This window comes from Thalia democratica, chromosome 5 (genome assembly GCF_965202585.1).
Source record: "Thalia democratica chromosome 5, ktThaDemo2.hap1.1, whole genome shotgun sequence".
NCBI lineage: Eukaryota > Metazoa > Chordata > Thaliacea > Salpida > Salpidae > Thalia > Thalia democratica.
Window position 1 is genome coordinate 45,041,656 of NC_139169.1, and position 72,089 is coordinate 45,113,744.

The following is a 72,089-nucleotide window of genomic DNA, read 5'->3' on the forward strand; positions in this document are numbered from 1 at the left end:
TTTGTAATGTAAGTAAACATAAATATTTTAAAAGCAGTTTATAAGTTTTAGTTTTTTTATTTAAAAAAAAAGTTACTATATTTTTTTTTTACCTAACCGTTTATGTAAGAGTTATAAGTCAAAAATCACTAGTCAATAAGGTTTTTTAAATGCTTAAAGTGTAATGTTTTATATAGGCTAATCAGTAAGTAGCTAAAAGAAAAATTGTCAAACTTGTTTTTAGAATTTTTATTCTATTCTTGGTGTGTTTAAAAACTAATTAATAGTTATTTTGTAGTTATACGAGACTAGAACTGATTAAAAAGAAATAGTTTTATGACTTTTTCACAAAAAATTTTAACTAACCTTAAAAATTTTAAGAGCAACGTTTTATTAGTCTCTCAGTTTAGCTTAAATGTTTTGAAAAATCTTAATTAATTGAATAACATTTTAAAAGTATTAAAAACTATAAATTAATTTTTTATTAGTTCAAAAGAAAAGTTTAAAGTTTTAAAAGGTAGGAAAATAAAAACTAAAGAAAGTGAAAAAGTTACAGATATGATTTGTAAATTTTCATGTTTTTTTCAAGTATACAAAAAATTTACTTCTTAAAACAGTTTTAAACAGATAACAGTATAGACGTACAAAAATATTAGTTTTTGTCATTTTATACAAAAGTTTAATTTAATACACTATTTTATTTAACTACTAAACTAGTATAAGTAAACCTAAGTGTTAAAAATCTTCTATATAACCTAAAGAAATTTGTCGATATTTCCATCAATGCTTTTTATAAAAATGTATATTAAGATATAAAAATTATTAAGATGTCTGTAATATTTTTTTAATATTAAATTGCAGTAAAATATTGTTATTGAAAAATTTAAACTTCAAAGTTAAATGGTTCTTATCTTGGCATACGTTCATAAAAAAGAAAACATGAGAAAATACTTTTATCTTTATATGCTTGATAATAATTAATTATTTGTAGATTAATTGCTTTAATATTTTGTTCATTTTTTTAACAACTGTTACATACAAAACTTAGCTTTAATTTATAATAAGATTTTTTGTAAATAACAATACAGTTTTTCTAAATTGGTAATGTTAGTTTTTGTTGTATGAAAAGTTTGGTAGTATGTTACTATTCAGAAGAGCTAATAAAATACAGACTGTTTTGCACTATTAAAACATTAAACGTAGAATTTTTGTTATCATTATAGGTATTTAAGTAAAAATAATTTAATTAACTAAAAGTAAAAAGTTTTTTTTTATGTATATTTTATTTTAAAACCAACCGAAAAGTATAGCTGTTTTCATTGGTAAAAGATGCTTTGTTTAGTAAATATATCAACTCCTAAAAAAAAATAAGCTGACTAATTTGCTTGATTTACTTTACTCTTTTATTAGAAAAATTTTTGTAAATAAACTTTTAATTATAAATTAAAGGAGTTGTTCAAAAAGTTTTAGTATTATTGTTGTATAGCACAAATATTATTTATTTTTTATATTTAAGATATCATCACCCCAGTTATTATTTTAGCCTATTTTAAACTTTTCACATTTGAAAAATAAAATTGTTTATTTTAATTGTGAAAAGTATGTTTTTGTTTTATTTATTACTGTGTAACTGAATATTTGTTTATAGCTCATGTAAAAATTTACTTTTAAGCCCTTTGTGTATAAATACGAACATATTTTTGAAGTTGAGTTAAAATAAAAGCAAGTTAAATTTGTTTGTACGTGTGACTCTATTTCTATTGTGATTACTTGTGGAAGAAGCAGTAAGACTAATTGAGCGAACAATTAATATTTAATGTGTAAAACATTTGTTATTTTACTTTTTAATTGTATTTAAATACCTTGAGGAAATGTTTTTTATCCTAATTGAACTGTAAGGAATTTAATTTGTTAACAACTTAACCTGTGGGAAATTCATGATCAAAAACTAAAATCAAGCACTAAAACAATTTAAACTGTTCAAGATATTCTCTTTTTCTTTTTTAAATATTTTATAAAATCCTTAGAACTGCTAAAGCTTCAAATAAAAAGCTAGTAAGCATTTATTTTTATTTAGCATTAGAGATTTTTATTTTTTTAAACACTTATTTATAATATGTTAACTCTTAACTACACTATAAAGTTATTTTACTTAAAAAAGTACTAAATACATGAGTTTTAAAACTTTTTAGTTTTAAATATTAGTTTTTAAAAGCTTAGTTGTAACAGTCTTGAATTTATAATACTCAAAACATTAAGTTTGACTAGAAAACTAAATGTCCTGAATTAACCTTTTTAGATAGGTAATTTAACTTGCCCATTTTAATAATACAAAAGTAAACTAAAGTTTTACAAAACATATTGTATGAGAAGATAATTTTTTTTATCTCACTTTGTTTATATTACAAAAAAGTCTAAAAATAAAAATGAGCTTTAGTACGAAAATAGTTTTAAAAAGAGATTATAAAGGTTTACCAGCGTAAAATTGTTAAGTTCTACGTAAATAAACTTAGAGAATAGCAAAATTTTGCAAAAGAACATCTTATGTTAGGTAAGAAAGACGTGTTACATGCTACAAAATTTCTGTTTTTTTATCTATTTGTATAAATATTTTATGTCTGCTAATGTAATTATAATGGAATTTTCGAAAGTACTTAGAAAGCCAACCTATTGTATTATAGTTTTAATGTAGTTTAGAAAGAATAGTTTGTTTATTATGTGCTTAACAAATCTTATAATTTAGTATGCAACGAGTTGTCAAGAAACAAAAACTTATTTAAAAATGTGTAGCTAAAAATTAAATTTTAAAAACTGCTAGGTACGATACTCTCAAAAACTATTTAAACAAAACAAGATTTTATACGTCTTTAAATTTTTTAACCATAGCAACTTTTTTAAAATCAAAGTGTTTTTACTAATTTTAAGCTTTTATTTAAGGTTTGTATTACGAATACTAAGTCTATAAATCGTTCCTAAACTTTCTTTTTTTTCTTTTTAATAGTTTTGATCGTTGAGATCAGCAGTTAGCTAATTTGGCAACTTTTATATATTTTAAAATGTTTAATGCACTGTACTTTATGCTTAGTAAATATAATTTATAATAGATAAGTATAAACTAATATGCTATTCTCATATAGTTTTGTGGTAATACACCGTTTATGTTTTATAAAATTTGGAAAGAACATAAAATCAATTTTTAACGGTCAAAATTTGTCAGGTCTAATGCTAAAATAAAAAAACTGGTGTTTAAATCAAGTTTTGAATTAGTCTAGTGATAACTTGTAACATTTAGTGAACTATAAATTTTATTACTTTTATTTAGGGTTAACTTTATTTTTTTAATAATTTAACATATTTTACGTCCAATGCAGAGTTTAACATACTAAATTTCTAACAAAAGTTAATTTACATAAGTTTGTGTTTCAAATGCAACTAAATATTTAAAAGTATGGAAACTTTGCGAAAGAACTTATTCTAGTAAGGAGTTTTGTAAGTCGTATGTAAATGAAAAGTTTTTAAAATTTTAGTGTGAGTCTTTTGAAAATATAACAAAGTTTATTTTTTTGTAAAAATATCTATAATAACAGTGGTCAATTGTGTAAGAAGCTACTTCTAACTACAAAGTTCAATAAAAGTGATAGAAGGCGAGGAAGCTCAAGTGAAAAATTAGTTACATTTTATTAATAATTAAAAATGCTTTTATACGTTTATCTCTAAATTTTTCACAACTACTACTTACCGAAATTAGTTACCAATTACTTTATTTATGCTTATAAACTGTTCTAGTTTTTTCTTAACCTAGTTTTTACTTTTACCGAAACAGTTTTTAAAGTAAACAATATAAGTAAATGAGTGAGTGCATACTATACATTATATTTCACTAATTGTACTATTTTAATAGTTTTTTAAGCGCTTAAACTAGTAATAAGACCTTTAAACTAAAAAATTAATCATTTTTAATTTATAAAATAAAAATTAAATTTGAATAAAGTAGCAACAAACAAAAAAAGTGATTTTTCCGTTACAGCTAGTTAACTAAACTGGAATTGTTCAGTAGTTTAGAAAGTTGTTTTTAATAAATGTGAAATATTATCACATTTTAAAAACTAAGCTTTAACAAATATTAACTTTATGACTAAGTTACCAGTTAAAAGTCAAGTTTATAATAAAATTATTTTTATTTGAGAAACATAACTTTTACGTAGTTTAAAAACAGAAAAAGAAGGTATAAGTTTTAATAAAAAAATGTCAATATATATTAGTATTATAACTTTTTTTAATTTTGTAAACAAGTTTTCGTTAAATTCATTATAAATTTAATGTGTAATAAATTAGTTCGTGATATTTAACTTAGTTATTATTTGTAAGCTTTTCCACATACTCGAAAGAAGTACATTTTTAGAGTAGAACCCAAAACATTTATTTTAAAAGCTTATATAATTAGTTTTTCTATTTCTACTTATTATGTTATAGTGTTTATTTTATCACAACTTACTTAATTCAGTTTTAATAGTTTTTTGGAAATTTTAGAAGTATATGTAAAATGTACATTTTAGGGTATTTTAAGTATAAACAAAAGAACACATTAGATTTATTAGACTTTTTGTAAGTTTTGTGGTTACTACCAATTCATTAAAAAATGATTTTAAATCAATCAAATAATAATGATCTAATAAGTTACCTTTATATTAAATATAACGTAATGGTATTGATATATCGCTAAAAAATTTGTTAAACAAAAGAAATGAATTTTTCGCAAAAACATAAAACAGTTTTAATGTTTTAGAACAGTTTAATATAAAAGTTACAAAATTTCATAAGTTTAATATTTAAAATCAACTACAAAAACAATAAAAGGACCAAAGCTTCATTCGAATTTTTGATAATAGTTAATTTTTATAAACAATAATTAATTTTACTACAACTTTACTACTTTACGATTTTTTATAAACTGTAACTAATCTTTTGCGTTTGTCACAATAATTTAATTTAATATACATCGAATAGATCTTTAAAACCATACGCGTGTCTTCAAACAGTCATAGAGTGTACCAAAAACATATCTGTATATCTAGTTTTAGATCAAATTAAAATTAAAAAGGTATTATAATGCATAGTAAAACTTTTTTTCCAATTAAATAAAACTCCGTTATAATTACAGAACTGCAAAAAAATATAATGCTAGTCAGAATGATTAGCTTAAATTATAGTTAACTCTTTGTAATACAATTAACTAAGTTTCTTAATTATAAAAAAGTATAAAGTCTAGAATTGACAAGTATGCATGTAATTGATAAAAAATTTTGCTTGCAAATTTTATTGAAATATTTTCTTTTCAAAAGAAATAATTAAATTTCAAGTTTATAAAAAATATATTTAGACTGACAGCTAACAAACGCAGTTTTTAAATTAATTTTAAACTGTTTAAGACTGCAAAAATGAAATAATTTTGCTATAGTTTGAATTTATCAAAATAAAACACACTGTTGTGGCTATATTAACTTTTTCATAACTTAATGATTTTATAACTCAAAAGTCACAGTATTTTTTTATTTTATATATTTACATTTTTGAATACAACTTTCACAATGTGTTAAAATCAGGCAGTTCAATTTAGATGTAATATTTTTAAAGTATTCAGCTTAGTCTAGTGTAGTGTAGCTTAAATATACTTTATTTTCAACTAGATAAGTACAAACTTTTATTATTTGAAATATCAAAAGTTTTCAGTAAGGTTTAAAAATTCAATTCTCAATTCAATACTTGTACAGCTTCTTCAAAATATTAAGGTAAAAATAGATAAAAACCTCTAGCTAGCATGGACAGATTTGAAGCAAAAATCTTATATAAAAGCAATAATACTTTTTATGTGAACCATTACATCTGTTACTTCTATTTCACAAAAGTTTTTTAAAATACTTTAAACGTTTCTGGTTAATTACACATCTTCTCACACTTTATTCAGTCTGCCTTTAAAGTTTAAAGTTTTATAGGTTTCATCTCGATCCACTTTCTTCGTTTATAGTTCCGTCTTCATTCATTTTGCTGAACGCCAGTCTGGAAGCAAGCCAATTTCTCCTCTCAAAATGCTTGTTTTTGCGCTCCTGTTCGAACTTGTCTGTGGCAGCAACAGGCGAGTTTTCATTAGACTTGCTCTGATGTCTGACGTCGATCGGGGTCCTGTTGAAAGTCGTCGATGCGTGTGTTGGCAACAATGGACTTGTGTATGCCTTTCCAGTTCTGTTCCTGCTTTCTCTGAGGCTGTTAAGCTTACCACTCGGCATGCAGGCAGATGCAAAACATTTAGGAAATTTTAGATTTTTTCGCAGCCTTGACAAAATGTTCTTGTGAATATATTTGTTGATGTCCCTTTGTGTGGTGGCGTACACTATCGGGTTTAGAAGAACGCTGAAAAAACTGACGATTCTTACTGCCATGTTTATCATGTGGCAAGTTGACTCTTCCATTCCTTTCATTCCCTAAATATAAAAAATCATTTAAACTTTTTTTTTTTACAAAAAAAGTGTATTTCAGTGGAACTGAAACTTAATTTGCTACTTAAAAGCTAAAGTTTTACATACTATGATAAAATAAATATGTGAGTAAAATTTAGTTTAAAAGCTATTCTATTTAGCAATTATAGGCTTTTATATCACAAAAAAACCTTTTCGGAAAATACTAAGCTTAAAAGCTTTATAAAGCTACTTATACTATAAAAACAAGCAAAGCAACTTTTTATTCACTTTTGAAATAAAGTTTTTTTTCAAGTTCTATCTCTCGTATTGTTTGTAAAACAGATATACATATTTTTTGATCTGATAAAAATAAGTTTTTAAGATGTTAAACATTACGATTTTGTTTGAAAAAAAGTTCAAAGGCTTAAAAAACTTATTATTCCATTAGCAGTATTTAATTGAAAAAGCACCTGCAAGATAAATATGACAAGGTGAATTCGCTGTGGAAGCCAGCACAATGAAAAAACAATCACGTAAGCTGTCACAGTTCGCGCAATTTTCAAGTGCTTCTCAGCGTTCTTGTACGCTGACGTTTTACCACTTAGATATTTTGCTGTAAACGTTGTGATTTTAGTTTTTCTTTAACTTGCATACTTAAATCTTGATATTATTGCAGCATTAGTTATACAATATTAAAATATAGGTTTTTGTATTAGAAAAAACTTTGGCATGTTTTATGAACGACTTAATTAAAAAATATTTTAAAATACTATTTTTTGGAATTAGTTTATAACTTAAATTAGAGATTAAAAGTGCTTACAACTATTATTTAAACAATCAAATGAAACTATCTTAAACTACTGAAAAAAAAACAGTTCAGTAAGTTTTAAATGTAATAGTTTACTTTAATATTTTAAATGAAAAGCTTGTTCTTTTAAATAAAAATATAAATAAAACGAAGTTTTAAAAATGCTTTAACTAAATTAAACAGATGTTTTCTATAAAAATTGATAAAAATACAAAAACCAAGTACAAACAATCGGTATTGCCTTGGAAGTTTTTTGAAAAACTTCTGTTTATATTATCAAGTTTTGTTTCATTTGTTTTCGAATGATTGTTATTAAAACTGGTAATTTTTTCATTGTTTTGACCATTCATTGTTGTCAGTTCTACTGTGTCTTTTCTTTTTCCTAATAATTTTTGTTACGTTATATGTTTTGTAAGAAACATATTTTTGTGAATAAGTATTTCATTAGTGTTCTTTTCTAGCATACGATCAAAAACTCATTAGTAACTTAAAGCATATTGTTTAAAATATAAAAGAGAAATTTGTTTCAAAGTCCTATAGTTTATCTTAATCTAAGAACACAAAGACACATTATTTATTCGATGAAAATAAACCTATAAGTTTACTCAAGCAAATGAGCTTTGTAATATAACGAGAATAAAATTAAAGTTTTACATGATGTAAATTTGCAATAAGAGCACGAACTTTGTCGTCTCATGTCAACATTTGACGGTTTAAAAAGCAGATACTCGCTGGAAAGTTGTTTTGTGTAGGCTGGTTGTAAGTTTTGACTTTCTCCCTCCAATAAACTTGTTGTTGGTATGCTCGCAGTGCCACTGTCAGCAGAAATAGCTCTTTTCACTTGTTTTTGCTGTTATATTTAGTAGTTAAAGGAAACAGCTGTTTTCATTTTAATTTATTTTGTACATGATGAATAAATGTTTCATAATTTTAAACTAATAGTGATTATAAAAACTAAATCATATCTCAGAGTATCAATGAAACTAAAAAATATTACTTATATTCTTAAAATATATTTTTCTAACAAACATAACATAATTTACTCTTTCACTTGTGGAATAGTTGAAGAGTTGCTGAGAAAGCCTCATGTTCGGACTGACTTGAACACTAGTCTGATCAGTCAAAAAACTTTCGCCTGAGCTGGCTGATCCGTTGCTAATTGGTCTTTTCTTTACGCCTAGTTTCTTCATTGTTAGCAAGTTTGTTGAGTCTTTCGTGTCTTGCCCTTCTTTCACGGAGTTCGGAATAAACATAGACATTCTGTTGTCGCTACTTTTAGCATTGAGCACATGTTCCTTTTTCTTCTCGATAGTTGAAGTATGATTCTCATTGTGAGACCTCAAAGTAAGCGTTCTAAAAAATCCCGACATCCTAGTGGTGATGTCAGATTTTGTAGTGTAGTTTTCGGTTGTATTTTGAAAAATATGTTCGTCAGTTTGCAAGCGATTTCTCGCACGTTTACCGATCATGCGAGCAATGGCAAGATAGCTCACAACAATTGCAATGTACGGAACGAAAAACCCGATGACAACTTGCACTGCAATGTTGTAGATTGTCGCCTTTTGGTCGTAGCTAGGCTCGCAAATACTGTGCTTTGTACTTTCTTCTTCCTGCTGATAAATCAGCGGAAAAGCGATGCTTAATAAATTATAATAGATATCCAACGGGACCGTTTTAACTTTCGTATTTTGTGAGTATCGACTTTCCTTAAAAATATAAAATTCAGTAGGGTCTTCATCTTCATAGGAATAGTCTGATGTTTCGTTACTTTCAACCGATGAAGCTATGGAGGTTGAATCACCGTAAAGCTCGTCGTTATAAATATATGAAATTAAGACGGAATGTTGTAAAAAGTTTACACAATCGACAACGCTGACGCCTTGGCAGCTTTCAACGTAAACCGAAGAATTAATAATGTGATTAGTTTTGTTCCAACGCAGCGCTTCTGAGTAAAGTTTTGTGCAATCAATGAATTTGTTCCAGTTTTCATTTCCGCTTCTAAGAATGTCGTCGTTTCTATAGTAAAGGTATAGTATTTTTTACAGATAATTATTTATAAAATTTTTATTTTTAGCTAATATTAAAACATCATTCATTTTGAAAATACGAATTAGTTAAAATTTCTTGAACATAAAAATATTTACACGTAATGCGTAGTATTTAAAGTCTAAAACGCTGTATTTAAGAAAATACGTAAGAGGTTAAGATTTAAGAAATATATTTTTACAACTTTCTAACATTAGTAACTATGATAAAGTATTTAAAAATGATATCATTGTTTTACTGAAACAGTTTTTCTTATTTAGCACTTAAGTACATACTGATTTTAACTTAAAACTTATGAGTCTCAAACTTTAAACTTCATAATAGTGGACAAACTAACAGAAGCTCGTTTAAATCGTCCGAAGCTGTTTTAAATTTCGTTCTCTTTCCGAAAACCAGGTCTTTTTCAAAAAATGTTGGTAGCACACACACAAAGGCAAGTAGCCACATACAGCAACTGATTGCATATGTTACTTTTTTCTTTTAATATAAAGTTTCGTTATTTAGAGCCGAACTTTTATGATTGCTATATTAAATAAGTTAATTTTAACAAAAACGTTAGGGCTTTTAAATTTGTACTAAATAGTTAGTGCAAAAGTATAAGCCTAAACGTTTTAAGTTTTAAAAACAAGCATACAAAGTTTTTTAGTAAAGTACTGTTTTAGTTTTTAAGTCATTTAAAATAGGTTTTTTGATGAACATATCTTTTTATGATACTTTTTAGATTTTAAACTGCTTAAATATTTAAATATCCCCAAACGTATATAATCTAGTAGTTTAAGAAAAACAATAAAATAAAGATCATTTTTGAAAGCTTGCTTAAAATTGGTTCTTAATAGCAGCATGAAGTGTGCTAAATTTGATAAAAAACGTAAAGTTAAAAACGAAACAAAAAAGAAAAGAAAATAAACAAATTACTAGTAGTACTTATTTTTATATCTTGGATTTTCCACATAAATACTATGTTCTTAGGACAACATATTGCTTTTGTATTGCTATTATACATTGTTATTATCATTTATAATTTGGTCTCGTTTTTTTAAGAGATGTTATGTAAGGTATTTTTTTTTGTTTCAACTACCTTATGTTATACAACTAGATGAAAAGAAAATTTTACCGATAAAATAACTGGGATATTTTACCGGGAATTTTTGAAAAACATATGAAAAAAAAAATGTTTAAAAAAAAGCTTTTAGTATACATAAGCTAAAAGTATAAACAATTTTAAAGTTTTAACATACATTATATCATACTGTAAAAAGTTGTTGGTTAAATTTTGTCTTATAAAATATAAAACTGTTTAACTAGTTTTGTTTTAGTTAGTTATTTTATTTGAACTAAAACTTTTTGTTAAAAACAATTCTTAAATTTAGTTATTGATAATGCAACTTCTTCAATTCTTTTTATTTATTAGTTTTACAATAAACTTAAAAAATTGTCAACGTCAACTTAAAATAACTAACGTTGAATTTGTAACGTTGGCATCTCAGCGACTTCCAAACTGCAAAAAATCTTTCAACACTCATGGCAGCCAGTAGAAAAATGTTTATGTAAAAATGCAAGTTGTAAATAGTTGTTATGACAATTAAAGGCTCATCATCATAACTTGAGTCTATTTCAATGAGCTCTGAGAAAAGTTAAGTAGTTACTTAATAGAATGAAACATAAAATAATAGTATTTACCGTGTTAAAACGTTCAAAAGCTAAAAAGCAAGTTAGACCTAAGTAATAAAAAAAAAAAAAAGTTATAAGTTATATTTTAATTATCGAATCAAGGTAGTTTTGAATACTTTTGCATGTTTTATTAAACTAATACACGTTAATTAAATATTTTTAAAATACATCCGAGACTATTAAATCTTTAATCAAATTTATTGTTATAGAAAATTTAAAAACAAGTAATTTTTATCAATTGTTTTGCAATGTAAACTAATTTCAATTAACTGCTGCACATGTAAATGAAAAAGCATGCTTCCTGAACGACGTTTAATCAATTCTAAAACATTAGGCTTGAATCAAAACAACATTTGCATTAGCGTTTGTTATAAATAAACGTTGCACGAAAGTACAGATTAATAATTTTGTTTTATCTAAGATAAAATTATATCAAATTCATCTAATAAACAAAACCAACTACGCCTTGGAAAACTAATTGTCTAAACTTAAAAATAAGCTTGATTAATTTGATTTATATCATTTATCTTTTAAAGCAATGTTTATTTATTTATAATAAGATAAAGTTTTAAAAAGACTTATTTTAAACGTTTATTGTAAAAAATCAGTTTATTTTAATAAATATTTTAAAGTTTAACGTTTTTACGCATCGAATAAAATAAACTGCAAATCAAAAATTGATTAAATTAACTTCTAATGCGTTGGTGTAAAATTTTTAGGCACTACATTTAAATACATAGTTTTAATTAATAAACATTTTTTAACAAGCTGAATACTATACCGAGAAAACAAAAATAAATATTAAAAATAGATTTTGTTCATAAGCTTTGATTATTAAAACTTCAAAGCAGTAATTATAATTATCATTTTTGTTTTCTGTACATAAGTTGTAAATAATGAAAAAAAAGAGCGTAAAAAGGTTTAACTTTTCAAACATTTCAGATAAGTTACTATTATTTTACACTACTTACTTTTTTTAAATCCCTTGAAAGAACTTGTGTAATTTGATAGCCTTGTAATTTGATTTAACACCAATATAAAACTTTAGTGAGCAGTGTTTGTCAATTAAACTCAATGTAGAATTTAAGGCATGCTTAACTTTAAGGGTATATCTAGTGTTCACTTCTGTACTTTATTTAACAAATAGAAATTTTTTATTTATTCAACTTTAAAAGATGTTATTTTAAAGTGTTTAGTTTGCTACTAATTTTTTGTTTTATTTATCAAATTTAAAAGCAATCGTACTGTTTAAGAATTTTTTTATTATCAAATTTTACCAAGCACACTTTAAGAGACGATTAAACAGTACATTATCAATTTTTAAGTCTGAAAATTTCAAAAAATTAAAACTGTCACCAGGTAATCAATATTGATAGTTTTTTTTTGTTGTCTGTTCGTAGGCTTAAATAACACAGAAACTTCAAAAATTCAGCTAATGAACCAAACCCTTGCGTGTTTTATGATATGTGCTTTAATTTGCACGCAACATTAATGATTTCTAAGTAGCTTCTTTGTTTTAAAGTTTTTCGAAACTTTTTACGAACACAAAAGCATATTAAATAATACATAAGTTTATTAATTGAGCTTTAATTTTAAAAGCTTTCTAAGCTCATTATTTTACTTTTTTTTCTTCAATTAAATGGTGTTTAATATAGATTCAAAAAATGCTTATAACTTGTTTGCTACTTTGTTTCATCTTTGTTATGTTGAAAGACAACATCGTTAAGGCTCGTACATATCTTATTAGACGTTTAATTGAAAAATATTTCACGGCTGAATTATTTCTAAGTACGTAATTCCTTAACAAAGCATTCTACAGATTTAATGTACAAAAATAATCTTAAAAGGAAAAGTAAGTAATAGTTTAAAAAAAAATAAACACCTGACCAAAGTTGACGGTTTTTTTTAAACGACGTTAAACTAAGGTTTATTAGTACCTATTTTAAAATTTTAGTAACACAAACAGTGTTCTATATCATTTAGTGAGGTTTTTACGATATAGCATATAAATCAACTCAACTTCAAAATTTACATAATTTTAAATTAAATTCATATATGTATGTTATAAATATGAATAACTAAGCTATTTAGTTTTTTTTTAACAAATTAATTTAATCTGTATTTAGTGTTCACCTATAAAAATTTATTCCAATTATTTTGAAATGCAAATATTACTCAACAAGCTTTTTATAAAACTTAAATGTGTTAAACATATAAAGCAAAATTCGTAAATTGTTTTCCTTTGATTAGACAAAAACGAAAAAGTTATTTAGTTTTTAACAATACTTTTAAAAGGCTTTTTTTATTTATGTATTCGATTTATGTAAAATTACTATGTATTTTTAGCTTGCTGTGAAGTTAGATATTTTGACTATTTCATGTAAATTAAAAAAAAAACACTTTTAATAGTTTATAAGTCATTTGAATTTCATTTTGGATTTTTATAAATTTTTCTAACAAAAACTATTACAAAAAAAAAAGGAAAATAATTGTTCATTAAGATTGTTTTGATACTTAAAAATTAGTTATTAGTTTTTCATAACAGAATGCTACTTATTTTATCTCTATCACAGGAGTCGGCAAATTACGGCCTGCGGACCAAATACGGCCAGAAAAAAACGCTGCTGCCGTTTGAGCTAAAAATTTACTTTCTTTAATAAAAAAGAATAAACTAATTCAATTCACAACTATGCTTTCAATTTGATAGTAAATAGTTTTTATTATTTTTGTTTATGTTTTGAATAATTTTAGTTTTAATTAGTATTGTTTTGTTGATTACTACAAACATTTTTAAATAACTGTCAGCTGATATTTGTAAAACATTGCGGATTTGCGAGCAACTTCTTCTAAAAAACTAAACTTTAAAAAAATGTTGACGATACATGCTTGGTTAATAGTCAAGTTTATTTATTCAATTAAATGTATAATAAAATATACTTTTGAAAAAAATAAATAATAAAGCTATTAAAGAGAGAAGATTTTAAAACTGACACTGTTAGAACAATTTTAATTACTTTATTAGATTTTCTTGATCAATACATTTTTTATTTTGTAGTCTCTTTTAGTAACTTAAATTAACTTAATTTAAACTTTAGACTTTTTAAAACATGTTTTCTAAACATTAATACTTTTTTTTCTAAAAAAAACGTGTAGCACAATAATTAGTTCAAATGTTTTAAAAGACTGTTTTAAAGTCTAAGGAAAAAGGACATAATGTTAATTTTTTTAATTAACATACTTTTTTTTTCCTAAAATAAACCCATCTTCTTATATAACAAAGCATGGAGAGTATTAAAGTGAATTTTTATGTTGCTTAAAAGCTTAAACTAGTGTTTTCCAACGTGTGTATATAACAAGCAAGTACGTTTTGCTTACAACAGAAACTAAGATTAATTACTGATTTTTTTATAGTATTAACATTTTTAGAAACCCGTACAAGCTAGACAAATAAATTGTAGTATGTGTAGGTTTATTTTAGTGATCAAGTGTGCTTCTAGTAAATATAGAATAAACACATGTACTTTATCCTACACGGCACGAAATTGCATGGTTCTTTTCATGAGCTGAATGTTTGGGATTACTTTGTGAATAAACAAAAGATACTTTGCACGCTACGGGAAGCTTTGTAGAAGGTTGTGATGTCTCAGTGGTTAAGTAGTAAATAGTTAAAACAAAAATCTAAAAAAAATTTACTTGATAGCCGGCCAAATGTAATGTTAGTACTTTTGAGTTTACTGATTTTCCATGCTAAAGTTTCAAAAAAAAAAAACAATTGGAACCTTTTTTGAACAAATACACATACTGAAACATAGTGTTTGTTAGTACTTGATAATGTTTACTGTTTTATATAGTTTTAAAAAACCTTCAATTTTTTTGTGCTTTTCATTTATGGATTTCGTGTGATGAATATTTATTGAAGCGAAAATTAACCATGTAATGCATACAATAACGTCAGTTATTGCTATCTGAATCATATACGATGCATAAACTGACCCTCGTACCTAAAGTTATTTTTAATATTATTTTATTATAAAAACGTGATATTTTAATAATGTTTTATCGTTAAATATTGCATATATAACTTTTTTTAATCGCAAAAAATCTAGATTAGTAAAAATATCTTTTATAGAAAAAAAGTTATGCGAGACTTGAAGTGTTATTTTATATTTAAAACTGATCATTAGGTTCTCCACTTCCAGTTTGCAGTTTTCTTTAACAAAGCGTTGAAGTAAAAATAAACTTAGTTTTGAACTTATCTAAAACTACCAAAAAATATTTAAACTTAAAATATATATTTAGTTATTTGTTTTAATTTTGATGTATTTAAATTGAAATGAACATATGTTCTTAATGATTGCAGCTTTTTATTAGTTTATCAAAGCAGTTTAAAATTAAAGTAAAGATTTAATTTACTTATAACGTTAACTTTTTTATAATGACAAAATTTAAAACTTACTTGTTTCATTATGAAAAACAGAATCAATATTCCAATATTTAGTGCCATACCAATCATGCATTGTCCGATATTAATAGAATGTTGTATTATCGCATTTGAAATTAAGTTGCTTTCATTAGTCTTCATTTTTTACTTATTATGACAAAATATTGTCGATTTATATGAAATTGATACAAAAATATTTTTTGACATCAATGTAGAAGATTGTTTTTTATATTAGTCTTAAAATTTAAAAACTTATTATTTTAAAAAATTATACATATACAAGTTGAAGGAAAACTACTAAAAAGTAAACTTTTAACTATAGAAAAAAATTACTTCTATATATCTCTACATATTTTTACTACTTATTATTTTTTTTCCGTTTTGTTAAACACTAAATAATATTAAACTTATATATAACTAACTGTATTTTTTTTCAATATAAGTTTTAAAAACACTTTACTAAGTATATAATAAACTAACATACCTCTTAATAAGCCAAAAAATATTTAAACAAAAAATAAAATAGTTTATATAAATAAAGAAGTGTAGGTTGCATAAAAGTTTTATTGTATGACTTAACTTAGTTTGTTCTTTTTTTGTTTTTGGTCGACAACAAAAACAAGTAAGCTGTATTTAAGTTATATGAGCTATTTAAATTTTTTTCACAGAAAAATACTTAAAATGATGCAGATTTACCAGCTATAGTAGTAAGTGAAAAACATAAATGAAAATAAATACAACTAATTTTTACCTTACATCAGTTAGTACAAGTATTTCATTGTTCACAATAAAAAATTTACAAAGCAATTAAGTTAGTTTTTGTTTTGTAAGAGCAATCTTTACAAAACTTATAGCTAATTAAAGAAACTGTATACATACTTTTTTTTTTCTTAACATTGGTTTTTTTTGGTTTTAATGTTATGCAATATCATAATAAATCATTTGATTATTATTTCTCTAAAAACATTATTGGTGAGCTTTATTAAAAAAATTCTTAAAAATTAATTATATACCAAATAAAAAACAGTGAAACGCTATAAAAAAGTTAAAAAAGTTTTGTTTTTTTAAAATACATAAAAATAGTTGACTAGCCTTGTTTCACAATTTTTTTTTTAGTTTATCGCACTTAAAGAGCAATCATTGGCTTATACTAGTATTAAACATAGATTTGTCAAACAATCAACACTTGCTTGGGTTTTTACTGCAATTACTATATATATTTTCTTTTCAAAACGTATATAACTGTTTAGTATCTATAATAATTATACTTATGACGTAAACTTAATGAAAAGTGTTTATTTTGTGTTGTAAAAAACAAAATAAAATACTCTAAATTCTATACCTTGTTAGACATTTTCAAGTTTAAATATAGTAATAAAGCAAATTTGAAAACATTAAAATATACAAAGTTAGTTTGGATCATAAATTAATATTATATACAATGCAAATAGTACAAAATATATTTATTATTGTTAAACAAATGCTAACGAACAAGATAATAAATGATTTTTATATCAACTTGCGAAAGAGTTGTTTACATTTAATTTTTTTTGCTATGCAACTAAAAGTTTTAGGAGTCATAACACACTTAAATAGTTATATCTATTATATAGGAGATTAATTTAAATAACTAGAGATTATAGTAACTTGTACCCTTTTTTACTTAATGTAAAAAACAAAGTATGTACTACAGAATTGTTGTTTAAGTACCTATCTGTATTATGAAACAAAAGTTTTAAACAAAATGGTATAACTTTTATTAGTATAATTAGATTACTAAAAGTATGATTATATATTTTTAGAGAGAGTATTTATAAATTTAAAGTACAAACTTTTGTTGCTAGTGAATAACAGAGCTTCTAAAAAGATCGGCAAAATTTGTGTCAGTTTTTAAGTTTATTGGTTGAAAAAGTCTTCTTAAATTGTCAAAAAATCTTAAAGACAAAAACAAAAATGTGTTGTATACTATTTCAAAATAAATTAAACTAGGAAAACAACTATAGTTTAATACAGAGTTAGGTAAGTTCTTTTGTTGACAGGCCAGATGTAGAAATGGTAGTTCTTTGAAGACCGACTATTAGACATAGATTTTAGCAAGTCGCCCTTTTTTTCTTAATTGCATTAAAAACGAGTTTGAGTTTGAGTTTTAATAATTATAATTACTAGTTATAAAGTAAACACTATAGCTTACTTACTATTAGTTTATTATCATTTATGTAACCGTTTGAAATATATTTTTTAAGATCAAGTATATTATAATAATTTTATTAACAAAAATTACGAACTATGTTACTATCAATATTTGTTTTAAACATTGAACTAACTAAGATAAGTTGTTAATTTGGTTTTATACGAACTGTTTAAAAATCTTGAGAAGTTTATTATCGAACTACTTTATAGTAATTAACATTAAATAGTAAATACTCTAAATTTTAAGTCTTTAAAATATCAGAAGTTGTTTATAAAACCTAATGATTTTACACGTTTTAATTTACAAACAACGGTTAGTTTTGAAAATCACTGAACTTTTTAACATAGAATAAACTTATAATTAATACTACAGCCTAACGTTATTTACACTATAAATGTAGATCTTTTATCTCAAAAATAATTTCAAATTTTTTTAAACACTTTAGTAACTGCATCTAAAACCTCATAATTTGTTGTAATACAATACAACGAACTGCAAACAATAAAATTGCTTTCTGTAACACCTAGAGATAGTCTTTTTTTTTATATTCACTAGCTCTCATTTTAGAATTGCGTACGTTAAATCACAACTAAATCTGGTTCTGTTTTAAACTAAACATTTGTCGTGAAAAAAAATTTATTATCTATATAATTTTAGTATTTTTAATCGAGTACTTAAAATCAATTTCAAAATAAAACTTTTAGTTGTATAGACAACATTGACATTTTTATATGAAGTTAATGAGAAAATTAAAAGTATTTTTTCTAGCAATTTTTTTAGTTTAATAACATAGTCACACTACCGAATCTTAAAATTTAAATACTTTTTTAAAGATTTACATCCTTTCTACATAAAACAATATATTCAAATACTTGTATAAAATACTATTGTATTTAAACTAAGATAACTTTTTTTTAATGATTAGTTATTGAATTATAATCTTTTTTTTACTTTAAATAGAGCAATAAAATTGTACAATTAATTAACTTAAGCATTAGCATGAAACTTTAGTTACGTTATGACCAGTCACAAAATTATTTAAAAAAACTTAAAGCTTTATTCGCAGAGTTATAAAGACAAAGCTAATTTTAAGCACCTAAAAATATTTCTTTACATTGGTATATAAATAAAAACGGTAAAACTTTATTTCTAAAAGAATGTTAATCTTTCTATTTTTCATAAAAAACTAGCCTCCCATAAAAACTCTGAATATGTTTCCGAATTTGAAGAGTAATTTTGTACTTTACAAGTCTAACGTTAAAAAAAATCAATTGAAAAACTATTTATGTATAAAACTGTGTAAATATTTATGTAAAAACACAAAAACTAGAAGCATAAAAACCATATCAATTAACATAACATTAAACCTAATTGTATCCAAACATTATGTTATCAATAGTTTTATTTTTGAAAAAGTTAAATAAAACTACAAAATTAGATATCAACAAAAAAGTAAAAACATAATGTTTAATCAAGTAAAACTACTTAAATATTTAAAAGTAAATTGATATTTACATAGTTTTATTTATAAAAAGTAAAGGATTTGAGCCCTATAAAAATATAAACATATTAATATCTTTTTTAAGTAGATTGTACAACTTATGAGTTAAAAAAAAATTTTTAACAATTGTTATAGTTTTGATCTTATAAACAAAAACTATTTGCCTTGTTATTTATCATGAGAAAATTGTTTATAACTTCTATTAGTATAAAATTGTGGTTGTTTTGAACTTATGTCAAACATAAATGTTCACAATAGTATTTAAATTTAAAAAGTACTTTTTAAGGTTGTTTTTATTTTTTTATTTAGCTTTTATATTATTGTTATTAAACCTTAAATAGGTGTTAAAAACTGAACTTTGCGTCATTAGACTATTTCATTTCATTACATTCGACATACAATATACTTTATTTTATTTATATTATTATACCACTGTCTTTAAAATTTATTAATACTACAATTTTCTTTAGCCGGTATTTAAAAAATGCATACCCTAAGAGTTGTTTTGTTTCTGCTAAAATCTAACATTTTTTTTTTAGTCTTTAAAATAAAATAAAATAAAAAATAGCAAAGTGGCTTAATTTGACTTTAAGAAATACGAAGTAAATTTTGTGGAATCGTTGTTATTGTTTTCTTAATATTAAAGCGTTCCATAATTTAAAATTCTATGCAAATATGCTGTTTTTTGTATACTATATTATTCTTAAAGTCTTAGTTAAACTTTGATTAAAATTTTTTTAGTAGTTTCAAAAATAGTAGTCAGCCATAAAAATTTTGTTTTAATTAGTTCAATTTTTCTAAGTATTACTGAAGTCGTAATAAATTTGTTTATAACTTTTACCACGATAACTAAAGTTACAAATTAAGTTAATTTTGCGTAATCAAACCATTATGAAAAAGCTTTTAGACGTTGCGATAGTATTTAAAAAACTAATGTATACATAGTTTTTAAAAGCTAAGGATTTTCTCGTAATGAATTTCACAGTTCGTTTAGGTTTGTATATAAACATTATATACGTTATATGACAGTATTGATTTTTTATATGCCTGATTTTCTTTTAAACACTAGTCATGCGTTATAATAAAAAATCTTGATGATTGAAAGCTTTTTGAGTTTAAGTTTTCAAAACATATAAATTTAAAAACAACACAACTTCCTTAAGTCTAAATTCCGTGTTAAGTTGTTCAGTTAAAGTATTTGATATGTACAGCTAAACCTATTAATCAATACTTTGAATGTTTTTGAAAATAAAAATAAAAACAAAATAAAGATAATATGTTTTTCTTAAACTCTTTATGTAGTAAACTGTTTAAAATAGTTGTAAATGGTTTACTTCAAATAACAGTATATGTAATTAATTTCAACTTTGATCTTACAAAACTAATATTGTAATTAAACATATTCATTTAGATAAACGGTTTTAAAATAATACAAAGATAAATCATTAGTTTTAAACAAATCTCAACTCAATATCTTTTACGAACTACCAACAGGCGTAAATCAATATAAATAAGGCTAGTTTATTATACTTATGTTTTTAACAAATAAATAATTCTTTAATCATAAATTTGTTTAAAATTCATGTGCTAATAAATAAAAAACCGATTAACCTTTAAACAAAAGTTTAAGCATAAACACGTTTTTAGTACTTAAAAACATTCTAAATCTTATACTAATATTTTTTCAGTTGTTTTGTTGTGTTTAATAAAGATGAATAGAATTTTAGCAAAAATTTTCTCATATATTTAGAAATATTCTAGTAAAATGAATTATGTTATTGACAAAAAAAATGTTTTTATATTGTCTTTAGAGTAAAGCGCATTATACGTATAGTTATAATATTGATCTTTTTTTTGTACTAAAGTTTAAAAGTAGTTAAAGCTTACAAAACCACTGTTTTTAATCTTAACAATAAACTAAAGTTCAAGCAGAATATATTTTGAGTTTTTCTATGTAAGAAATAACTTTATTAGTTTTATACACCTTTTAAGAAAATTTATTGATTTTATGCTTAGAGAGTAAGCTTTAAAACTAAAACCAAAATTTAGAAAGTAAGCTTATTTGGATTACAAAATTCAGCAGACTTTTAGTAAAACTCTTTTTAAATTTGACTGTGTAATAAAACAATTTTAATAAAAAGAATTAAGAAAATTAGAAAAAAAAGTTTACTAAGTATTTTATGTATTTTTTATGTATACTTAAACTACATATGTGTGAAAAATTTAATTTATTAAGTTAAATAAAATTTTCTAATTACATATACATGTATATATATAGTTTAAAAAACTATAGTTTTTTGTACTAACTACTATGTAAACTATTTTTGCTGCATTTGAAGTTACATTCAAAAAATTTGTTTATACAGTTTGATAAGGTTCAAAAGTTTATATTTAGAATATAAAAAAGTTTTTAACCGTTATTAAAACTTTAAGTTTCCTTGTTTATGTTACAAGTATATACCAAATAAAAGTATCAACTTAACAACATAATAGGTTACTTGTGCTCGTGCTGTTAAAAACTAACCACTTTGCTATATAAGATTACTTAAAATTTCTAGCTTTGACTAGTAAATGCTTATTTACTATTTATTGAAACATAGCTCAAGTATTTGTAAACTAGTCTACCAAATTGCTAAGTTTCAACGAAAATTACTATAAATAAAATTTGGTGTACAAACTCAAATCAACTTCAAAACTTTTGTAATACGATCAATAAAATAAAAATCAGTAATTTTTTAACAAAAGTTAATTCTTTAATAAGTGTGTTTTTTAAACTTAAATTCTGATATTTTTTTTAATTAGATGGGAAAATTATTTTAATAGATGTCATTGTAGTTATAAAAGCTTTAAAACAGCATAGTTATTATCGTTTACAGTTATTTATTGAATATCAGGTTTAAAAAAGATTTCTCTCACGAATTTCGAAAGCTTTAAAACGTGCTGATATTAATTTGAAAAACTCACTTACTAATCACTCCATAAATTTTTAAAACTTTCTATGACCCTAGTTCACAATCTGTTTACTTTAAAAAACTTTACATGTATAGCTTTGAAATGTTAGAATATTAGATCTTCACGGTCAATTATGGCTGTCTTGTATAATCGTTTCTTTTGACTTTTGTAAATATATGCTGTTAATTAAACTGACTCATAATGTTTCAGTTTTAGCTGAAAAAAAATTAAAGCATGTCTGTAAATTTGTTTTATGCATCCTATACAATCGTATTTTAAATGCTTTAACTTTATATTTATATTTAAAAAAAACTATGCGTATAACACAACTTAATTTTTAATGAAAATAGAAATTTAATGACAAATCTTTAAAATATTAACAATATCAGAAGAGCCAAAAATAATAAAAAGCTACTGCTACTTGTCATTTATCATTTCTCGATTTATAAATAATTTTCTTTGAATGAAAACTAGGAATTTTAATTATTTTTAAGATAAAGAAGATAATTCTACACTTCTAAAGTTGAATACTACATAATAATATTTTTTGTTATGCATATAAATATTTTTGTTTAATAGCACAACTTGAAATGAGAATAGCTGATATTTATTAAGTATTAGCACACTTGTTATTTTATTTCGGGAAACTTTCAAGGATTTTTTTTATTTTTTAAGGTATTATTGTACAACAACAAACTTCTGTATTAAAACTATTTTAATGTTAAAAAATAGTACTTAATAGCCTTCAAAGTATATAAGCCTTAAACTTGTTAATTTAACTTATGAAAGTCTGTCACTTAAGGGTTATTGTTTTTATTGTTAAACTAGTTTAACATATTTTTCACAAACAAAAAAGTGCACGAAAACCCGCTCCACTATTAATATTCTAAAACGCTGTTTTTATGTTATTACTTTTTTTTTTCTAAAAACCTACTATTTAGCCGATCTGCATATAAAACCTTTATGGCAAATATTTAACTTATAGTATAAATGAGACACAAGGCATACTCAGCTTTACATTTGTTTTTACATTTAAAAAATTTCTCTTTTTTAGTAAAGAAATTAGTTGGAGAAATTCATTGGGTATTGAAACAAATGAAAAGTTTAGCTTACCTAGTTCGTGGATGTATTAAATACATAAGGACTTATGATTTTGTTACTCAAAAAAACTTGTAACAAACTTAATATTTCTGCACCTTTTAACCTAGTTCGTATCAATTATCGATTCTTATAATATCATAAATCAAGTGTTTTACATGCAAGGTGTCTAGAGTTACCATAAAAATATATTTATGTTTCTCTAGTGAATTAAAGATGAGTTTAAATTAATTATTTATATAACTCTTTATGTAAAAGTATTCTATATACTTTGAGATTTTTTGTTAGTTTTACTTATTGGATGTTTAATAATATTTCTATGACTTTATTGTTATAAGAAAATGATTTTTATGATTTACAGCGAAACTGTAATGTAACTTTAAAATTGTTTGTCTTGAACTTTAAAACTTACAGTATTCCTTACCATAAAACATTTTTTTTAAAACAAACTATATTTTCAGCTTTTTATAAACGCGAACTATAGTCATAAAGCGTTTTTTTTTTCATAAACGTTATTTGATTTATTATTTTGTTATTAGCAGCTTATTTAGTAAACTCAGTAAGTAAAATCAAGTTACTTTTTACAAAATTCTTATAATTTTATAAAAGACTCAATTTAAGTACTCAGGTTTTAGTAAATTAGACATCATCTTGCTAGTTGGCTCTTTACCTATCAAAAGGTTTGAAATAGAAGATTCAAAACAAAATAAAAAACAGATGTAAAAAAATTACACAAAGCTAAATTATGGTTTTATAATTAATCTTACGCAAGACGTTTTATGTAAAAACTCAACTTTTCTTCGAACGTACAAAATGTACAAAATTTTAAATCACTCTAAAACTTGTTGACTTTGAAGTGTGTTTGTATAATATTCCTATTAGAAGAAAAAATTAATTCACTTAATTTAGACAGCCTTTTTGATTTAATGCATACACAACAGCAAAAAAAAATTAAGGACTGTTTATACACCGGGTTGAAATTGTCAGCTAAAGACTGTGCTTGTTTTACCACCTCCCAAGTTATTTTGAAATATTTTTTATTATTGTATAAACCGCAACTATACTTTTAAAGCATTAAGTTTTGTTTTAAAATATTGAAGTTTATATGAAAATATTTTGGAGTATGTGAAAACTAAGCGGTACTTTTAAACTGTTTAAAACTTAATAGTTTATTTTTAATAAACTTTATAAGTGTAAAGTTTTTTGCAATCATACATATAAATTTTTTAACGTTTCAATTAGTACTTACTTTTTATTGCAGATATTATATTTTAGTTAAATAACTAAGTTTAACTATTTGTATTTAAGTAATTCAATCTTTAAAATGTGATTAATTATCGGAGTAACTAATTTTAGCCTTACTAAAGGTTTTTTAATTAACCGTTAGCACTTAATAAAAAAAATATTAATGATACTTTTTTTTAGTAATTTCTTACAAAATTTTCATTGTTTTTTGAAATCATCAGGTAAATTTTATCTTTAAATAATTTTTATTGTAGCTTAGCCGTTTTTTTTAATATTTACTAAATTCAAAGTCATAACTAAAAAATCAAAGTATAGGTTATATTTGTTTTTCAAAACTTTTAAATTTCAATTTTCAACAAACTATGAAATTACTTTAATTTTAAACACATTAAAAAAAAACAACATTAAAGTTATTTTTCTATGAAAGCAGTATTTTTCCGTGATTTTTTTCAAAGTTTAAGTTTTTGAAACGAATCTTAGTATTTATAGTTGTTGTTTATAGATTTTTTTGATTCAAAATATTTTATCATTTTTTTTTTTATTGTCAATCAAATTAACTTAAGGCTTAAAGAAAAAAAATCCGTACTGTTTAACTATCAAAAATATTTTTTGAATTATCTAGGTAAAATACTAAATAAGAAGTTATCTATCAATGGAAGTTTAGTAACAGTTTTTCTTATAAAACTACATGAAAAAATAAAAGTATCTAACTTGTAAGTTGTTTTTACCTAGACTGGTTTGTGTAGCTGTAAACTTCGTAAACTAAATTGAATTTTCTTTATTTTCCTATTAGATCAAAAACTGTTTGTTATTAGGTTATAAATTATTGGCAAAACAACGTTTGAAGAGAAAATAAGTTGTTAACTGAAAACACTACGTACTATTAAATTGAAAATATATTTTTGAATTGTTTTATTTTACAGTTTCCTGTTAAAATTTTGTTTTAGTTTTAAAGACTAATAAAATTTAGATAAAATTTATACAAAGGATACATTAAACGTACATTTAAAAAAAACAATTAAACTATTTGAAACTAAAAATATTAGATTAATATAGTCTTTATCAAGAAAATATTACTGTTATGCGTTATTCTTTTGCTGATAGCTATAAAAATTCTTTTTATTTCTGTTAATTTAGTTTGATTTATACTATTTTAGATAAAAAACAATGTACTTTATTAAACAATTTTTACAGTAGTATAGAAACTTAATAGTTTACTAAAATAAAACAGATTTAATTACAATTAGCAAAACTTTGTTATACTTTAAAATAAATTTAAAAAAAACTTAATTTTAGTACAATGCAGAAAATATATAAACTTATTTTTTTAAACCATTAGAAAAACTTAAAAACTAATTAAATTACGTTGACTTTACTTTCAATTTAATAAAGTATTTTCTAATTTAAAACTTTAATCGCTTTTCATCTAGTATTACTAAAGTTTTTAAGAACTAACACAAATAACTGTAGTATAAAGAAAAAAAAACAAAAGTTTTTAATTTTTATTGCTCGAAAATCCTTGTTCCCAAGAAAGATTAGTTAAAGGAAACTACTGGTGTAAATTTCTTAGTCAATATAAAACAAACACTTATTTCACGAATGTTTCTGACTTGATTCTTTACCATACTCAACATTGGTTGTTTACCTAGAAAAAAGTATAAAAAAATAAACATTGATGAGGTACGCTTTTTGAACCTAGATAACAGTGCGTATCATAAACAAATGCGTACTTACAATTTCTAAGAGAAGTTTAAACTTTTTAAACTAAATAACACCTATAATTGACTATAAAATATTATTCAGGATGTTTTTAGAAACTTTGCCTAGATCAGCTTTATTTGGGTTTAATAGGGTCCTGAGCTGTCCTGAAAGTCCTGAGCTGTCCTGTCCACAGTTTACTTATTAAATAATTAAAATATATGTATGAGACATTTAATTTAAACACCCGACTGCTACTTTATCAATGAATTATTTATAATAATTATTAAATACAATATATATGTAATTTAAGTCATTGTGATTTTATATATGTCGCTGTAACTTATTTATCGGTCAGTACTTTGTAAGCTCAATAACAAGTTTGGTTTTTTTTGTGTTTTGTTTTCTTAAATTTTAATTTTTTCTATTTTGATTTTTACATTTGAACTAACATATTTGTTTTATTTTGTACAATAATGAAACATACAAACTAAATTAACATACTTTGCAATATCAATACTAACTAAATAGTTGAAACAACCTCATTTATATTGTGACGTAATTATTAGATGTGATAAATGTATTTTGTTCATTTATTAACAACAGTAAAATTTGAATCAGTTTTTCTTTCCATTAACGTGAGTTGTTTGTTTATGTTATTATTTTTTAAAGAGTTACTAAAACACTATACTTTATGTATTCAAGTATATAAATTTTGTTTTTATAAAATCTTTCTAAACAATAATACCTAATAAATCAAAACTTATTGTTTTGTTCTTCAACCATTAAGTTTAATGAATAATCAAAGTTAATTGTATGCAAAAGTTTGTAAAAAATCAACAGTTTTGATCTTTTTGAATGGTCTTTATTATATGTATATATATTTTTGATTTTTAGTTGCCGCCCCTCAAGCAAAGCCTGCAGCCTGCAAAATAATTTTTTACTAAAATGATTTTAAAAAGCAACAAAATCAAAAACTTATAACTAGGCTTTTAAAATATATATTAATAAACAATAGTTCTTTAGTGTTGCTTATATAATCAAATTTCAGCTTAATTTCTGGCTTTTTTTTTTACTTTTTAAAACGTATATTTTACTCAAGAAAAACACTTTCTAACTTAATGCGGCCCGCGGTTAACTTTTTTTTAGTAAGTTTGCTTCGTTAACTTTTTTTTAGTAACTTAGAAAAAATTGCTGACTTTTGTCGTAAACTTTTTTCATTCTCCCGATATAATCTAAATTTAGCTATGTTGTTTGAATTTAATACGAAAAAGTTATAAATTACGGATAACTTTTGCTATATGCATAAAATTCATTTCAGATAGTTTTGTTTGTTACTTTGTAAGCACAGTTTTAAGTTGATCAAAAACTTAATTTTGGTAATAAACAGTTTTTAAGTATATTGTTAAAACAAATTTAATCATAGAAATAAATCCCAGATAATGATTTTAATAACAGAGTATTGTTTATTGAACGACAAAAAAAAAGCGTTCAAAATGTTTGGTCCTAAGACCTGGTCTCGAAAAACCTTCCAATTATTGAGTCGTACACCGTTTGGATACCTTTTAACGTCTTGTCCAGGTCATATAATATTTACAATTTTTATTACAAAATCAAGCACTTACTAAGTTTCACCGCTGACTGGATTGTCAAACTGCGATTCTTAACTAAAAGTATTATGATATAACAAAATGTGCAAAAAATTATAAAAGTTTGTTTAAATTTATGAAAGCAAAAAATAAATTTGTAGAAAATGCTGTACAAAAAATTTATTTTCACAATAATTATTTTTTTTTTATTTAACTACGTTTCTATCTACTTTGCATATTTTGTAATTTCAAATACTTTTTATGACAGATTTTAAACTTGCAATAAAAATTTTTCGATAAAAAATGTTTTTGATTATTACGTATTTTTTAATTTTACACTCGGTTTTTTTGAAAAAAATATTTTTTTAAGTAGAGCACGACCACGAACCCATGTTGGGAATGATAAAGCGGTGCGCGGCGTTTTGTGCGTTTTTGTTCCTGATCGCGCGGGAGACGGGAGCGCAGGTGAAGTCGGGGGTCGAGGTGAAGAGATAGGAGGATCAGCCGAGGTATTTGGTTTGTTGCTTAAGAATTGTGATGAGCTATAAATTGGACGGTGTGGAGGATCGCTCCTCAACGAGCTTTGGGTTCTCACCGCGTCGCACTGCTTTGAAGACATTCAAAGACACATTGTGATTTACGCCGGTGAGTTGCAACCAAGCTTAAATAGTTTTCCCAAATACGCGAGTGCTTACAGTCAAGCCATAATAAGTAGGGAGTAGTTTTTGAATGATAAGTTCAAAAAAAATCAAATGAAAGTGACATATGGTACTAATGCTGATGACATATGCTTAGTGAAAGCTACTAAAAAGTTTGTGTTCAACAATTTCGTCGGTCCAGCAACCATTGTTAACAAAATGGAAATGCAAAGCTTAATGCCTGAAAAAGTGTTATGAAAGTTTACGGCTGGGGAAGCGACAAGTGCGGCCTCAATACGACGAACCGACGCTGCGCTACGGTTTTGTTGTTTTCGAAAAACAGACGGACAAGCACCTTTACACAAAAGGCTCGCTCGAGCACAACGCTAAAAACAACCAAGAGTTTAACATTCCGCTTTCGAACGACTCGGGGGGTCCAGTTCTGCTGGAAGATGTCGTCTACGCCGTGACGTCTGTGGGCAAAGACACGGAAGTTTGCGAAGAAACAAGGGAAGAGGCGGTTAAAGTTTTTCACAACTTACACGAATTCATAGAAAGCACCATCAATGCTCACACGCCGATGCAAACGGTGCATCAAAACAGTGTACACGAAACCCCCGGTTTCGTCGCCGTTGTTCTCGTCAAGTACGAGTCGAACGGGGAGGAGTACTTTACGAGGTGCAACGGGGCTTTTTTGGATAAAAACAAAATTGTCACTGCCGGCCATTGCTTAGAAAAAACCAATAAAAGAAGTGCGAAAACCAACAAGAGAAGTTTCGACGGAAAACAGGAGTTTAGGAAAGATCGTGTCAGTCGAGGCTGCTGCGTTCCCCACAAATGGCATTGTTGAAACACAATCGGCCACCGCTTGGTTCCGCAGCGGAGACGTCGCACTGGTTTACTTTCGAAACGGCTTTCGAAGCGTTGGTGCCTCAGTACAACTACCATTAACAAAACATATTAACATGGATGAAAGTGCTGAAAAAAATGTCAGCTACTACATGCGGAACAAAATTAGGCTGAGCTACTTTAACCCGATGTTTGGAAAAAAAGAGTTCAGGAACAAAAATGACGCTTTGCAAGATAAAGTTTTGTCGATGGACGCCAAATATGAAGAATACTTTAGAAATGAAAACAGCGTGATAGTAAAAGTAGACCAAGACATTACTCCGTTTTCAGGTGTTGTACATTTCGTAGATGAAGGAAATCATAGAGTTTTGGCTATTGAGAAAGAAAGACAGAACGATGTAACTAAGAGGTTCACCATGTTGGAAAAACACAGGCAAATGTGGATAACAGGTTGCGCGAAAGAGATCGAACAATGGCGAGTGAGAGGCAATAGCGTAAAAACATTGAAAGATATGTACTGCAAGGCGCAAGAGTGACTTTATGAAGAACAACTGCAATAAAAAAAATAGCGCCTCCTATGCTTGTTTAGATTCTAATGTTTTCTATTTAATTATCCAGAAGTTAACTAGTTTAATACTAATTTAAAACTTCATTTAAGTACCACAGTCAGTGATTCAGTAATTACTTTATAGGGTACAGTCATTTATTTATCTGTTTATATTCCAATAAAAAGTGTTTCTTTAAATACTTAAAGTTTAATATCTTCAGCTGTTTAGACTAAAAAACTTGAATATGGGTTTTTTTAGACTATGATTTAGTTTTAAAACTGTTTTATTTCAGTATGCAATATTTTTAAACAGGATTCTGCCTTATTTATATTCTACTTAGCAAAACTATAACTTCAAAATTTTAATATTTCAAACAAAACTAAATTGAACAATTTCTTATGAAAATATATTAAGAAGAAAACATAAAAATTATAAAGCTGATATTCGATCAATAAGTTTTTTTTTTTAAATGGTTTATAAAATTTAATAGCAGTGTGTGAACTTAAAAAGGTCAATGCGATACTTTTCTTAACATTTATAACGATTTAATAACAAAAAATGCATTAAACATTAAAAAAATAGTTTAATTTTTTGTTGTTTCGCGTTTAGGACTTTTATTTAAAAAAACGTTTTTAATCAATAGTTTAAACTGCTAATTTAGTTTTTACAATTTTTTTAGTACCACTATATCGAGAAGTTCTGAAAGAAATAAAGAAAGTATTCGCACAAAAGGAAAACTTAACAGTTAAACAAATTAATTTACAAGCTAACCATCTAAGTATATAAAAACTGCTACAATCTAGACTGAACCAATGCATTCTGAAACTCTCAACATAGTTAACAATGAACTACTTCAAAAGTAAAATACTTATAAACATTTTACTTAAAAACATGTAACAAATAAATCCCATGCATACTAGTACTGTATATTCGATTATATTTTTAGTAAAATATCGCTTATTTCAACCTGGAACCTTCCAGGGGAACTCTGGTTTTCTTATCTAATAAGCATTTTAATCGATAACTTAACTACCTGATAAGCCTCGTATTAATGATCATGATTACTCTAAAGCAAGATTTTCGAAAGGGGCCAAATGGGGAGCCATGAGCAGTAAAGGGGCCATAAGGTCATAATTTGAAACTTAAACTAGATGTTCTGGAGTTGGTGATTAATAGCAAAGAAAACGGTCTTAGGTGTTTTTAGGGGTAGTTTTGAATTGTACAAATTTCTTTTTTAATTTCTTTAAAGGGAGTATTTGAAAAAAGGGTTTTGGAAACCCTGCTCTAAAGTATTGGTAAAGAAAGTTTGATTTAAAATATCTAGTCAAATAACTATGTAATATATCTATCCTAAAAAAATCGGAATCTAAACTAAGTGGTAAAAAACATTCTTCTAAGTTAATACCTTTAAAACCTATTATAAACATATAGATCAAATTATAACTGTTTAATATATTACATTGGTTCTGATTGATTGTTATTGACCTTTTCAAACTAATAAAACTGTTAAATAGAATCCTAGATCAGTTTTATTTATAAAAAGAAATTAAACGAGTATTTAAGGTGCATATTAATTTAGTTCTCAAGAAAAACTGAGATTTAAAAATCTCATGAGTATTTTTTTTACGTTTTTGTTATTTATTATAATTTTATATGTTAAGATTGTAACTTAAAAGTTTATCTGTAAAGTTAAGCCAACTGTGAACTTTAGAGTTTGAATTTTCTAGTTTATAAAATAAAGTATACGTAACAGATGTTTAATAATAAATTTAAAACATTTTCTGTATTGAGTAAAGTTGTAACATTTTTATTTTGTTGACTTGTTCGAGTAAAAAAAATTGCTGATTTTTTTTCTTAATGTTTATTCAAAAAACAAATATAAAAAATTGGATTTGATCACAGTCTCAAAATATACTTAAAAAGTTTTCGCAAATTAGTCTACATTTAATAAAGCTAACCTACTGTATTTCTAACACTTATATATATAAACTATAACTACCTTTTAAACAATTATTAGAAGACACATCTTATATTTTGTGTTCAACATAAACTTTGAAGTATAAAAATTAACTTCTGTTCAAAATCAGACTAAACACATGAAGTAAATCTGATCTAAATATCATGTTTTCTTTTCTTATGTTTGTAGAATCTTGTTTTTAAAAAACTTAGAAGGATTTTATTTACAGTTAATGATTTTTTGTTATTTATATAAAAAGTTTGAGCAGCCCGATAAAATGTGTCACATACACACTCTAAAACATACTCTTTTACAAGTATTAAACTGTGCCTTATTATTTCTTTTTTTTTGCAACTTAGTTTTACTTATTTAACAACTTATTTCTAATTGTCCTAATCAAGTAAATGAATGTATACTATTTTGGTATTTAATTTAAGAATAATTTAATGTGCAAGACCAAGCACAATAAAAAACTAAAGTTATCGATTTTTATTCATATTATTGTGATAACTAAAAAATGATTATAATTAAAAGTTAGTCTTTTTAGGTCGCTATTAAGAAGGGTGAGCTTCTTTTCTAGTCAGTAAGTCAGATTAACAGAATTTCTTTTGCTAGCCACGCAATCTTTAAAGTTTATAAAAGAAAAATCTTTTAACTTTTGAAAAGAATTTAATAAAATTGATATCTTATGAGTAATGTGTTGAAAATTGAATTAAGAGCACATTAATTAACAGCTGTTTTGTGCATATTGTTCTATTGCAATAGTACTTCAAGGATTAAATACTTCTGTGTGGCTGGACGGCCCACTGGATAATAAAACATTACGGTCGTGGAAAAATATTGCATTTACATAGATCAACATGATAATTTTAAAAGTATTTGAAGAGATTTTTGAGTCATTATAAAGCTTATTCATCCACTTTTAGCAACAATATTAATAACATTTTAGATCTGTAGTAAGTTTCTTCAAATTTAAATGTCTAAGCTGAATATTATAGTTAAACAGAAAACTAAAAGGTTATAAAATTCGTCGATGAAGCAAGATTATAGAAACTGAATTAAATCAAAAGATAAAAGTAATCACGTATAGGGTTCATTAACTAAATTGAGTTTTATGTAAAAAGGACTATTTTTAATTATTTGGTAAAATTTCGAGGTGTTTTATACATACACTATCTAAAACCTATTTTACTAAATAAAACTTGAAATAACAGTTTTACACTTTCAAAGTTTAAAACGTTGTTAAACATGATCTAGCTAGACTTTGATAAAGCTTAACGGTTAATTAATTCGACTACTAAAAAATTTTGCGCAAAAAAGTAATGTTTTAAATTAAAAAACTGTTTAAAAAGTAATATTTAATGTTTTAACTAATAAACATGACGAAATGAAAATTTCAAATCAATATGGTAAAGACTATTAATGAGTGATTTACATGGATTTCTAAACTAATTTTTTTTAATAACATTCACTTAAAAATAACTTTTTATTGAAAACATATTTAAATTCAAGGTTTGAAAAAAAAAATATTCAAATATTGAATCATAGAAACATAAATAGTAGATAACTAATACCAACTTTTAAACAAACAATTTAAAAAGAAGCATAAGTGGTCGAATAAACAACTAGTTTTTTTTTTTTAATTTAAAACTAGTTTTTTATCGGTTGCAAGAAAAGTTTAAAATTTAAATCTAAAAAAGTTTTATTTAAGTCTTAAGTAAATTCGCAAACTTATACAATAAATAAAAATTCTAAGTAAACAGTCTTAAAACCTGAATATAAAATTAAAACTTAATTATAAGTTAAAGTATTAGATAGTTCTAATTTGTTTTATTGAACGATTTATTAAATCTTGAAGATAGTTGCAAATTACAATGAAAATTTTATTTAATGTTTACTTTTTTAAGTATAAAAACGTTAAAAATACAAGCAAAAACACTTAGGACATAACTTTTAATTTTTTTTGACTTGTAAAATATTCACTAAGTTCAGAATACAAAAAAATAAAACTGTTATTTTATAACAACAGCTTATTCTTTATATATATTTATTCAAAAAGTTATAAGACATAATCAATTTAAACACAATACTAAAGCCCTAGTTTAATATTATTATAAATTAAACTATTATTAGAAATTTTTAACTAAAAGTATCATGCAACTACTCTTATTTATTTAAAAAAAAACATCTTCTAAAACATTCATGAAAAATCAAAACTGTTAATAGCATGAAATCGACTTATGAGAGTAAAACGCCAGTGGAATATTCCAAAAATCGCAAAGCATGACGTCACCAACTAAGACCTTCCGCTTCTCTCCGTTTCAATCAGACATTCTCTGACGAGAGCTCTGGCGTGGAGAATTCCTCGTTTCAGCCGGTCACTTGCGCTTCTGCTGCCTATTCATTAAAAAAAATTATTAGACTCAAGAGGAATGCAGCATCATTTTTATCAATTTTCTTATGAGTTTTTCCTAATTTAAAAAATCTATTGTGACAAAGTTAAGGCTTTAGTTTGATTTTACTTGAAAAAATATATATTACGAAGATCTCGATGAAAGTCAAAGTTGTTTAAATGTATTTTTTATAAAATTTATGTACAAGTTTTATGCACATTTAAGTTAATACAATTTTTAATTGTGCTTTAAAGAGGGTCCCCAACGGTTTTTTTTAAGTACAACAAGTATTTTTATCTATGTTTGGTATAAAGTTAAATTTATTATATAAAAAATTTCTTTAAAAGTATAAAAATACTAAAAGGATACCGTAAATCTCTTTTAAAAGTGTTTTTAAACAAACATAATTCTAAATTATACAAAAATATATGGTTTATAATATATTTTTCATATATAATCAAAACTTCATTATTTTACATTTAAAAGTTGTTAGAAACTCCAGAATTTTTATTGATATACTTTTTAAAAGACTTTATACTTTTCTAAGTTTTTTTTTTGCCTTAGTTGTCAAATTTCAAGGATTCTAGTTTTTTTTGGTAACCATGTTTAAAAAAAAATCTAACAAACCATCATTTGAACAATATTCAATAAATTGATAAAAACTCATTAGTCTGTTAGAACTTTTAACTTTTAATTTAGATTAATTTTATAACATCAGAAATATAATGCAGTACATAGTCATACTATTCTTTACAAAAAGCTTTCAAACTTAAAAAAAATATTAAAAAATAAAGTCTAGTGAACTTTATAACATTGCATTATAAAAAATTAAAAATTATTCTAAAAACAATACCAACAAAAAAAGTATATAATTAAGATGAACTTATATACTATTAATAAATAAAACAAAATTTAGTTTTAAGTTTACTACTTACCTGTTTTTACGTATCATAGAAATCATCATTGTTATAAATTATTTTATTATATACACGCATTAGTTTTAAAATAAACCTCTTACATTAATTAATGATTTCATTTCTTTAACACCATAACTATACTTGACAAACAAAGTTGCGGTTAATTCATTCATAATACTCTATACTACATTTTAAACGTACAAAAACTTATATATTTATAAACTATTTACTTTTGTTATTACTTATTTTTTTTATGCAAACACAATATTTCTAAAATTATATTATCATTGAAAAACAACTTATAATACTTTAAATGTTTTATATTTTAGAAACTGTTTAAAAGTATTTTTTTCCAAAAACAAATAAGCTCTTATATGAAAGCACAAGTATAAATTAAACTAAAGTTTTGTAATTTTTATACAATTAAAACACTTTAATTAACATTTGAGATGTATTCATTTTGTAAAAAGTTTCCGATACAAACTTATGAACAAAATATTATTATTATAACATTCCTCATAATATTAAATATTTACTAAATTCTATCTTATTCTTTAGTTTTTAGCCAAAGACCTACATTTTAAATAAAAATTCTTTATAGTTGAAAAAGTTTAGTTTTTATTAAAAATTTCCTTTGTTAGAAAAATTTAAATACTAGCGATAGACTTACTGTAAAGTTTGATATGATTACCTATAAATGATGAAAAAGATTGTTTTCAGGTAATAAGTTTTTTTTTTTGTTTTTTTAGTATGCGCCTTCCATAAGAAACATACTGAACTCTAACAAACTGTCTTAAATAGTATAACAAGATTTATAAGATACTGTAAAACTATTTTTAATACAGTTTTTCATATCAATAAATATTAAAAAAACAAAAAATATATTTGTCTATATGATAGATCTTTCATGTGAAGTCGAAATTACATTACTTTACATGTAAAACTTTTTTTTAATCCAGGTCATTTTAGTCATTTATGCTCAATTTTATTTTTTTTCAAAACTTTTTAAAATTTAGGTTTTTTTTGGCTAAAATTGTCAAACTCCAGGTTTTTCCATGATTCAAGGTTTTTTGGAAACCTTGATAATATCTCAAACCTATTTGAGTTTTGTAAGCGGTAAATAGTGTCTGACAGCTTAGATAAAATTCTTCAAAATAAAATCAACTTGTAAAATACAAGGTGGACACCTATATGATCTTAATAAATTAAATCTTTAAGTTGGGATAAGTAATATTATTAATTTAGTTTACTATAAAATATATACTGATTAAAGAAAACCTATTTGTAAAACTTGAATCTTTAATAAAACATTTGCCTTAATTATTTTAAAATAAAACTTCTACTAACAAATAACTAAAAACACAACTATATTTACAAATTAAATACGGTTACATGACAATTCAAATTTTTAAAAAATGTTTAAAGGGCCACAACTCAATAAGTAAAATATTCGAAGAAAATAAAATGAGTATGTAGGTCTAACTATGACCTACAAACAGTTTTTTATTTTACAAAAAGTATTTGAAAAATTAATATACTTTTAAACTTGTTTTAGCCATATCTCCAAAATGTTTCAAAATTTTCTAAGAAAAAAAATTTGTAGGTATTAATTAGACCTACATTCGCATTTTTGTTTTATTGAAATATACATTACTTTTTGATTTGTATCCTTTTCAAAAAATTAAGAAAAAGTAATTGTCCGAATTTGAACAGTCGTGCACCCATTAAATGCATTGTTTAGCAGATTAATGTAAACAAGAATAATGCAGAACTAAAATATATATAATCTTTCATTCATTTTTATGACAGTAAACATACTATTTTTATTGCTTGATGCATAATAACCCTGAGACTTCACTAACAAAATTAAGCCAAAAAAATTTCTATACAATTATGATTTAAAGCAATTTTTTACAGGTAGGCAAAGTAAAGAAGCTTAAATAAAGCAACAGTGAAATTAAAACATAAAATTCAACAATAGCAAAAGAGAGTATAATTTTAAAACATTTAATTAAATGTCTCTAAAAAAAAACTTCAATAATTAAAGCATTTAAATTTTAAATGGTAAAGGGAAGTATAATTCTATATAAGTTTATAAACGTATTAAGAAATTTCTTAAAAAATTAAAGCTACCAGTTTAAAACATTCCTATAGGAGTTACTCTCCAGTGAGCGGCCAAACATAAAGCTAAAACTTTTGTATTAATTACTGTTATCTTAGAAAACTTTGAGCAATATTCTAGTTAAAGAAACAAATATTTTCTTTTGTCAATTTAGGGAAAAAGTATGATACATACCAGCATAAGTAGGCTTGATGTCCTTGCCAAGCTCTTCAATGACAGCTAGTAGATCAGCATACTTGGTACTCTGCATCTGCTGCATTTGAGTATTATCCTGTGGTACTTTTCCAGACATGTTTCAGCTTTTAATAAACTTTAAATAACTGAAATCACTTAAATAAATTACTTTTATTTACAATAAAAGTTTTATCACAGATTTAACTTTCAAGAGCAATGTTTTAACATAGGCTATAACATAAAGCTGAGCTACCATAAAAACTAGCAAATTTATTTTAGTGTTTATATCATGTACAATGTTAAAACCTAGAAATCCAAACAAACAAAACCCATCATAAAATATATATGTTTTTGTACGTAAACACTTTAATAGACTGTTGACGTTTGGCACACTCTGCAAATTAAATATGAATCTTTAGAGCTGTTATTATTTTAGAAGTAGCGAAACGTTGTCAGTCTAATAAAGTACTAGCTTAAAAATAGTTGTTTCAGTGTTTAAATAAATTTACCACAAGTTCGTTTTAATATTTTAAATTCTACAAACTTTTTTTTTAATGAAGTAAAATTTTGGACTTTGTGTATCAAATAAATTTTATTAAGATTTAAATTAAAAAAGGTGTCAATAACTACTAAAATATAGTTATAAAAATAATTGAATAATAAACAACTTTTCACAGTTAAAACTATCACAGTGAATTAAACACAATACAATAGAAGTAAATAGTTTAAGGTGATAAATGGACCTTGTGATTTGGATGGTTTAATTTAAAAATAAACTTTGTAATTTCTGTGTTTCTTCATTCAAATTATTTTTGCCACAAGTCAAAAGCTCTTTAAAAAGTATTTTTAAAGAGTTAAGTTCTTTTTTATCTAAAAAGTTTTTCTCTAATGTAAACCTTTTCATCTTAGTTAAAACATCAAGAATAAACAAGATTTGGTCACAATTTTCATCTACTTCTACTTGACTTAAACAAGCTATAATTTCACTCATTGGGCATTCTAGTTGAAAACATTTTTTTAAACTTGAATTGTCAACAGCTTTCAGATAACTAAACTTTTCCTGATTGCTTTTGCATATTTTCCAACTTTGTAAAAACTGCTGATAGCCATTGGGGTTGTATATCAACCCGGGATTTTTGATAGACTTTGAAAAGTCTTCACTACTTTTATTCTTACATGAGCTATTCCATTTTTGGTAATCAATACCGCCCACCTTATCCTTCTTGTCAAGTGGGTTGAGGTGAGAGGCTTCAACAATGTTACGAAACTCTTCGTAAGTTGCCACTTTTTGATTAACAGCACGAAATTTCGCATCATTTCTTTGATTATAAACTATATCTGCTTTCACTGCACTGTTCAACTCTTGCTTCAAATGATCAAAGTTTACATCATCATCAAACTGAGAAGTCATTTCATTACTTTTACATAAGCCTGTTAAAAATTTTTGAGCATAAGCAACAGATGTATAAAATATAAAAGAATTAAGACTGTGACAAGCTTCTTAAAAACATTATTCAATAACTCTATAAAAATATTAAACGGAAAGTTCAATTGGTAAATGTAGTATTTTTTCAAGTAGTTTGATTTACAAACATTTTTGAAGTCAGTAAATAGGTTTAACTCAGAAGATAATATGTAAATTTCAGTTCTTTAAACTATTATTGTTTACAAAGCTATATTCAATTTACAGTAAAAACTTAATTATAACTTAAAATAAAATAGTTTGCAAAAATTGTTTTAAATACTTAACTATTTATAGAACTAATTCTAATCAATCAATAATCAAAAGACATCTTAACTTTATTTAATTGATGGGTGTATACAAATTCAATAACTATTAAAAAAAATTAACTAAAATTATAGAAAAATATCTCGGTATAATTAATTTATAAATGTGTTAAAAACTTATAGATGGTGGCAGTAAAAAATCTGCATTTTGTTTTACTATAAAGGAAATGTTTAGCTTTTAAAATATTACATGAAAGAACAGCCAATAAAATTTACAAGATACTATGCACTTTATTGTTTTTAACACTGAAATACAAGTTTGACCAAATAAAAAGTTTATTTTTGAATTATCCCTCCATTCCAAAATCCTTAGTAAACTCCACAAACTTATCTAAGTCTTTTTGGTTTACAGTTGGTCTAGTACTTTCTTTTGCTCTTAGCATGTCTTGCATACATAAAATTGGTTCCTTCAACTTGTCTCCATCTACATCCATCCAGCTCATTTCTATTGCACCAGCATCTCCAGGTGAGCATGGCGTGAGAAGGTCATCTACTATCACATTGGCGTCTTTGCTTGATGGTCCTCTAACTCTTTTAAAATGAGTAGCACGCTGGACCTTTCTAACTGGTTCCATTAATGCATCTCTAACGCAGACTCCAATATCAGCACCAGAGTATCCATCTGTTATATCACCAAGATGCCTAAAGTGCTGTTCTGTTAACTCATGTTTTGTATTTCCTATGTGAAGCTTGAACATTGTAACACGAGCTGCAGATTCCGGTAAGGGAATATAAATTCTCCTCTCAAAACGTCTTCTGATAGCGGCATCAAGTGCCCAAGGTAAATTAGTGGCACCAAGAACTAAAACACTGTCATTATCATTGTTAACTCCCTGCATTTGAACTAGAAACTCTGTTTTGACTCTTCTGGACGATTCACTTTCATTGTCGCTCCTTGAACTACACAATGAATCTAACTCATCAATAAAGATAATAGATGGCTTGTTGTCTCTTGCCATTTGAAAAAGGGTCTTGACAAGCTTTTCACTATCTCCTACCCATTTTGAAACTAAATCAGATGAAGAAACACTCAAAAAAGTTGAGTTGTCTGCTTCTGTAGCAACAGCTTTGGCTAAAAATGATTTACCTGTTCCTGGGGGTCCATACAGCAGAATTCCTCTCCATGGCTTTCTCTTACCAGTAAAAAGATGTGGAAATTTTACTGGAAGAATAACAGCTTCTTTAAGTGACTCTTTCGCATCATGTAAACCAGCAACATCGGACCATTTTACATTTGGTGTGTCAACTACAATGGCTTCAGATAGCTGATTTTTCATCTGCTTTTTTTGTGGGTCTTCATCATCATCAGAATCTGCACTTGTACCTTCTGCAGCCTTTTTTTTCTTGTCAGAACTTTGGCTTTTACTACCTTTTAAATCATCAAGATACTTTTTTATTTTTTCTGCTCTTGTCATGTAGTCAGCAACTCTTTGCCTTACATTATCTCTCAAGGCTCCTTTTGTAGTGATTTCATACTTAAGAGCATGCATAAAATAGTCCAATCCTGATTGATAAAGTTTTAAAGCCTCTTCATAGTCTTTTTTTGTTTCTTCTTCTGCAGCTCTTTTAACTAGATCTATAGCTTTATCCAAATTTTTTGATGTCATTTTAAGAAAATTTTATTATTATAAAATTCTGAAAAGGAATATTTTATTTTAATAATTAGTAAAAGTATAACTAATTTGCTTTATAAATTAATCTGCTTAAGTTACAGGATATTTATTAAGTAGGACATATGAAATTATATCAAGTTTATAATATTAAAAAAACAACTATTCTTCAAGTTGCTTGCAACTGTTATAATGCTTCACACATATCTTCAGAGCAAAAAAGAGTTTATATTGGCCAATTTTTTTTAAGGTTACAAAAAGCATATTCTGCGTATCAAATAGATTTGAATAAATTTAGGTATCCTATTTTGAAACACTTTTTGTAAAGAATAATTTATGTTTTGTGTTGTACTTTTACTTTTTTTTTGCTGCTAATTTCAATTATTGCATTATATTTTTTACAATACATATTATAGTTATGGAGGAAGGGTTGTTGTCTTTCTTTTCTTTAGTGATGATTCTTTTTTCCAATTATATAAATCTATTTCAAAAAATATAATGCAATAACTAAAAATAGCAACAAAACTAAACTAAAAGTACAACACAAAATACAAACTAATTTGTACAAAAAGTGTTTAACTTTTTTTTTTCAAATTTATTAGATACAACACAATATGTATTTTTGTAACCTTTTAAAAATTTTACAAATAAAAGTTTTTTTTGCTCTGAAGATATGCGAGAAACATTGAAACAGTTATTAGCAACTGAAGAATAGTTGGTTTCTTTTATTTATAGATATTTATCTTTGCAATTTGCATCAAGAACTTTGACATTTGTCAATAAAAAAAATAGCTCCTAAAATTATATCATATGTATAAAATTAAGCCACTTTATCTGGTATATGTTTTTCTGACCTTTATGCTTACATAAACAATTTAGACTTAAAGCTAACTTTTTTAATCAATTTTAAGATAAGTAAGCAAATAAGCTCTACTACAGTTAAGATTTTTAAAGATGTCAGTATACTTTTCACAATACTTAAACATACTTATAATTGAAACCTTTTTTTAAACTTTGTTTGACTATTTATCACTTATATTATGATATTATTTTATTTATCACAGATAATTTTACTTACTATCTAGTGGCTTGTAATAAATATTTTTTATATTATATTTAATTAGGCTATTTATAAATAAAATTAGCTTTAACTAAGCTCAAGGCAACAAAAAGGATACGAAAATATTCTATACCTACTTAAAAAGTATTTTGGTTAAATTTTACACAATTGAAAATCTATAATAGTCATAATTTTGAAACTACTAAAAAAATTTGAATAATCTTCAAATGGATTGTTACATGATAATTGTGATTTATCATTATCACTATCTTATATAATACCATTATATTATGTAAAAAGTAAAATTTTAATATGGTTTAAGTTATAGTATGCCTCAAAATTTCATTCAAGATACATGTCTCTATATACTAAAAACAGATTAAAAAAAATTGTAAAAAAACATTTATTGGTTTGTGAATATTTTTTGTAAAACTAATTAAAATGTTAAAGATTTTCATATAACAAAGATGTTTTTTTTTTAAAGCTGATATGTTTCTAGTTTTTATGAACTTCTTTAAAATTTTATTTTTATAATTCAAAAGGAATATATCCCAAGTAAAAATTTTTAACAAATTTTTATCATTTCACGAATATGAAAACGATCAGAATTATGAAGTTATTTTTATCTTCTAAATGTTAGTTGATTTTAAAATAAACAATTTAAGGTTATCTAGAAAATTCTTAAGTAAAGAAATATAATAAAATCATTAATTGTTTTATACAATAAGTGAGATTTTTTAGTTGTTAAAGCTAAAATTATTGTATAAATAACTTTTATTACTGTTGACTTCAACTTATTTTTTATGTTGGGTTTTAGAGATATATTAAAGGATTTTAAAGTTTGATTATGTTTTGCTACTCTTTTATTCAAAAACTTTCAATTAAGAATTTGTATAACAAGTAAAAGATTTAAGTTTAACAATTTTTTTTTGTTTTTTAAATTTATATTTAACTTTTTTTGTAGTAGTTACAGTCATTATTATACAAAACCATTACTCTTTTTTAAATAAAATTATTCTTATGCATTTTAACACAGCCTGATGTTCAGCTCAAATTTTAAACTTAAAAATTATTAAGGAAAGTTTATAATAAATAAAATATTATGCAAGCATTTTATTATCAAATTTTATCAGACAATAAGTTAGAAAGTTTTACTCAATTATGAATAACAATAATTTAATATAAAACCTATGTATCAGTCAAGTATAGTTTCATACCATTAGTGCCATAGGGAGTCCACCATTTATGTTTTACAAAAACTTATGTTAGTCTTTATTGAAAACTTTAGTTATATTTTATAAAATAGTTATTATACAACATTAACACTTAAAACAACTTCTAGAGCAGGATTTTTTTTCTTTATTAAATTTCAAGGAACTTGAAATATTACTAAAAACATATTCTTGCCTTTATTTCTTAATCATTTTGCCTAAAACTGATAGGAATTTTTACATAATAGAAAAACTATGTATGGTAACAAATAAAAATTTAATTTTTGTGACCAAAAAGAAACTACTAAATTTTTTTTAATAATCTTCAAATGGATTGTTTATCAAGAAATTAAGATTATACTGTGAAATTTTAAGAATATTTGTATGAAAACTGTTGGAGAAAATAGTTTTTTAAAGAAGCCTTTTGTATTTTTCAAATACTCGTAAGGATTTTATTAAACTTATGACTTCATACTTTTATATCTCTAAAATTAACTTGAATTTAAAAAACAGTAAAAAGCAATTGCTAGTTAAGTAAAAAGTCTTTAAATTACTGCCAACTTGTAGATATTGCCTAACCACAAACCCTACAACCTTAACTTGTTTTAATACATATTTGTAATACAATATAAAGTATTATATTTTTTAGTTATACTTAAAACAATTTGGTTTTGGATTTAAATTCTTTTTGGCAATATTATTACGCTAAAAAATGTTTTTAAACAAATTTAAAAAATATACTTTAATTACAACAATTAACAATATTAATTTCATTTTAGTTTACATTACTGTTTTTATCTTTAATTTTTTTAATAAATCATATTACTTTATTACATACTGTATTATTACATCAATTTAAGATGAAAAAAATTGTTAAAATGTTATATTTCAGGCTTTTTGTAAGAATTGCAGAAAAATAAAAAATATTTTTTAATTATAACTTTATAAATGAAAATAACAATATAATAAAATTTTCTTATCAATAAAAACAAACAAAGCTAGTTTTGGACAGACATCAAAAGTTGTAAGTACTTGTGAACTATTTTGTTCTTCAGTAAACATCAATTTCTAGGTAAAATCTTATCTTAAAACTTTTAAAAACCACAAAAAAGTTTGACTAATTCCTTAAATAACTTTAAAATGTATGTTACATGAAAATTTAAAAAACTTAATCATAATATTCTAACTAAGTAAAAAACAAATTTACTTTTTTAAAGTTACTTTCAGTTTAAGTATGCTTTTTTCTCAAACCCAAAACAAAACTTTTTACCTATTTTAATCTAAGGATTTACTTGAAATATTACATTATATGGTAGCAACTTTTTACATCTGAAAAACTTTACATTAAATTTATTTTTTCTTTCATATAGTTATTAAATAAACTGGAAATCTGTAAATTTATTAAAATATAAATCAATTTAAAAAAAAAAAGTTTATAATTTACTTTAAAACTATATTAAAAATAGGCTAATATATTAAACTCTTAAAAAAAATCTTGTATACTATCTACTTTATAATTGCTTCTCTTTAAACTTATAACCTTAAATATTGGTTCACTTCACAGAAAAATTTTAAAAAATGTAGTATGTGTAATTATAAATTGGTTTTGCACTAAGCAAAATTTTTAGAAATTCTGTGTTTTTTATAACTTTTCCTTTATTTTCTCCTGAGAAAAACAGTTGTTTTTTTTTCATTAAATTGCAAAAATTCAGTAAAATCCAGAGTAAATGGGAACCCTGTTAAAAATTTGAAATTTAAATTACTTTTTATAGTAAAAAACTTAAACTAAACTTTGATATATAGTACTTTTTTAAAGTTTACAATACAAATGACAATTTTTTTTATGGTCAAAAAATCATTAACATCTATGTGATTTTTTTGAGCTGAAGACTTTTGGTTAAACAGTTTTCAATATATTATATGTTTGAATTTTTTAAATATTGAAAATGAAATATTTAAAACAGAAAAACAAAAGATAAGCTTTTTTAATAAAAAACACAACTTTTCTTAAAAAAAACTTTTGAGTTACTTACAAATATTGCTAACAAATTAACTGTAAAAACTTTAGCATGGTTAAAAAGTTAGTTATCTTGAGCTGTCCTGAAATTTTCAGGAATTTCAGAACATCCTGAGTAAGTGGCAACCCTACCTTGACAACATCAAAATAACTGTTTTAATTTTTTTATATTCAACTAAAAAAGACCCTGGTGAAAGTTATACTTAGTCATCCAAAGATTTTAAAAACTTAAAAATATCCAAGTTATCCTGAGTGAGTGACAATCTTCAATACATAAAAATAACTTTTTTTATTAAACTACATTTACAGACATTTTTTTAGCAGTTGGTTTTTATAATCAAATATTTATCAGTTTACTTTAAAAGTCACCTTTTTTTTATGCAGAATAGTCTAAAAAAAATTCTGTTACAGGGTAGCCACTAGTTTTTTTTTTCTTACAAGTTTTCTGATTTTCTTTTAGATTTTCGAAAGTACAATATTTTTGACCCTTTTCAATAAAAGCTAAAATTAAATATAGTTTAATTTTAAGATTTTATTTAAGATAGGATAGTGCTTTTAGTAGTATAAAATTAATTAAAAAAGACTGTAATACTACTTTAATATGTATGTTTTTATAAAAACAAGACAATGTATAGCATGTCAGTTATTTATTTTGTACACTAGTTACTGTTATCTACTCAAAAATGTATTATTGACATATAGTTTTTATAAAAGTCTATGTTTTTTAGATAATTTCATAAATTTTGACTAACTTATAAGAGTTTCTTCAAAAACTAGGAAATTCTATGTTTTTTTTTATTCAAATATGCCTAGTTTTTTTAACTCAATGTAATACGATCACATTGTTGGTTGGCTGCAAATTGGGCTTATAACCGATAAAAACTGGCAGTAGTAACCTAGTAGTTGAGTTATATGGTAGCCTATTAATAGTAGAATTTATTTATACATCTTTTTTTCTATTTCTATTTTTTTATTAGATATAGCTCCTGGAAAATATCATAAGAACTTGACTGAACTTAAACTGCCATGTAACCTATACAGACATATTTAATATTTCACTTTCAGAGTGCTAGCTTACAGAGTGCTGGGCTACAAAAACAAATGCTTATTTAAAAAGATATTCACAATACAGTAATATATACAAATTAAAACAAACTGATACTAAAATTTATATTAAATTTTCAAAAACTTTAAATTTTGTACTAACAGTTAATAACTTTTTGGCTATATTACCTGAATTTTAGTAAAAAAAGCTACAAAACCATATTTTTACTACAGGGTGGCCACTGGTTTCTTATAAATTTATTTAAGGTTTTAGAAACTACAAATTTTTGGGTGTACTTTTAGTTTAAAAAGAAGTTTAATTTTAATAATGTAATAAACAGTATAATAACAATGAATAGATAAAGTAAAGTTACTTTAAATCATGAATTTTTTTATCTATATGATAGATTTTTATATCAAATCCAAATTTCACTACTAAACACGTAAAAATTGTTTTAAATTCCAGATTTTATAGTGATTTTGTTCAAAATTCCAGATTTTTTTAAGTTATTTTTCAAAATTTATAAAATTCCAGGTTGTTTAGTCTAAATTGTCAAACTCCAGGTTTTTGAGGTTTTTTTTGCCAACCTGTATGAAATAAATTCCATTTTTTATTATATTCCATTAAAAAAGTTATTTTCAAACTAACTGCAAAAATTCATAAAGTTTTAAGGATTTAAACTGACAAAACTAAAATTGAAACTGTTTGAAAAACTGATAACTGGTTTGGTCTGATGCTAATTTGAACCATGATTTATTTTGAATTAAATTTTGTTTAGTTTTAAAATATCATCCTTATTAACTAAAAAATATTGTTTAAATTTTAGTTTAAACACCATTCCTTTAAAAAAAAAATTTTTTGCTTTAAAATTTGGTGAACTTTTAGGTATAGTTTAAAATTTAAAAATTTTCCAAAAGTTAAATAGATTTAAAACAAAAATTTGATAAAAACATTCTTAATTAAATAAGAACTACATTATGAAACTAAACAAAAGTTTTCCTTTATTCGTGGTGGCCACTGACTTCTTTGAAATTTGTTTAACACTTTGATTTTCTATCAAGTTGTTTAAAAAACAAGTTTTCTTGTCTATTCTTTGTAGAAAAGTGATTTTAAGGTAAACATTTTTTTATATTATATACAGGGTTGCCACTCTTTGAGCCAAAAAATCTTCCCTGAGTGACCAAAAATTTCCCTGAGTAACCTTAAATTTCCCTGAGTTTCCCTGAGTATTTTTCAAATCTTAAAAAAAAAATTTTCTCTTCTAACACAAATTATTAATACCTCATTCTCATTTTTCTTCTTTAATAATAAAAGGAAGGTTGTATGTGTATGCTTCTGCATTAAATTTATGAAAAAAAAACTGTTTTCAAAAACTCAATCTTAAAAGGTTTAAACCAATTAAAAATTAAAAACTAAATTTTTGCGCAACTTTGTGTAAACTTGTTAGTTAACTTTCTACATAAAAGAACAAAGTTTAATTTGTTTGACATTTTAATTAACAAAATTTAATTATACTATAATAATAATTTCAAATGAAGAACTCACTCAAATGCAAACATAATAACTTCATTATGACTTGTATGTCTTTCCTAGCAACTGTTCTGAATGCAGTAATTAAAACTTAAAAGCTTAACATTATTGTAAAAAAACCTGCAAAAAGAAAGTTTAAAGAAATAGCTAAAGAAATATCTTATATCAAAGTACAACTTAATACCTAACAACTGATACAAAATAATCTAAAATTAAATTTTTTTTTATGTATTTTAGTTGTTCATACACAATCTATTTTAAATAACTGAAAACATAATTTTGATTTTAAAACAATTTCACATTACCTAATAAAAAAATCTTAATACTGTTTTCTGTTTTTTTCAACAACTTTCATTTCTCTAAACTGTTTGATTTTACTTAAGTAAATATAAATTTAAAACTTAAAAAAACTACAATGTTTATACTAAGAATATTGAAGAACTAGCCGCAAGGCTAAAAAAATTCTAAATAACCACTTAAATAATAAAAATTACTACTTTTGAACAAAATATTGAAACTGGATTAACTAAACCTCATTCTAGATCTAGAAAAAAATTTCCCTGAGATTTTGAAAAACTTCCCTGAAATTTAGAGAAAAAATCAAAACTTCCCTGAGTTTCCCTGAGTTAAAAGAAAAATGCCAAAATTCCCTGAGTTTCCCTGAGATTCCCTGAGTTTCCCTGAGATTTTCTACAGTTTGAAAATTCCCTGAGATTCCCTGAGTTCCCTGAGTGTGTGGCAACCCTGGTATATAATCACTAAAAATAATGTAATGCTTATCTAAAAAAATTTTATAATAAGTCAAAATAAAACTTGGAACAATGTAAGAAAACTTTTTTTACATAAAAATTAGCTAGCTTATATATAACTGTATTTTATTATTTCACAAATAAAAGTTTTTTTTAAAGCTTTAGAACTTTTTTAAAAGTATCAAGCTCAAGGTTTATTCATATTTTTTAACTAACTTTTCAAATTCAGGTAGTTTAATGTTTTAAGGTTTTTCAGGTATTTTCAGATTTCCAGCTAAAATGGACAGCCTGTATATTAATTGTACAATAATTTGAATAAAAAACATTGCTTTAAGTGCTAACTATAGTTTAAATTGTGAAAAACATTTTGGACAAGTCTTCTATGAGGATTAAAGAATTGATTTTTTTTAGTAATTAGATAAATATTAAGGTAGAAAAATGTCAGTCTTGCTCTTCCCTCTACAACAATATAAGTTTTTGAAGGTCATGCAGTAAGTTGTCATAACCTGTAACTCTACCTCCCCTTTTGAAATTAATATTAAAATAACAAAAAAAAAAAATGTATATATCTATTTAATTGAAAAAAATCCTGGTTATTGAGTACAAAAGGTGTCCACGCATTTTGATATCCATTATTTCATGTATTGATATTTGTTATTTCATTATTTGCTTAATAAACTTTATTACCAACTGTAAAGATTAGTGTCTTTATTACAAAAAAAGATGATGTCATTTCAACTTTTAAATTTTTTTAACTGTGAACGTTAAGACAACTAACAGTAAAAAAAAAATCACATTAGCAGTTGAAATGTCATTATAAATTAAAATAACATCAGTTTTTTATGTTAAATAGACATTAAGGTTTAGAGTTAGTAATAAATTCTATTAAATTAACCCTAGTATTGAGCAAATATCAAAATTCAGAAGTTGTTGAATTTTTAAATACTACTGGCTGCTACAATATTGAACATGTTATGATATACGATTTTTGATTACTTGTACCATATTTATGTTGGTTTTATTTTGAAAAAAACTATCTGTAACTATAAGCCAAGGGCCTAAAATGTTAAGCATGGTTTCCACCATCACATGATATTCTTGGCAGATCATACTTGTCAAAAAAGTTGCTTGTAATTTGTGATTTTAACATACAAATAAACAATGGTTCAGCCTAGTGATGAAATTGGATTTAAAATAAAGTGAATCTAAATTTCAACGAATATTTCAGTGATTTTTAATTTAAGTAGACTTAAACTTAAAACTACTTACTTTTGCAATTGCTTTTTTGTGTACATAGGTTAGTAATTATATCAATTAAAAAAAAAAAATTTGTCAACAAGTCAATGAAAACTTGGTAAGATGTAGTTTACATATTATCAGCATATCGCCACTACAATTATTTGAAAATAGTAATTTAACTTGATAAAGTTAAAAATTGACAATTTTTTCAGCATTCAAATTTATTTTTATTTAAAAAACTTGACTAAGGTAGTATTAGCCATTTTTCAATATTTGTTCTTTGTTAGTCTATTTAATTTTATTCGGTTTACTAAAGTAAAAACTAATTAACTCCTAAACAAACTCATTTTTATTGTTTTCAAATGACGTTTACAAAATTAATTCTCCTCCAAACAATTTCCCAAAAGTTTAGTTCATGTCTTTTAACTTTTTATTAAAAAATTCAGTTGCCAATTTAAAAATAAAACAACTCCAATAGCAAAATTAAAAGTTATAATAGCTTTTAGTAAAAAATAGTAAGTGTGTCAATGCTAATATACTTGATTTATTTTTGCATACTTATAATTTTCAGAAACAATGTACTTTATAATTTTCGTTTTTTATATTTTCTTACGCAAATTAATTTAAAACAAATGGCAAATGCATGTGAAATATAACAAAAGCTTTTAAACTATTACAAAGGATTTTATCGTCTTCAATGCTTACTTTTTTTTAGTTATGTACCTTTGGACATCTGGAGAGATGGACTCAGGTTACAAATACCAAAAAAATTAAACTTTGAAAACTTTTTGATATTACTTATTACACTTATATAGAGGTACTACTTTTACAACACTTTTTTCAATTGATAAATGTAGACTACAAAAAAACTACAGCATAACAAGTTATTAAACAAATCGTTAATACTGTATATTTTTCATTTTATTCTTTTTAAAGTTTCGTTTTCCTATTTGTTATTATTTTGAGATAGAAATTCTTAATGTTTTAGATAAGTTAAGAACATTTCGTAAAGTTAACTTTTTAAAACAGTTCGACAAACAACTGTCTACATTGTTGATAAATATTTTTTATATGTAAGTTAAACAAAAACAATTACATTGATAAAGTTTCTTTTTTTTTATTGTCTAAACTAAATATTTTTAACTAGTGCAAAAATTTAATTGCATCAAATAAATCTACAATCAAACAATTGAATGATAAAACATTTTAGATATGTATACTAAACTAGAAAATTATTGCAAATAATATTTTTATTAATAGGTACACTAATTAAATGATCAAAATTTTCACAAACAAAGTTGAAATAAGTAAATGTAAAAAATTATTATGAAACTTAAACTTTTACTTTCTGTTTTATTGTTATTATTAATAATTGTTGTTGAGTCAGTCATTCAAAACGACTTCTGTAAAAAATGATGGGTTCTTAGCATATATGGAAGTTGAAAGTATGCTATCGAACATAAAATTTTACAAAGTCAGTTGTTAGTCGTGAAAGCACCTGACTGAATATTCAGGTTTATTTTGTAAAATCTGTATAATAGCTGTTATTATATATTTATTGTTTAGATATAAAGTGTTCCTGTTCAAGCATTACTAAATCGTTTTAAGTCTTTTATAAGTTAGAGGTAAATTTATACAACTGATAGTTTTACAATGATTTAAGTTTTTTAAGTTTTTTTCACTTAAGCTTATTTTATTATTAAATTTTAATTTTTACCAACTGACTTTTAAAAGTAGCGTCTATTTTTAAATAGTTTTTTTATAACAGTGTTTTGCGATTCGTTTCTAGGCTGCAATCATTTGCTCAACTGTGGTGTCTAATTTACTTAAAGTAGCATTTATATCAGGGGTCGGCAGGCAGTTGATGGTCGCGGGCCAAACTTCTAGTTTCCAAAGTCTTCGCGGGCCGCAGTTTTAGTTTTAGTGACATTTGAATAATCTTATGGTTTTAGTTTTAGTCACACTAGAGAAAAGTTTTACTTTTATTCACCTTATTATTTAAAATGACTTTTAGCTATACATATAATGCCTATTCAGATTAATATTCATTAGATTATGATTTACATTGACTAATATACTTTAGTAAATATGTACTAATATTGTTAATACAATATGTACTTTCATAAGCACTTAATAAGTTAAACTTAATACTTTTTTAATTTTACTTACAACCTAACTCTCTATAAGAACCTAACTTAAAAGACAATTTATGGGTTACTTTTATACATTTGTTATATCATCAACACTTTTTCATATTTTTAAGAATATTTACTTCGAAAAAAGTTTTTGCGAGTTAAATAATTTACACTCATTAAGAAATTTAGTAATTAGTTAACATAATAAAATTAATACCTGTTTGTATTCCAAAAAGCTAAAACAAATGATTTAAAATAACTAATTCTCAAATACCTTAATAAAATATTTTATTAGTAATTAGACTTTTAAAGGTTGCCACTAAAAAGCAAAAATGTCTGAGATGTATCAAACCAGCTTAAATTTATTAAAATTTGAAAAAGCTTATAAATAGTTGTTAATCAAGCTTAAATACCTAGTTAAAATATCATCATTATCAAAAAGTACAAAAAGTGTAAGAAAACAAGAAAAAAATACAATTAGTAAACTACACTACAGTCATAAAAACTATTCTGAGAATTGGAAGATTTTTTTAAAGTGTTTGAAATAAAAGCTTCACACACACCTGAGTTTTTAAGCTTTTAAAATAGCCTGTTTGTGTAGCAATCCAATTAATATAAAGTTCACTACATAAAGAAATAACAAAGGTTATTAACAGTAAATAAATTACATGCCAAAAAAAATATAAGTCAGCTGGAATGGACAATTGAGTTTCTTAAACAAGTTTAACAAAATTATAAAAATTATTAAGTCATTAGCAGAGTAGAATTTTTTTTTTATTAAGCGTGATAGCAATTTTTTATTTGCAATAAGAATATTGCATTTAAAAATGTTAATTGTAAAATATAGGACGAGCTACAAGAATAAAAAAAGCGTTAGTTAGGAGTTATTGCGAGAAACAATAAAAAAAAATCACCTAAGTCATTTCCGACAAAGCACATTATTATCTTCAGTAACTACATTATAATCAGAAAAATTGTTAAGGCAAGTAATAAAGTAGCAAAATTTATTACCTAAAATGAGTTATCGTTTATAATTGAAAACTTTTATAAAGAATTGATGTTGGCGGTAATGAAAAACTTTTGTTTATTTCTTCAATGACAACATGAAGTCGTGTTTAGGAAATGCATTAAGGTTATAAAGTCTCATAAATCAAATTAGGACTTTAATCAAACTGTTAACATGAGAGCACTGATAGAAAAACTATTACTCATCTGAGAATTTTTATTAGAGATGTTTTTAATAACTTTGACATATTAGTAGAATTTCTTGGTTTAGTTCCAACGCGAAGCACAACAATCGGTGAAATTTTTCAAGTAAAGGTGCAATGTACCAATACGGAGTTTTTGGAAGTACAATTCCTTCTTTTATTTTTAGTATAAAGTTTAATTAAAGTTTAAAAAAATGTCTTAAAACATTTATCAATATTAAAAATACTGTTAAGCTACTATAATATATTTTTTAATAAAAAAACATTTATTTGGTAATTTTTTTTGAGTCAAATCGAAATTTCATTACTTTAAATGTAAAAATTGTTTGAAATTCCAGGTTTTATCAAAAATTCTCAAATTCAAGTTTTTTTCTAGAATTTTTTACCGTAAATTCACAAATTCAAAGCTTTTCCAGGATTCAACTTTTTTGACAACGCTGATTGTTCATTCTTTTATGTACACATTAATATAAATAATATTTTAAATTATATCAGCTGCAAGACTTAAAATTTAACATATATTAAAACTCAAACTAACACTGTGGATTGAGCAAAACATACATCATAAGTTTAATTTGCCACTCTTTCAAGCAAAAAAGCCAGTCTGAGTCAACAAAAACATTCCTGATATTTTTGTATACAAAAAGCAATTCTAGCCAAAAACTTAAAAAATGGCTTAGTTGGCCTGAGATTTGAAGTCTTCAAAAAGTGATAGTCTGAGTGTGTGGCAATGTTTAGTTGTTTATTTGCTTGAATATAACTATTTTGATTAACAATGTACAAACTTTATAAATTTACCATCCATATATCTAGTTTATATTAAATAGGTAGCTCGAAAAAACAGCAATTGTGTGTATTGATATGAAAGGCATAAAAATTAACTTAGCTTGAAATAAACAATGTTTGAAAAATGGAATGTATACAAAACAAAAACTATATTAACTTATGTCATATATATTGTTTTAAATGTGTCTGTACAAATTTAGATATTACATGTATAAATATCAATGTTAGAAAAGTATGCATAAACTAAACTTAAACTAACTAAAGTATTAAATAAAAAGTAGTTAAAAATATGAGCATTTTTTTTAAGTTGGTGTTCATTGAAAACTTATAAAAAATTAAAATGTGTCAAAACAAAAATCAAATGAACCTTATTTCTTATTACTATGTTATTTTAAATGTATTCACACTAAAATATAAGATTTACAAACAAAAAAAATTATAAAAGAAACTGAGGTATAAAAAATATTGAAAAATAATATCTAAGCTATAAAGAAATGACACTTTAGTTAATTACTGTGCATTACTTTTGTACAAAATGGAAAATATTTGCATTTATTTTATTTATTAAATAGGTATTACACAACCAACTTATTAAATCCAAGCACTCTTGACACTCTTTTTCCAGATAATTACTTACTGTTGTAAAAAAGAAGTAATTATGAAACTGAGAAACATATCCTGTTAGAACGCTAATCTGTCTTTTTCACATTTTCTAAAGCAGTAATTACTTGAAATTATTTTAAAATGTTATAGAGAGACTTAAAATCAAACTAATCAAATTAAGTCGAATTACCGAAAAAATTTAAGTAAAAATATAATTTTACTCAGCGGGCCACATTTACATGCTCGCGGGCCACAAAATTTTCTTTCGCGGGCCGCATTCCATTCAAAAAAATAACATGCTCGCGGGCCGTAGATTTACCCTTCGCGGGCCGCAATTGGCCCGCGGGCCGCAGTTTGCCGACCCCTGATTTATATATTGTAAGAGAGTAAATAAATAAGTCCCTACATAAATTTAAGTAACAGTTTGAAATTTAAACCAACTAACCTAAGTATACTCATACTCCCTGGCTACAACTTAAACAATAATTTTGATTATATGTTTTTAAATATCGTTTATAATAACATACTTTAGTTCGTTTTCTGTGACACATAACTAATATATTTGAAATATTCTAGTTTAATTATTCTGGAAACAATTTTATCGTTAAAGATTTTAACATATAAACTCAAGGCTCTTTTAAAAGACTTAAATCAATTTTTTTTAACAAAAATATCACTGCTGACGCATAACTCATGACTGTGCTTCCGTTGGTGATACATTTCAGCTGCTTAAAATCATCAACAGTGTAACTGTGCTCGATTACCATACACATTTGTTCCTCACCACCTCAAAACGGCAAATTATACAAAGTGATAACAAAACACAACTTACAAGATGTTAAATTTTAAAGATACTAACAAGCGAAGCCAGACGGAAATCAAAACTACTGTTTCAGGACGCAAATACTTTACTTCAAAAGTGTGTTTTAAATAGTTTTATCTTTTAAATGTACCTTTATGTTGAGCTGTTCATATTATATGGTAGAAAAATGAAATTACTCAAGTTTTTTTTTTGTACAAAAGCAATTTTTATTTCATAAATGAATAAAAAAAGGCTACACTAAATTCATCAGAGTTTAGACTGTGCTCGCCTTAAATAGTTTAAAATAAACTACCTATTAAACATAAATTCATGTGTTTTTGAAATGTTTTCTCTTTCCCAAAAAAATTATAATTTTTTTTTATGCTTTTAGTTAAAAAATTCATTATTAATTACAATAAAGTTTATAACGTTTTTGTAAGCATTTTTAACTACACAAAACGTTAAAAAAATTATATTAATAAGATAATTTATAATGTCTGTTTTTTTATCCACATAGTTTTTACTGTTTTTTCTATATTTTTAATTTTTAATATTTGAAGTTTTTTACACATAACTTAAAACAATTAAATAAATGAGTTGTGAGTAGCTCTATGACCGAAAAGTAGTTTTTTACACAAATTCAATTAACCAAAAATATTAACGTTTGTTTTGTTTTTATTTTATATAAGTTAAGTTTATTTTTGATAAATAAAATTGTGAATATTTTTTTAAAACAAATTATATAAACTTGGTAATCATAATTTTTCAAGGTTTAAAAAGAATTCTCAAACCTTCTGGTTTACCTATTCATAGTACTGTACTTTTCTTTAGTTTTGTTTAGCTGTCTATAATAGTATGTTATACAAATTTATTTGTCTTATGTAAAACTTCAAGCAACCTCTAAATTTGTGTTTAGGTTAGTATTTCAACTAAGTAAAAAAGCTATTTTTATAGAGCTTAGGAATGCTTATGTAATCGAATTAAAACCAGTATTTTAACCGGTTTTTATTTATAATTTATGTTGCTTGTTAATTAAACGTTTTTCAACAACTTATCAATAAACATATATGATTTAATAATTAGACATTTGATTTATTAGTTTTCAATGCCTACAAAATTATTTTAATCTTAATTTATTATTGAAACTTTTTTTTTCTGCTTACAAGTACCAATGAAAGGGGAGAAAATGTATTTGTAGTTCTTTGACACATTTTGCAATGGTTTATATATTGTCTGATAAAAGTAATGAGCAAATGTTTTTTATAAGACCTACTTACGTATGAATTGAGTAGGTAAAAATTACTAATATATTTTTTTTCTAGGGAATAAATAAAAAGACAGTGAGTCAATTTAATTAGTTAAAAGTTATGGAATGCTACTGATTTATTGTTACTATATATTGTATATAATTATAAAATAGTCGATAATCATTCAACAGAAAAATTATTGATCGAAAAAAAGTAGATAATGAAAACAAAATTTTTAAATGTAACATAAAAATTCTAAGTCAACATAATTGATAGAATCTAAACAGAGAAAAACCTTGAGCAACCGACGAACTTAGACAAAAACCTTCACAACAACTCGATCTTCCAATTCGACCTTATGAAATTTAACGTCGAGAGAGCGATTGGACAGCACTTTGAATGTGACAACAGTAGACTTCGGTTTTCCCCTAATTACGTCATCGCTTACTGTTGAAGTTCCAATCTTTTTAACTATTACATCATCAAACCCAAGCTGAATAGGGGACTCATTGCTCCCATATTGTTTACATTCAGAGACAGATTTTGAGAGAAGTTCAACTTCAACGGTTTCACACGCCTGCTGATAATTGGTTGATTCACCATTACTCAACTTGCTTTGAAGCACTGGTACGGATGGTACAACTGTTTTGAGACTAGAATTTTCAGCTGGACTGGTATCATTTTGCAGCGGTAATACATGACTCTCGGTTGACAAAAGACTAGCAGATCCGGATGAAAAAGACAGTGGGTTCTTCATGCACATTCCGTCAGCGAAATCCACTGAACTAAACAAAGACTGCGGCTTCATAACTCGGACTTTGGTGCCACAGATTTCGGAGTTATCCAAAAACCTAACTATCTTTTTTGCCTGCAGAAAAGATTTTAACTCAACTAAAGCGAAACCAGTATTGCTGCTGTAGTCCCAGAAGATGTTAAAATTAACAGTTTTTGCCAAATAGTGAACCTTTTGGTTAAACCTTACTGCATCAAACTGCGTAGGATCTATGTCTTTAATTACCAGTGATCTTTTGAATGTTTCAAGAAAAGTTTTTTGATAATTTTGATTTTGTAGTAAATGAATAGATTCAACCGCTTTTGAACTCTTAATGAATTTTTCATTTATAAAACTCGAAAAAATTGGTTCTTCGCTAGTAGCCGATGACATTGCTTCAAAGAACGGATGCTCATTGGCTGCATCAGCCAGCATGCAGACGTCAACTCTTAAACTTCTAACTTTGATATTACCGCTACTTTTCACTGCTTTTTGAGCGCTGCAAGCCTGCTTATATTTGACGAAGGCATGTCCATTTCTTACTCTACGCGAAAGTTTGTTGTTGTGCAGGCCAACACTGCAAATCCCACCAAAAATGCTGAACTTGTTTTTGATGGTGTTTGGGTTTGCATGGCATAAAATATTCTCCACAAGAACTACGTGTTCCATTGCTCAGACAAACAAATAGTCTGAAAAACAATAAAGTACTGGTGTAAATTTAAATAATTTTATTTACTTATCGAAGTTTAAATGATCAATTAAACATATAAACACAAGAAAATTGATTTCAACAGATGGCACAAACATAAAAAAAGAATTGAGGCAACTTTTGTGAATTTAGGAAATTACATTGCTTTGACCTATAAACACTACCGTAGTGTAGTCAAATATGTTGAGTAATTAGTAATCTAACTTTATATACTACTGATTTATATGGTATATTTAATTAAGTTCTAAACGCTTTTAGTTAAATGTAGAATAAAAAAATGGTGCACTTTTTAAACTTAATTAGTGGAAAATCATGTAAATAAAGTGATAATTAAATAGGTTGAATATAAAAATTCACTTCAGGTTAATTACAAATAAACTATATGAGCCTGTACATTAAGATATACATAAAGTTAATTGTACAACCATTCGATTAATTTGTCTTAATTTATTTTTTAAAATAGACAGTTTTTGATATAAATACTAACCTGCCGCTTGAGTACGCTCTTTGTCCACAGCGCAAAAGTGCGTATTCAAGAAATTCTGAACTGTAAAAATGCTAAAACAAAGTCTGCGAACTCAAGAAGTGCGTACTTAAACGAGAGGTTACTGTAATCAGGTCATTCAGCCCATAATTGTCTTCAAAAATCTTTTAGGTTTAACCCACCCTTAAATTACATAACCAATTTACTAATAAATGTTTTGTCGTTTCCATCCATTCGACCCGATAGCTAGTAGTACCTATTTCGACAAAGTCCCAACATTGATTTAAGTTTCCTAGTTTATATGAAACTATAAAGTTTTATTAAGTTTGTGTTACTGTAAATATATAAAATTTTATAAAAAATTAAAACTGTAAAAGCGTCAAATTTGTTTTTATTTTGTTTGAAATAAACGTAAGAATTAAAGTTAAAATGATTATGATGATCATTTATCAAGCAGAAACTAGATTAATTTTTATCAATAAAATATATATTTGTTGATAAGTTTTAAATGAATACAACGAAACTTAGTTTAAAAAAAAAACGATTTTTTAATTAAAATGAAAGATCTTGATGCTCATAAAAAGTATAAATGAGCGAAATTTTTTTTGAATAATTAAAACATATCTTCTTAAAACTTTTTTAAAATTGTACAGTGCTATTTTAGAATTTTTTCTTGAAAATGATATCCTTTTTTTGTAACTAATAATAATTTTTGATTTAGATCTTTTTTTTATAAAGTCTGAAAAGAGAATTAGGTTTGCAGCTAAATTAATTTTTGGTTTAGATAAATGTTTAAGTGGTTTAAAGAAAGTTATTGGCGCTGATAGGAAAAAAAGAATACTTTGAAAAAATTATTTCAAGTAATTCGTTCTAATTTGTTTCGTGGTCCTGGCAAGACGTTCATAGTCATGGAGTATGACTCGATAATCGAAACTATTATTTATACACCAGGTCCTTAAAACAAACTTTTTGGGCGCTTTTTCTATCGTTCAATAAACAACGACAATAGTAAATTATTTTGTATAATTTTTGTTTTGAATTTTTTTTTTCAAATACATAGAACAAAAAAACGTTAAACTTTTATTATAATTAATTTTTTAGATGTAAACTGTGCTGTGTGTAAGTGAATATTGATAATTTAAAGTATTAAAAATTTACTCCCAATTACGTCTTTACTAAAATTTTAATTCGTAAAGCTTTACTTAACGAACATCATTTATGACTTTTCTTTTATTTGTTGAAAGTTCACAAAATAATAAAATTTTCAATAGTTTATGGTACTTGAGTATAGAGGTTAGAAAAAGGGATGAAACTTATATGTTTAATATCCAAACACCTACCACACGAACATTCAGAAAATAAAAAAGACTAAATTTAAATACAGGTTTAAAAAAGTAGCGTTGCTTTTTTTAACTAGGTTTATTAAACAATTAAAAATTACTGTGAATAATTTATTTTAAGTAGTTTGACAAAAATAGTTAAACATAAAACTCTTTGAGATAAAGTAAAGTAAACGATATGATCTAAATTAAACTAAAGCTTGGACAAAAAAAATTAAAAAAATGATTATGATTAATGATTTTTTTTTCTTATCATAAGACTTTAAAGTGTACTATTTTGCAAAAGTAGTACATAACTTAAAAAAATTGATTTGTTACGGAGTTAAGTTTTTTTAACACTTGTCTAAACAAGTAAAAAAGAGCATCTTTAAATTTACAATAAAATTTTGATTTGGCTGAAAGATAAAACGTATTTAAAAACCGTGTTTTAAAGTAAATTTATACTTTTAGAAGCTTGTTCAAAAGTTTGTTTTACTACTTATATTTTTTTTATGTTTTAAACTTTATGGTTTAATTTTACAAAATTTATTTTCGAGAAAATAAAATTTTAGTCAAACTTACACTTGAAAGCGTACAATATTATTTCTAAGTAAGTTTAAAAGAAAAACACAAAAGGTAAAGAATAAGTGGTCTTCAAAACTTAAAGAACAAAAAAAAAAGCAAGTAAATATTAATTAAGTAAGATAACTACAAACAACGATTAAATAAAACTGCAATAAATTGAATTTATAAGTTAGTTAAGTTAATTTTAAACCCGCAGGCACTGGGTCTGAAAGCCCTGTTAAATTTTAAGATTTAATAGTTTACAGCCGCTTATTCTTGATTCTTATGCTCCCTTTTCGTGGCTTACTCATTGTAACTTAATAATGTAATGGGTCAATATACTTAAATATTAAACCTTAATAACAACTTAAATGATAACTTAAAGAAAAACTACTGGCACTATTTTACAACAAGAAAAGTATTATTAAAATTTTTTGTTAAAAAAAACATATTTAGATATATACAATCACAGCTACCATAAGTAGCTATAAAGCTATAAATCTTAGTAAAAAAATTGCTTTTTTGGAAGGTGGTAATAAATTAGCTTTTAGCCCTTAAATAATTGCGATAAGTGATTTTACACTATAAGCTTATGGAAAAAAATATTGCTGTTTTGATAAAAAAATTGCTTTTAGAATAAATAAAACCCCCTTTTTTAAAAGCTTTAAAATTTTTAAATTCTGGTGACTCAAACATTTAGCTCATCTAGTAATAGCTTCTTGCTCTAAAGTAACCTTTAATAAAGAGTAAAACAGCATAAATAATTAGTAAACTGAAATTAATGTATGAAAATGAAATTTTTTGTCAAAATAAGTTTTAAATTAACTTAAATTTTAGCTTTAAGCTTGTTGAATGATAAAAGTAAAATTATTACAATCAGTTCTTTCCTTAAAAAATATTTAGAAATCTTATTAAAAACTGTCATTAAAAAGGTTAAGTTGACAATAATCTTGTTTGTTAGTTTAAGATAATTAAAATAATTTCATTGTTTGAATAAAATAAGGAGTAGAGTTTGAGACTGATATTTATTCACCATATAGAAAAAATCAAACAGCTCAATTCATAGTATATTAGTTAAAAAAATGTCTATTCCTTTTGATAGAAAGTATTTTATCATTTCATTTTATACATATTATATCTTAAAAATTAACTTTATAAATTTCAAACTAAAATTTCCAGAATATTGTTCTATAAGTAAACATAGCAATGTGAAAAAGCAAATTTTTCAACTCTTTTTTGCACTTAGACATTTTTTTACGTTTTTCATTTAATTTACTTAAATTAAAACAAACTTTATGCTGGTTGGACATGTTAATTGTTTTATTCAATAAAACAAGTTTACAAATCAATAAAACAGTTAAGCAAATATTTAAAATTTTTACCTACATACATATACAAAATTTTTCTAGACAATATTTGAAATACATGGTGCTCTTAAGTATTATGATTATACTAAACATTTTATTGTAGTGAATTTACTAATTCTTTCCTTTTATTTATTTTTGAGTTATTTATTGCATTTTTTTGGTTGCTCTTGTAGAAAGGGAAAAGTAAAATTTAAATGATGTAAAAATCAAAATTTAGGGTAGGAGACAGTGTGGGCGGAGCCCATGGTAGACTATAGTTTCCACGGTCAATATTGGCAGTAATAGGTTAAAAAAAGTGCTTTCCATTTTTTTTATTGTATGTATAAATAGTTGTTAAGTTTTTTGTTTATTTTTTACTTATTATTATTGTTTTTAAATTTAGCTCAAAGTATTAGTCACAAGCAAATGGTGCGCAGCCCATGACTGAAAGGTCCTTCTGCACACCAATCCATTGACCTTAGTTGTGAGCCTCACATGTTTTCTTTTTCTTTTTTTAATAAATTTTAAGTTATAAATTGAAAATGTGCTTTTTCTCTGGTTGCTAATGGACTTATATTTAAGACAAAATTTGTATGAAGTTTGTGAAGTTGAATTTTTGGTAGATATATTAGTTTAAGATTATAAAATACTAACTGTTTCAAAAGGATAATCTTTAAAGGATATTTTTATAAAAAAAATAGAAAGGATCTGTTTTGATACAGAAGTGGTAAATTTGTTTTTTAAATTCTACCTGTAGATACAATATTGCACATTTTAGTTTTTATGATCAAAGTTAAATGTGTTTAATGTATACAAGGTTCTCTCTGGCCCAGACTTTTAAAATACCTAATCTCAAAAAACGGAGGAGAAGATAAATTTTTAGTGAAATAATCTATTTTTGCAGTTTTAGTCTGCAACTCCTGTAAGGAACCTATTTTTGCCTCTTACTTTGACTGGCTATATCTCAAAAATTATTTTGAATTTTTAAAAGCTGTAAAAAGCATTTTGTAGCTTAGTAAAAATATATAAAATAAGATCAAATTGTGAAAAAAAGTGTCTTATGATTATATGCCCCATGCCCTTAAATTATTTTCAAAATAATTACAAAAATCACTTCTTGATTTTTTAATGTCATTTTGAAACATTTGCAACTGTTTTGTTCGGTTTGTTGTTTTATATGGTGATTGGAAAATATTGATAAAAACAATAGATTTAATTTTGCATAGTGTTGGACTAGTTGTTATATTTTTATATATACAATTTACTTTGATGATTTTTTAAATAGTTCCAGACTAAAAATAAGTTTGATCTGTTTTAGGAGGCTATTAACACTTTGTCATATTATATTGGTTTTCTATATTTGTGCTCCTGCACTTAATTTTACACTGTTTTTTGAAATACTTTTCAATTTGATTATAAACAGGGTTGCCACTATACCTGGAAACCTGGAATTGGACAATTTAGGCAAAAATAACCTGGAAAAACCTGGAATTTGAGAAATTTTGAAAAAAACCTGGAAAAACCTGTAATTTTGATCAAAAAACCTGGAATTTTTCATAATTTTGGTATATTCAGTAGTAAAATTTCAGTTTGACACAAAAAATCTATCATATAAGTAAATTTATTTTGTCATCATCAAAATTTTTTTTATTAAAATACACATTTAGAGTAACTTTACAGTTTTTTTTCAAAGTTTTTATACTATTTAACACAGTTTCTTATATAAAAATTAACTTAAAACTAAAAGTGTGTACTTTTAAAAACCTGGAAGAAATTTGGAACACCTGGAAAAAAAATTTAAAAACAAGTGGCAACCCTGTGTAAAGGTACAACACACTTTATAAAATTTTCTCAAAATTTTTTAAAAGAAAACTTATTTAGTTCCCCATTTTACCTTGAATTTTAAACTAAAAATTTAAACAAGTTCTTTATAAAATGAACTATTATATACTGATAATATGTTTAAATATTTTTCATATTTTTGTTTAATAAAAAACCCATTATATCAAGTAGCTGTATAGTATCTTTTCATTATTTTTTACCTTTAGTTTAATTTTATACTTAAAAAAACAACTAAACTTGTACTTAAAAACTAAAATGTAGAACGAAATCAGATAACCAGGAAGAATTTTTTTTTTAAATCACTGGCTACCCTGTTTATTAAAAATATTTTAACAAGTGGTATGGAATGTAAAATAGACCCAACTAATGAATTATTATAGAAATTATGTAAAACATAAAGATAAACTTTTGACAGAGTGGTAAAAAAATCTAGAATCCTGGAAAAACCTTGAATATTCAAAACAAATTACTAGAAAACCTGTAATTGTTAACAATTTTTACATATTAAGTAGTAAAATTTTGGTTTGACATGAAGAATCTCTCATAATTTTTTTTTAAACACATTTGAAGTAGCTTAACTGTATCTTTTTAATGTTGTTATACTACTTAACACAGTTTTTAACCTTAACTTTAGTCTAAAACTAGACTGTGTACTTTCAATATCTGTACTCAGAACGGATATCAAATATGTCAATATTCAGCTTCCCTGTTAAATTTGTTTATGAATTACATGTTGTTTTTTGTTGCTCTACTTGTTTAAATTCTTTAAAAAAAAATACTAAATTTTTTAAAGAAAAAATAATTGATACATTAAAAGCAAGCAGGTTGATTTGAAACAAATGTTATGCTATGAAATGTTACAATTTGTTTAAATTCTTAAAATATTTTTTTTAATCTTGATTGTTACATCAAAAGCAAGCAGGTTTATATGAAATAAATGTTGATAAAAGAGATATGCATGAGCATGAATATTTTGTTTTAATTTTTATAACTGCATGCATATTTTTCAGCAGATATTTGTATAGTTTGATAAATTTCTAGATGCTTTTTAGTTTGTTCACTTATTTTTCTAAGTAAAAGTAATAGAATATAATAAACATAACAATAAACTGTACAGACATAAACAAAACCTATAAATAGTATGGACAGATTATATATGTAGTTTATTTATTTTTACAAAATAATTGATGGGTTTTAAATATTACCGAAATACTAAAAGTTTTACTCTAATGCACCATGCTATAAGTAGCCAGCATTTAACAAATGGTAGTTTTAATTAATTTGAGCTAAAAACATTTCATAAAAATATAGCTATTATTTAAAGTTATTTTTTGTACATTTGTAAAACTGCGTTAGTTGAATGCGCCTTCTGTAATATGGTGTTATTAACTATGAGTGTTCATTCGACATATATGAATTTTTATTTATTAAAAGTTTATTAAATGTGAATCAAATCTCACCCTACAGAAACTTTGAAGTACTCTAAAAATATTTTTGTAAATTAATTATGTAACAGTGTTGTAATTGTTGCTTAATTTGTAAACACAAAATTAATTAAACTTGAATATAAAAACTAAATTCAAAAAAGTAAGTTAAATTTAAATTAACTAAATTATAAGTATACTTGGAAAAAGAGCAAAGATCATTTTTTAAACTTACTGATTTTTTTTTGGCCTCTAAGACTTTTTCACAAAAGTTTTTGTAGTATGACTTTTTCTAATTTTAATAAAGAGAATTTAAGTAGATTTCTGAAATTATAATTACTATTAAGTTACAATCAATTATTTGTAGTGGAGGCTTAAAAACAAATCTACTTCAGGCTCCCTCATCATTCACAATAGCTGTAATACATGTTAAAACTCAAGCTAAGATGCTTGAGGCAATACTGGGCATAAGCAGCTGCTTGCTTAAATGTTTGATGATAAAGTACAAGCTGCTCGTTTGAGGCGTACCGAGTGCACAGCTGTAATAAAACATGACCTTTGGCCCATGTGCAAGGATTACTCAAAAAGAAAATTGGAGATGACTTATAATTTCCTTTTTGTTGACAAGGCTACTGTTAAGGCTGGCGAAATCAGCTATTTTGGTAAGCATCCAAAAGTTGTAACTATTTTATATATACCAAATTTATTAACATTATGTAATATTGGTACTGCTTGTAAAGAGTTATTTTTTTTAGAATTTAATTAAGTTCTTCTAGTTATTTAGTAGAAAGGTTTTAATTTCATATTTAATTTTTCAGTTTTTAATTTATAAATTTGTAATAATATTATATATAATTATTATTTATTTGTAATCATTTTGAAAATTATTTTTAGAGTCTTTTGTAATATGAATGGGTTTAACCAAGTAACAGTTTTTTTTACAAAAAACGCTTGTTATTATAAATTGTAAATTTACCCAAAATTAAAAAGCTGTAAAAGTTGTTTAAAGCAAATTAAGTAAAACAAGCTACAAAAATTATACATATAAATTGTAACGCTTTTCTTATGAAATAGTTTTAGAAAATAGTCAATTCTAGTTCTGTTGATCATCTCGAACATTTAAACATTATTATCAAAATCTCTTTAATCACAAGTTCAAAAATTATATGAATAAATTGTATATAGCTTGACTTTTATTTTTGATTTTGGTAGGTCTACTTGAATGCCCTTGTTCATGCACTTTTCATAACCAGTATATATATATTAAAGGGAGCATAACTACTTTTTATATTCTGTAGGTTGATATGAAAAATACTACCAATTAAAGTGGTTGGATAGAAACCTCAAATTAGCTTCTTTGTCCGAAATTAAAAATTTCAATTCAAAAAACAGCAGACCCACATTAGATGCTTCAACTACCCAATAATATAATTCAAGAGGTTTGAAACTTGTTTTTTTAGAATATGTTTTAATGCTAAAAGCATTTTTAAATGGTTAAGCTGAAATTTTAAACTCTGTAAAAAATTTTAAATTACCTTTATACATGTCTTGTAATTTTAGATAACAGTATGTATTATTATGAACAAGTTGTTGTGTTTCCTAGAGGTTTTGCAATCTTTATTAAGATTTAAGTGTAAAATCACAAACTTCAGAGCTAGGTATGCTTGATATATTGAAATAGTTTGTTCTTAGTGTTTTATTTCATCTGAGTTTTTAGGAAATGAAAACTTTTTAGAGATGTTTTTTATTTATTAGTTTAGTACATATTTGTAGTTTTATCACTCAAAGTTTTTTTTCTAAAAAGTTAAACTTAATTTATTTTAAACAAAGAACATGTTCCTCTATTGTTTTATCATTTTATTAGAATTATAGTTTTATCAATCACTGATTTGTGTAAAAGTCTTAACAATTAGATAAAGTATTGTAACTTAAAATGTGCTTAAAATCTCCTGTTTAATTCTATTTTTTTGTTGTATTAAACTATAAAAGTGTGTTAATCTACTTTAAATTGAACAAAAAGATATATTTTTGCTGTTTTTGTTTTCTACATGTTAATAACAAATCAAACATATAACATTTTAACGAACATTTTTATATAATTTTATGTTGAAAAGGTAAAATTTTCAAAAGAAAGTTCCTTCTTGTGTGAATTTTCTTTTAACTTTGATGCTACTTTAAGCTTTTTTAAAGAATTAGGTGACTCCAAAAAAAAGTAACTGTTTAAAGCAATTTAGTTTTTGATTGCATTAAAAGTTTCTTTACTTTTTAAGTCAACTTAAATATCGACAAAAAGGTTATTATTTAGTGTTTTGTTATACTTATTTTTATTAAACTACATTTAAATAAGTTTATGTTTAAAAATTGATTTCAAAATGTTTTGTTTTAATTGATTTTCATATTTATGTAGAACAAACAAAATTACTCAAGCTTGCAATATAAAATGCATTTTAAAAGCTTAGTTATTTAAAACTTATTTGAAAGTTGTATTGTAGTAAGTTATTTGAAACATGTAGTTTAATTTTTTTAATCTCAGAAGAAAAAAACTTCCAAAACGGAATTCATATATACTATATGATCAAAAATGTTGTGTAGTAAATTTTAAATTAATTAGATTAAAGGAACATAGCTTATTGTTAATTATTGTATATAAGGAAGCTCATGTAATGTTTTAAAACATTTAATATTAAATTTGTTTTTTTTTTAAATCTCTTTTTTTGTTACATCATTGGTAATATATGAATGCTTTAAACTAATTGTTTTTTTACCTTGTACATTTGAGGTTAAGTGTGTAATCTACCAATTAATGTTGTAGTTTTTGATATTCAATTTTATATGAGTGAAAAAAGTATTTTAAGCCATATCTTCCCATCGATTTTATTTATTTTTAAAAGTATGGATAAAAGTTAGTTTTTTTATTACACACTGAAAGTTTTTAATTCAATTTTTAAAACTATAATTTTAAGCTCTACATTTTGATTAAAATTTAGCTATTATGAATACCAGTGAAGATACTATTCTTAATCAATTTTTTTACATTTCAAAGTATATTTACTGATGTTGTTTGATCTTTTTTTCATTTTCACTTAGCTAATGACATAAAACTATTAGAACAAGAATGTAAATAGCATATATAATTTTTAAATAATTTTAATAAATACCAATGTAAGTAATTTTTAAAATAGCTTTAATCCATATGTTTTCTCATTTTTATGATGAACATAAAGGATTATAAGACCAGCTTCAAATTAAAAATAAAGCTTATATGTATCTTTCATTAATAAATAAATTTTACTGTTTTTAGGGTGTATTCACACTTTCAGTTTTGCCAAGTTACAAATAATAAACTGTTTCTTAACTTTTTCAGTTTATATATTGACATTTACTTTTTCTTTGATTTTTATTTGTAAAAAAGCTTTAGTTTTTATTATTCTTTTTAAAGCGTTTTTTGTAGATTAACTTATACCATTTGAATTTTTTTTTTCAAATCTAAAAAATAATCAATAAAAAATAACCGTTAATCGGAAATTCTATTTTCTATGATTCAGTTTTAATAAGTACCAATAAAAGTATCTATTTTCTTTTTCAATAGCTTTAATCCTTATATTTTTCATTGTTATGATGAACAAAAAATATTATAAGACCAGCTTAAATTTAAATAAAAATTCTTCTATGTATACTGTTGTTGTTAAATATATTTTACTGTCTATAGGGTTAATTTACAATTTTTTTAAAAGTTAACCATTTAAAACTTTTACATGACTTTCACATGTGATAAAAATGTTAATTATGAAAAAGCCTTATTTTTTTTACTGAGAGCTTATAAATGTTAAAGATAATGTAAAATAGTTTAGGTATTGATAAAAATGTAAACATTGAATGCAATATTTATTACAAATAAGGTAAGTTTTTAATAAAGGAACAAAAGTATTTAGGGAATTTTTTGTTTTTAAAAGCATAAGTATTGATTACTTATGTAAATTTAGTTTTAAAATATCGCTAAAACTGCAAACTAGCGAATGGTTTTTGTTGATTAGACCATTTAATGTTAATGTAGTTTTTGCATTGTATCATAATATTTTTTAATATATTTCGTTCAAGTATATTAAATAGAAGTTAATGAATTAAAAATAACTACATTTAAAAAAAATTTTCAAGTTTAATTTACTTAGCAAAAAATAGAAAAAATACTATTAACACAATTTCTTAAAATGCAAACTTAAGCAGCAGTGCAAACTCATAACTTGCACATTTAACCGAATGTGCGAACTCACAAAGTTCTCCATTTAGAAATAATTATTAGTTTTATAAACAAAAAATTATAATTTTTGAAAGTAGCTTTTCAATCACCTAAAAAACAGTATAGGAATTTGCTCTGCTCTGATGCAAAGGCTTTAGTTTAAGTATTTAGTCATGAAAAAGTTTACTTTCATAAACTTTAAATTTGTGAGAAAAGCACTATACTATAACTTTTTAATAGTAAGCTAAGCATTCATTGATATTCAAAGTAAGTCAAACTTAGCTCTTGTGAGATACCAAACGGTTAAAATATTTTGTATGTCAAGTTTTCATTGAAAATTATATAAGGGCAAAAATAGCTATAAAATTCTGGCAACTGTATAATACAATGGTATAAAACTAATGGTACTAATACTAAGTGATAACTTATTCAAAATATTACTTCCATCAAAAAAAAAAACATTTTAATGATTATAGTCAACTAGCTCAACTGTTCAATGCTGTAATCCACAGGAAAGCACACTACTCAAATCTGAGTACAGAAATCAACAGAGTGTCATCAAATCTGTCACTAACTGTAAATTAGATAAGTGTCCTTCAAAATTAATTCGAAAACAAAGCACCATGTTATTAATAAAGTTAGACAAGTGTAAACCACCTATAAATAAAACTCTAGTAAATATTGAATTTTCTAGACAATTTAATTGTAATTCGTAAAATATTATATACTTTTAATTTTGTTTAAAGTCTATCTACGTATAAATTTATAAGAGTAACTTTTATAAAGTATATCGTAAAATTTAAAAAAAAACTTATTTGTTTTAAAAGAAAAGTAAACTTCGAAGAAAAAATGTACACATTTAGTACAGTCTTAAAATATTTAAACGTATGTAAAATGAAAAGATAAAAAAAATTTGCTTCTATTTTTAAACATAATATAAAAAAATATAAAAAAACATATAGTTTTTTATATTAGTATATTTCTCGATGCTAGTCAGTCAACTGTACATGACTTCCATTCCAACTTTTAAGGATCTGAGAAAGCCAAATTATACTAACTCTAACATCGCACTTTTTAAAATCCTTAAAAATTAATTACAAATGTTAAGATGTTTTAGTAATGTTAAGAAATTAATTAATAGTGAACATGTTAGTAATAATGAAGTGAAAAGAAAAAACAATTATACAATAAAAAAGTAATCACTTGAAAAAAAACAGAAAAATGTTTAATGCTATGAAAAGTTTGTTAATTAATATTAATTTTTTTAAATTAAGTTATAAATAAAGCTGCAATCTCTAAAAAATGTTTAAAAGATAGCTTGTGGAATATTATGAATGGGAATTATTAATTATTAAGAATTTGTATTTTCATACCTAATTTAAATGTTAGATTGTAGTTTACTCAATTCAATTTTTCAACTAACATGTCTATGGTTTCATTATTTAAAATTAGCTAGATATTTAATTAAAACTTGACTATGAGTTAACAAACTTGAAAAAAAAATTGTGTTAAAGATACATATTTTAAAAGAATATTTAAGATAGTTTTTTTAAATGTGTACATTAAATGTGTACGTTAAATGTGGTTATTTTAATGTTCTTAAATTGTTTTAATTATGTTAAATTAGATTATTATAGCAGTGCACAATTCATTTTCTCAACTAATAAACTTGAATTACTAAGAAATATCAGAAGTAGTTAACAAATTAAGCAGATATTTAGTTTTAATTTCTTGGTCAAATTTAATGTCTTAAATTAAAATGATAAGTAAATTAATTTATTGTTATCATTTTTTTTTCAAGTGAAGAAAAAAAGATAATCATAAATGCATGATTTTTAGTTAGATTTCTAAAAAGGTCTTATAACACAATTAAATAAAGTTCTATATGTATATACATATATGTGTATTTTTTAGATGACATAAAAACTTAATTATTTAATTTTGTTTATCAAGTTGTTTTATTTCTCATAAATCAGTTTTTACTTATTTACAGCAGAATGAGTACTGACCAAGAAAAATTAATGAAAAACCAACCTGTTGAAGATATTAAACCCAAAAATATTTCAAACTCAAAAGAGCCAAATGCTTTCCAGAAAAGTTTGAATTCTGAAAAAATTGATTCTCTGAAAAATTTGAATTCACCTGTTTCTGAAAATTTTAAAAATGAATGCCAAAATAAGACGCTATATGTTGGTAATTTAGACCCAAAAATCACAGAATCCATCCTATTTGAGAAGTTTTCAGAAGGATTGCCTGAAAAAATTCTTAGCATTAAAGTTTGTAGACACAAGAAAACTAAGGAGTCTTTGGGTTATGCATATGTTAACTTCAAACATACTGTCGATGGTTTGTTTATATAGATTCTATTCTTATTTAATTTGTTATAAAGTTTTATTAAAGGTTTCAAACTCTCAAATTTAAACAGTAATAAAAGAAAATAAAGTTGTTAGTGTTTATAGGGATTCCCTGTAATTAAGGAAAACATTGGAAAACTCTATAACTAAAAACAAAATTATGGAGAATATTAAGGGAAATATTTTAAAATAATAAAAGAAAAATATTTATTTTTTCTGGTATTTTAAATATTAGTTGCAATTCTTTATATTAGATAGAAATGTAAAATAAACAAAACAGAGAAATATATTTTTGTAATTAAAGTAATGTTAAATATTTATTCTCTTTAGTTCTTATCTGCTTAATAAAGCATTCAAGAAACTAATCAAAAAAGTATTTCAGAGAAAATATTTTCTAATTCAGGATTATCTGAACAAACTTACTAAACAGCAAGTATTTCAGACTCAAAAAAAGGTGTACTCATTTTAAATTGATTTAATCAGTTAACTAAAGCAAACTGTTATAATTTTATTTTATCTTGTAGAAATTTTTTATTAAGGAGATTAGTAATAATGTATTTAAATAGTAGTTATAGCCCATAAGTAAATGTGAAATAAATATTACATACAAAAATAATTTAACTATTTTCTCCAAATAAATACCATGTTTTCTTTTTTTCTCTCTAAGTATTTGACAGTAACTTTAATACCACTAATTGGTTTATACCAATTAACTTACTTATAATGACGTAAAATT

The 72,089-nt window shown here is 24.5% G+C and overlaps 4 protein-coding genes across 4 annotated transcripts; all 4 read right to left on the minus strand.

Moving 5' to 3' along the window:
- Window positions 1–5,269: 5,269 nt before the first annotated feature.
- LOC145835745 (uncharacterized) lies at window positions 5,270–15,622 on the minus strand. The gene is made up of 9 exons (XM_082943454.1): window positions 15,416–15,622; window positions 14,822–14,960; window positions 10,749–10,912; window positions 9,626–9,765; window positions 8,286–9,258; window positions 7,927–8,092; window positions 7,472–7,624; window positions 6,905–7,047; window positions 5,270–6,458 (listed from the first exon to the last, which is right to left on the minus strand). The coding sequence occupies exons 1-9, from the start codon at window positions 15,539–15,541 to the stop codon at window positions 5,976–5,978; spliced, it is 2,487 nt and encodes an 828-aa protein (XP_082799580.1). The 5' UTR covers window positions 15,542–15,622; the 3' UTR covers window positions 5,270–5,975.
- A 17,693-nt stretch (window positions 15,623–33,315) lies between these two features.
- Window positions 33,316–37,424, minus strand: LOC145835866 (cyclin-dependent kinase 2-associated protein 1-like). The gene is made up of 2 exons (XM_082943608.1): window positions 37,273–37,424; window positions 33,316–34,063 (listed from the first exon to the last, which is right to left on the minus strand). The coding sequence occupies exons 1-2, from the start codon at window positions 37,388–37,390 to the stop codon at window positions 33,963–33,965; spliced, it is 219 nt and encodes a 72-aa protein (XP_082799734.1). The 5' UTR covers window positions 37,391–37,424; the 3' UTR covers window positions 33,316–33,962.
- Window positions 37,425–37,491: 67 nt separating this feature from the next.
- Window positions 37,492–38,840, minus strand: LOC145836992 (dynein axonemal assembly factor 19-like). The gene has a single exon (XM_082944759.1). It carries the CDS (start codon window positions 38,681–38,683, stop codon window positions 38,033–38,035), a length of 651 nt encoding a protein of 216 aa, XP_082800885.1. The 5' UTR covers window positions 38,684–38,840; the 3' UTR covers window positions 37,492–38,032.
- Window positions 38,841–39,044: 204 nt separating this feature from the next.
- Window positions 39,045–40,691, minus strand: LOC145836991 (vacuolar protein sorting-associated protein 4B-like). Its single transcript, XM_082944758.1, has one exon. The coding sequence runs from the start codon at window positions 40,665–40,667 to the stop codon at window positions 39,348–39,350; it is 1,320 nt and encodes a 439-aa protein (XP_082800884.1). The 5' UTR covers window positions 40,668–40,691; the 3' UTR covers window positions 39,045–39,347.
- Between the last annotated feature and the right edge of the window lie 31,398 nt (window positions 40,692–72,089).

Bases quoted from the DNA above. Each gene is read 5' to 3' on its own strand.
- LOC145835745 (XM_082943454.1), bottom strand. From the start codon at position 15,541: ATGAAGACTAATGAAAGCAACTTAATTTCAAATGCGATAATACAACAT. The intron at 14,961-15,415 runs GTAAGTTTTAAA...AAATAACTTTAG, and splicing joins TGTTTTTCATAATGAAACAA to GTACGAGGGTCAGTTTATGC. The intron at 8,093-8,285 runs GTAAATTATGTT...TAAATATAACAG, and splicing joins ACTATTCCACAAGTGAAAGA to CAAAAACAAGTGAAAAGAGC.
- LOC145836991 (XM_082944758.1), bottom strand. From the start codon at position 40,667: ATGACATCAAAAAATTTGGATAAAGCTATAGATCTAGTTAAAAGAGCT.
- LOC145836992 (XM_082944759.1), bottom strand. From the start codon at position 38,683: ATGACTTCTCAGTTTGATGATGATGTAAACTTTGATCATTTGAAGCAA.
- LOC145835866 (XM_082943608.1), bottom strand. From the start codon at position 37,390: ATGTCTGGAAAAGTACCACAGGATAATACTCAAATGCAGCAGATGCAG. The intron at 34,064-37,272 runs GTATGTATCATA...TTTAATGAATAG, and splicing joins CATCAAGCCTACTTATGCTG to GCAGCAGAAGCGCAAGTGAC.